Here is a 72,089-nt window from a genome sequence, read left to right on the forward strand (position 1 = left end):
AATTCTGGAAGGACCATATTGACATAATCTGTAAGGAGGCAACTCTTGTTCAGAAGTGATTGTCAAAATGGAATCTGGAAATGTTTCAAAGTTATAATTTTCAATCTGTTTAAGATTAGGAAACTTAATGCAAGAAGGCTGTTCCCAAGGAGCTGATCTCCTTTGGAATACTCTATAATGATTGTTGTCAAGTCTTTCCGACTTTGTGCATAATCATTACACGAGGATCAATGCATACAAGTTTAGAATCTAACAGATTTCAGTAAATGGCATGAATTTGGAATTCTTGCATTTGCAGTAAGGATTTGGGAGTGTGAAAAGAGAATCATTGAAATTATGTTCAATTGATCTAGTTCACAAAGTAAAGATCATAGACAAACATAGTATGCATACTTGGTGTGTGGCATGACTAGTGTTTTAGAAAACATAGTGTACATGCTTGGAGCATGGGACAACTATTGTTTTAAATTCAAGAATAAAGTTGATAGTTGAAACAGTATACAATGAATAATGTGTAATCATATGGTGATAAATAAAAGGTGTTTTATTTATGTTCAAAGGGTTGATACCATATTGGATTCAATTATTATTGTGTTTCATTTTGCATGTTTTGACTTCCCGAATAAACTAGGTTATTCTTCCGGAATGACTAAGTTATTCAAACCATCCACAGTCGGTCATATGTTGGAAGTAGATATGAATTAAGACTGTCATGGGTTGGCTTGTAGAGGTCTAAGGTGTTGGACAAAGGGCTACAACACTCATGAGTGCTCATAAGTTCTAAGTATTGGATTCAACCCGCGCTCATTGGAATCACTTCATGGATTTTATCACGAGTGATCATGAGACGATACTATCTTATATTCTTCAAACCTAGAGATATGAGTTGTTACTATGAGTTGATAGTACATTGATTGCATGAAAACGCATTTGGTAACTCGGTGCTATAAAACGTGTCTTTGTGTATGATTCAAGAAGTAGTAGAACAAGCCATATGAGTCGAAGTTTATCCATTCCTTTTACCTTCGGGATAAAAGCGATATCTGTGGGCCCCTTGATGATTTGATGATGACAAATGGAAGTGCTCGGCCGGGCCAGGACTGATTTGATTTGTTCAATTAGTCAGTCGTCATAAATCAGAAATCTGGAAACAACAAATGGACAGAGAGAATGATTATAATCCATGTCTCAGTCCATATGATATCTAGAATGGAAGAATATATGATCCCTTATCTAATGGACAAGTTTGTTGACAAGATCAGAGTTCGACAACGGCTTTAAGAGCTACGATTGCCAGTTAGGTTTGAAGTCATACGCAATAATAGGTTTAGACTTATCCAAGTGGTATACTGTTGGATTAGTGTCTATGTCCATAACTATATTTGGTATGTACTTGACCCGACCCGGCATGGTCCATTTGGGTTGCAGTTCACCGACACAATTTATATGGATAATCTTTTGAGAATAGTATGTTTATGATTAATATTAATATATTATAAGTTATAATATATTAATATGGAATCATATTATTTAATTAGTATTGATCAAGAATTAATTTATAATTAATTAAGTGATCAAAAGGAACTAATTAAATATGGACTCTTATATATACGGAATGGGCCAAGTTCATTTAGGTTGGGCTAAGCTTTCATGGATAGTCCATGGAGTGTTTAACCCATGGATCCTAGGAAATAAAGGTCATGGGTATTAGGGTTTAACCTTAATCCTCCATACTATATAAAGATGTCCTTGGTTGGTGAAATTGGCACTAGTGTGGATACACTAAGAGGGCTAGCCGATTTCACTAGATAGAACCAAGTACTTATATTCTCTAATGTCTTCCAAGGTGTCTTGGTGATTTGTGATTCCACTTGAGGCTTCCACACTATTGGGGCTAAGCTCTTAAAGTTTGAAGACATCAAGCTACATCAAAAGGTATGTCATCTAACTAGTACTTTGTAGATTAAGAACATCATAATATGCTAGTTAGGATTAAAGCCTTGGAAAGTTCTTATTTGCATGTATAGTAGAGAAAACGTAGATCCAAGGTTGATAGGGTTGCATGTACACCATAGGAGTGTTAGAATGCTCATAACCCAACAAAGGATTGCCTCCAAGGTGTTTCCAGTATGTTTTCACTACAACCAGACCGGACACCGCAAGGCAGAGTTTCCACAGCTGCGAGGGACAGCCCAGGGAGCGCCTCAGGGATCTGCCCCTGCTGCTATCAGAGCTATTGAGAGCCGGCCAGTGAAGGCCAAGGTACCGAAGGCACGAGGGAGAGCCTTTCAGTTGACTGCGGAGGAGGTCCGCATGGCGCCCGACGTCATGTCTGGTATGTATCCTTTCTTGTATTTATTTTGATGTTGGTATATTGTGTTTATTTTATGTTATGCGTGGGTACTTTTCTTGTGAATTGTATACCTGCCTTGGTGTTATTTGACTTAGCTGCGGGTCGGTCTTTTATATCTTTGGCTTTTAGTCAGCACATCAGTATTAGTCGAGAGGCATTGATTCGACCTCTGAGAGTTTCCATAGCTGACGAGAGGACGGTGTATGCCGCTGAAGTGATCCGAGGATGTGTACTCGAGATTTTCGGCATTGAGTTCCCGATTGATTTAGTCCCTATTGCGATGGGAGATGTCTATGTCATCGTGGGCATGGACTGGTTGAGCAAAGTTGGAGCGGTCATCGACTGCGAGAGACAGCTGGTGACTATACGAGACCCCAGTGGGGGAGTTCTTATAGTGTATGGCGAGGGTACATGTTCTGGGTCAGCATTTTGTTCGGCCGCCAGAGCGAGACAGAGTCTACAGCAGGGCTATAGGGGATTTATAGCATATGTGATGGATGCGAGGGTTGATTCAGAGAGACCGAGGTCAGTTGATGAGGTCCCGATAGTGTGTGAGTTTCCAGATGTATTTCCAGAAGAGTTTATGGGTGTGCCTTCGGAGAGGCAGGTAGAGTTCAGTATCGATTTGGTTCTGTGGGTTGTGCCTATCGCCAAGGCGCCTTATCGCCTTGCGCCTCTAGAGATGCAGGAGTTATCCTCGCAGCTTCAGGAGCTGCTGGGGAAGGGGTTTATTCAACCGAGTAGTTCGCCATGGGGAGTGCCTATCCTTTTTTTCAAGAAGAAGGATGGTTCACACCGGATGTGCATTGATTACCGGGAGTTGAACAAGCTAACGGTCAAGAACCGTTACCCTTTGCCGACGATCAACGATTTGTTCGATCAGTTGCAGGGAGCATCTTGGCTCTCCAAGATCTATTTGAGGTCTGGATATCATCAAGTGAGGGTGCGAGATGAGGACATCCAGAAGACAACATTTAGGACTCGTTATGGGCATTATGAGTTCGTGGTGATGCCTTTCAGACTCACCCACGCACCGGTGGTGTTCATGGATCTCATGAACAGAGTGTGCAGGCCGATGTTGGATCGCTCGGTGATTGTGTTCATCGACGACATATTGGTGTATTCGAGATCCAGAGAGCAGCATGAGGAGCATTTGAGGGAAATCCTCGGAGTTCTGAGATCGGAGAGCTTTATGCCAAATTCTCGATGTGTGATTTCTGTTTGCGAGAGGTCCAGTTCCTAGGGCACCTCGTTAAACAGAAAGGGATATTAGTCAACCCGGCCAAGATTGAGGTAGTGATGAGTTGAGAGGTGCCGAGGTCACCTACTGATATCAGAAGTTTCTTAGGGTTGGCTGGTTATTATTGGAGATTTATCAGGGATTTCTCCAAGATCGTCGTGCCACTCACCAAGTTGACCCGGAAGGTTGTTACTTTTTCATGGGGTCCAGAGCAGCAGGCCTCCTTCGAGACACTTCTCCAGAGAGTATGGGAAGCCCCGGTGTTAGCCCTTCTGGAGGGGATGGAGGACTTCGTAGTGTACTGTGACGCGTCGATATCAGGGTTGGGAGCGGTGCTTATGTAGAGGGGTCATGTGATAGCATACGCATCGAGGCAACTGATGCCTCATGAGATGAGGTATCCCACCCACGATCTGGAGTTGGGGGCAGTGGTGTTCACCCTCAAGATCTCGCGTCACTATCTGTGTGGGGTTCGTTTTACCATATACACGGACCACAAGAGCCTGAAGTATCTAATAGATCAGCCCAACCTGAATATGCACTAGAGGAGATGGTTCGATGTGGTGAAAGATTACGATTGTGAGATCCTGTACCACCCGGGCAAGACTAATTTTGTAGCCGATGCACTGATCTGTAGGGCAGAGGGCGCCCCGATGCGGGATGTTTGTTTGAGATTGAAAGTGATGACTCTGGTGTTGGACACCATTTGTGGGGCCCATGCTGAGGTCGTGAGACCAGAAAGCCAAAAGAGAGAGCGAGTTGTCAGGCTGGTATCGGAGTTCGTTACCGATAGCCGGGGGCTTATGAGATTTCAGGGTCGGATATGGGTACCGTTTGTGGGCGGGACGCGTACCATTTTGATAGAAGAGGCTCATCGATCGAAGTTCTCAATCCATCCAGGGGCCACTAAGATGTATTTGGACCTAAAGAAGGAGTATTGGTGGCCATGTATGAAGAGGGATGTCGCATGGTTTGTAGAGAGATGCTTGACCTGTCGCAGGGTTAAGGTAGAGCACCAGCGTCCACATGGTAAGCTGCAGCCGTTAGAGATTCCCGAGTGGAAATGGGAACATATTACAATGGATTTCATCACCAAATTGCCGAGGACTACGAGAGGTGTGGATGCAATTTGGTTGATTGCGGACAGGTTGACGAAGAGCGCTCATTTCCTTGCTATCAGTGAGAGCTCTTCCACGGAGAGGTTCACAGAGATGTACATGAGAGAGGTGGTATCGCAACATGGAGTGCCGATCTTGATTGTCTCAGATCGAGATGTGCGTTTCACTTCTAGATTCTGGAAGAAATTTCATGAGGAATTGGGTACGAGGCTACATTTTAGTACCGCATACCACCCACAGACTGACGGGCAGAGTGAGCGGACGATTCAGAGGCTCGAGGAAATGCTCCGAGCATGTGTGTTGGATTTCGGCGGGATTTGGGACACGTACTTGCCCTTGGCATAGTTTTCCTACAACAACAACCATCATTCGAGCATTGGTATGCCACCCTTTGAGCTGTTGTATGGGAGGAGGTGTCGGACCCCCATTTGCTGGGGAGAGGTAGGGCAGCATGTGATGGGTAGTACTGAGATCGTGCTTCAGACGACAGAGCAGATACAGTAGGTCAGACAGAGGTTGTTGACCGCCCAGAGTCGCCAGAAGAGTTATGCAGACATGCGTCGGTCCGAGCTCGAATTTCAGGTCGGCGACTTTGTGCTCCTGAAGGTCTCTCCTTGGAAAGGAGTGATCCGATTCAGGAAGAGGGGCAAGTTGGGGACCCTATATATTGGTCCTTTCAGGGTGACCGCGAGAGTAGGAAGGGTAGCCTATCGATTGGAGCTACTTGCAGAGTTGGGTTAGATTCATGACACCTTCCACGTGTCGCAGCTGAGAAAGTGTATAGCCGACGAGTCGGCAGTGGTGCCATTAGAGGATATTCAGGTGGATGCGAGCCTGAACTATGTTGAGAGACCTGTAGCGATTAGGGATAGGAAGATCAAGGTTTTGAGGAACAAGAAGGTGCCTCTGGTGCAGGTCCAGTGGCAGCATCGGAAAGGATCAGAGTTGATTTGGGAGCCGGCGCGAGAGATGCGGGAGCAGCATCCAGAGTTGTTTGCAGAGTAAGACTTCGAGGGCAAAGTCTGATTCTAGTGGGGGAGAATTGTAACATCCAGACTCCCAGGTATATTATTCTATTCTTTTATTTTTGGAGGATGTGGAAGGACTTGGCGAGTTGGTGCTTAGACACGCCGCGTAGGGTTGCAGATTCTTATCCGGGTTCATGGTTGGACTCGGCGAGTTCATGAGTGGACTTGGCGAGTCCACGCTATTTAATGAAACCCTAATTTCCTGGGTTTGGGACCTATTTAAAGGCCCTTAGGGCCGTCATTTGCGGCTACCAAACCCCATACAGAAACCCTAAAGGAGCTAGAGCGTTTGTGAGAGGATAGGAGCCATTTCTTGATCTTTTTGGTTGATTCTTGCAAGAAGGATGTGTTTGACCAAGGAGGTTGTGCATCTGTGGATTTCGAGCAAGAGACTTCATCTTTGAGGTATTATATCACCCCTTTATCTGTTTTGTTGAAGGAATCCATAGATGTAGAGTTTTATAATCTTTATTGGAAGAAAATTGTGAGGATATGGCCCCTATTCACTTTGAGACTTCAGATCTGGACCCATAGTGGTCTAAAGAGCTTATCTCAATTTGCTTTATGTTGAGCTATGGAGGTGTTAAGCTAAGGATGTTACTTTTGGGGCTAAATCACCAAGAGAAGCCTCCTAGACGTCCCATGAGTGTCAAGATTCGAACTTTACGTGTTTATCAGGCTTGGGAAGGTCATATCTATGGATCCAAGGAATAGATCTGACCTCAGGAGGCCATTTGAGTTTGTGCATGGCATGAACTCGCCGTGTCCAAGGGCAGAATCGGCGAGTAGGGTTAGGGTTTCCCATAAATCACTAAGTGAGTGGACTTGCCGAGTTGGGGGAATAAATTAGTGAGTCAGAGGGGGAATTAGAGGACTGGAGTTTATAGCGGAACTCGCCGAGTTGATCTTGAGACTCGGCGAGTTGACTCGGGGTGGCCCTGCGATTCATGCCAGATTTGACTCGGCGAGCAAGGGGAAGAACTCGACGTGCCAAGAGAGACCAGAGAGTTAGTGGACACGTGTAGACTCACCGAGTTGCCCAAGTGCACTCGACGAGTCGGGTCAAAGTTTGACCATTGACTTTTGTTGACTTATAGGATTTGGTCAACAATGTGGCCTTTGAGCTAAAAGAGGGGTAAAATGGTCTTTTTCCTTCTGAGGGTGCCTAGAGAGGGTTGAGTCTAGTCCCGAGAGTTATATTTAAGAGAATATTTACTTTATGTGATTAGGCGGAGGCTAGATCGTATTTCTACCGAGTCAGAGATTTACCGAGACATCTGAGATGAGTCTTCTCACTATACTTTACCTAGTGCGGTACAAAGATATGTGACAGTGTATTTTAGAGTTATGTGCTAGTACATTTTCATGTTATTTATGTGTTGAGATTTATTGTGATATGTGATATGCATGATTCAGAGTATACAGAGTAGGACCAATGGGTCCATAGAGCTAGGGCTAGTGGGCCCATAGAGAGTTGGGACTGGAAGGTTCCACTGAGAAACATTGACCAGAGGGTCAACAGAGTTATAGCTTCGAGTGGATAATATGTGTTAGAGTGGTATTTTGGGGAACTCACTAAGCAATTATGCATACAGTGTTATGTGTTGTGTTTCAGGTACCAGCGATGATCACGGGAAGGCGCCAGCATGACTCGTACACACGCACACTGGAGTTCATATGTTTTGATCTTGGGGTTTTGTATTAAGATAATGATGATACAATGTTTCAAAATGTGGATGTGAATGAAATTATATGGTTTTTAAAATGCGAAAAATTGTTTAAATTTTTACGGTGTTACAACAAAGAATTAGTCTTAATTTACCACAGATGAAAATTCTCATTGATCATACAATACTAGCTGCTTGATTCCAAGTGTCTATCGAACTAAAACTTGGGTGATGAGAATCTTCCTTATTTGGAAAATTCTCGACACTACCACAACTGAAAGAATCAAATTCATATTGATAACATAGAAACATACAAACATCAATTTTCACAAATGCCATTTGCAAGGAGATATGATAAAATAAAATGTAACATCCGGATTCCCAGGTATATTATTTTACTCAATTATTTTTGGAGTTTATGGAAGAACTCGGCGATTTGGAGCTTAGACTCGCCGAGTAGGTTTGCGGATTCTCATCCAGGTCATGTCCGGACTCGGTGTCACACCCCCAAACCTGAACGGCAGAAACGTTCGGGGGCGGATGACTTCATGTGGTAACGTAACAAATGAATACATAGTAAAGAAAGCAATACAACCATCATATATATAATTGAAAGTTAACATTTGTCAAAAGTTACATGTTCAAAACCAATTACAATATGATGTCAAAATATGAGATTAAACTGGCGCCGCAGCATCTCTTCTTCAAAAGCATATTAGTACCTGAAATTACTGAATCCCTAGGACATACAAGTAATTTTGAAAGAGTAGATCAACATTTAAGCTGGTGAATTTCATAAGTATTTAAGTGACAATGTTTGAATGAAATGAAATGTTTTATCTTTGTTTGTTTGTGTTTAGAAAATCCTATATTTTCTACTAGTATAAAAGTAGCCTTCATTCAAGAACAATGTTTGTTTCCAAAATGTATGTAAATGTAAAATAACCAATGAGTTTGAAAACCTTGTAAATCAATGCATTTTTAATACCCCTTGTGAGTTTTATAACCATACTATTGACTCTGAATGCCTATACACAACGTTCTTCAGGCGTTGGAATGTTATGACGTTTGTCACCCCAAACGGTGGACTGTAGCTAACAGTCAGGGCGCGGGTTGTCAAGCCCGTATAGATCTATACACAAACACCATGCTCCCCCTCCAAGGGATTCTGGTATATAATATAGGACTTGAAATGTGTACTCGAACGTACATGAAGTTAGTGTCTCACAAATCCGTGGTATAAAAACAGATCTACTTGTTAAAATGTTAGGTTTGTTCTTGTATACGAAAGTAAACTTCTTGAAATATGTGTTTCTAGTACATAAGAGTTAGAAATTTGTTCGTAAAACTATACCTATTATAGTTTCCTAAAAGTGTGTCTTGTTTGTTTAGAAATATTGAGAAAAGGAATCACTTGTTTATGAAAGTATAGATTTTTGGTGCAGAGTCTAGGATAGACAAGAAAAATCTAAGAACAGTTTAGTTTATACATGCATTACAACAAAATTATATTTTAAAAAGGTAAAATGCTATTGTGACATATGTTATATATATATATATATATATATATATATATATATATATATATATATATAAAGTTCCTTTAAATGTTTATAAATCGTATGTGATTTGAATATATAATAGTATATAAAAGAGTTTCTTTATGTAACACACGATAATACTCGTGTGTTTTACTTGTAATCCCCCCCTTGAAAGCATATAAAAGTATTTAGAATAATTAAAAAGGTTGATTAAGGGGTATGAAACTCACTTGAAAGTTTTGGAGATAGCGAGATGGAAAACCGGGCAGAGTTTCGTCTCGGGAAATGGATTTTCCTCGGGATTCTCGGGAATCTCGGGAGTAAAATCGACCTTCGGGACTTGAGCCAAAAAGACCAGAGCTTCGGGTTTGAACGGACACGGAAAATGAGGCAAAGTTGAGAGAGAGAGAAGAGAAATGAACCCTTTCTTTGGAAACCCTCGCATCCTATTTATAGTAAGGCTGGTCTGCCTCGGTACGCGGGGCGTACGCTCGTACGCAGTGCGTACGCGTACGTCATGCATGACCGAAGCCTCGACTGCCTCGGTTCGGATGGGACGGGTTGCTGGGTACGCGGGTCGGATGGGACGTCGGGTCGGACGGGTCGGGGCTTCGGACGGGTCGGATGGGTCGGTTTCTTCGGATAGCGCGACGTGGACGATCAGAGGCCAATCCTCTCGGTTACGCGGGGCGTACAGGGGTACGCAGCGCGTACCTCGGATGAGGACGCTGACTCCCCTTCGGATAATATCCGAATTTTGAATAAAATAAATAATTAATTTATTTAATAAACTTCAAAAATTCATATCTTCTTCATACGAACTCCGTTTTCGATGGTCTTTATATCCTCGCGTAGGTGAGACTACGCTCTACAACTTTCGTTTAGACTCCGTCGGCAAATTCCGAAATTATTTTTTTATTATTTATTAAAAATCCATCGTGTTTAAGGAATTTCTTAGAAAATTCATAACTTCTTTATCTGATGTCGGTTTTTGCCAGAATTTTTACCGCTGGAATACCATTGTCGAGACCTTCGATTCTCGTTTAGGTCATTCCGGCCAAAAGTCGCTCGATCTCCGATTCGAGTTTTTAGCTGTCTGTTGCTAAGCCGAACTTGGAAAAATCATAACTTCGCTATATGAAGTCGGATTTGGGCGTTCTTTTCACGTACGATCATGGTTCAAAGACATTTAATCATAAAAGGAAATTAAGTAGAACTTATTTGTACATTTTATTATGAAAGTAAATTTTTATTATTCAGAAGTGGTTACAATACTTGACCCATTTTGGTCGTTACAAAGAGTTGAAATATCGGGTTGTCACATCATCCCCCCGTTAGAGAGAATTTCGTCCCGAAATTTAAAGTAGTAAAGATACTAGTGAACATGAAAGAGATGAGGGTACTTTTGTTTCATCTGATCTTCGCGTTCCCATGTGAATTCGGGTCCCCGCTTGGCGTTCCAGCGAACCTTCACGATGGGTATGCGACTTTGTTTTGTTTGTTTGACCTCTCGGTCCATCATTTCTACTGGTTCTTCCACAAAGTTGAGGCTCTCGTTGATCTCGATCTCGTCGAGTGGAATAACAAGAGTCTCGTCGGACAGAAACTTTTTCATGTTTGAGACGTGGAAGGTTGGATGGATGTTACTAAGTTCGCGCGGTAGGTTAAGCTTGTAAGCCACAGCGCCCATTCTGGCAAGAATCTCGAAAGGCCCTATGTATCTTGGATTTAGTTTCCCACGCTTTCCAAATCGTATTAAACCCTTCCACGGTGAGACCTTTAATAAGACGTGGTCTCCTACCTGGAATTCCAAAGGTTTCCTCCTTTGGTCAGCGTAGCTTTTCTGTCGGTCTCTTGAGGCTTTGAATCGTTCACGAATCTGAACGATCTTCTCTGTTGTTTCACGTATGATCTCCAGACCTGTGAGAGTGCTTTCAGGAACTCTTCCTCTAGCTAACTGGGTATCGCCAACTTCAGTCCAGCACAGAGGGGATCTGCACTTTCGACCATAGAGGGCTTCAAACGGAGCAGCCTTTATGCTTGTATGATAACTATTGTTGTATGAAAATTCGATAAGGGGTAAATGAATATCCCATGGCTTTCCAAAGTCAATCACGCAGGCTCTCAGCATGTCTTCTAAAGTTTGTATTGTTCTCTCACTTTGCCCGTCTGTCTGTGGGTGGTAGGCTGTACTCATGTCTAGCCTAGTTCCCAGGGAATTTTGTAGTGATTGCCAGAATCTTGAAGTGAATCTACTATCTCGATCGGAGATAATGGATATCGGAACACCATGCAGTCGCACTACTTCCCTTAAGTAAGTTCATGTAAGCTTCTCCATTTTGTCAGTCTCTTTGATGGGTAGGAAATGTGCGGATTTGGTCAATCTGTCGACAATGACCCATATGGTATCGAGTCCACTTGTCGTCTTGGGTAACTTTGTTATGAAGTCCATAGTAATCCGCTCCCATTTCCATTCCGGTATCTCTGGTTGTTGTAGTAATCCTGACGGTTTCTGATACTCGACCTTAACCTTAGCGCAAGTAAGACATTTACTCACGAAGGTAGCAATTTCTGCTTTCATGTTAGGCCACCAGTACAGTTTCTTAAGATCCAGATACATTTTATCTGAACCCAGGTGAACGGAATATCTTGAGTTGTGAGCCTCGGTCTTGACTACGTTTCTGAAACCACCATGATTTGGGGTCCATATTCGGTCCATGAGATAGTAGGCTCCGCCACCCTTGACTTCTAAATTCTTCTCCATTCCTCGCAGGGATTCACCCACCACATTTTCAGGTTGCAAAGCTTCCATTTGTGCTTCCTTAATTTGTGTGGATAAGTGGGAATGGATAGTCATGGTCAGAGATTTGACCCTCCGACCAGTGTATTCCTTTCGACTGAGGGCGTCGGCTACTACGTTGGCCTTGCCAGGATGATAACGAATTTCGCATTCGTAGTCATTCAGTAACTCGACCCATCGTCGTTGTCGCATGTTGAGTTCCTTCTGATCAAAAATGTGTTGAAGGTTCTTGTGATCGGTGAAAATGGTACTCTTCGTTTCGCATAAGTAGTGCCTCCAGATCTTCAGAGCAAATACCACTGCTCCTAACTCGAGGTCGTGTGTCGTATAGTTCACATCGTGTGTCTTAAGCTGTCGGGAGGCATAAGCGATAACCTTCCCTCTCTGCATAAGAACACAACCAAGTCCTTGATTTGAAGCGTCGCAATACACTACGAAGTCTTCTATCCCTTCGGGGAGGGATAGTATCGGTGCGGTGCACAAGGCCTGCTTTAGTGTCTGGAATGCCTTCTCTTGTTTCGCTTCCCAGTCAAAGGCCACACCTTTCTGGGTTAATGAAGTAAGAGGTTTCGCAATGCTCGAAAAGTTCTTTATGAATCTGCGATAGTAGCCAGCTAGACCTAGAAATTGACGAATTTCTGTAGGTGTCTTTGGTGCCGACCAGTTCTCAATAGCCTTAATTTTGGAGGGGTCCACGTGTATACCTTTCTCGCTAACAACGTGACCTAAAAATTCGACTCTTCGAATCCAAAATTCGCATTTAGAGAACTTCGCATAGAGTTTCTCCGTTCGCAGTGTTTCTAGGACTTTTCGTAGGTGTTGACTATGCTCTTCCTCACTTCGAGAGTAGATAAGTATATCATCGATAAAGACGATGACGAACTGATCCAAGTAAGGGCGGCATACCCTATTCATTAGGTCCATAAATACTACTGGTGCATTGGTTAATCCGAACGGCATCACCACGTATTCATAGTGTCCATAACGAGTTCGGAAGGCTGTCTTTGGAATGTCCCCCTCTAGAAATCGTAATTGGTGATATCCGGATCGTAGGTCTATTTTGGAGAAGTAGTTCGCCCCTTGAAGTTGATCGAATAGGTCGTCAATACGGGGTAGAGGATAGCGGTTCTTGACAGTAAGTTTGTTCAGCTCTCTGTAGTCGATGCACATGCGGAACGATCCGTCTTTCTTCTTTACAAACAAGACCGGTGCTCCCCAAGGTGAGAAACTTGGTCTTATGAATCCTTTGTGAAGGAGTTCATTAAGTTGACTGGAAAGTTCCTGCATCTCTGCTGGTGCAAGACGATAAGGCGACTTCGCTATTGGGGTAGCTCCTGGAATTAAGTCGATTCTAAACTCGACTTGTCGTTGCGGTGGTAATCCTGGTAGTTCTTCTGGAAAGATATCGGGAAAGTCGCGTACTACTGAGATGCTCTTGATGTCCTTCAGTTCTTGACTTGTATCGACGATGTGCGCTAGGAATGCTCGACAATCCTTCCGCAAGCACTTTTGAGCTTGGATGCACGAAATGATGCGAAGGTTTGCACTAGATTTGTCGCCGTAGATAACTAATGTTTCGTTGTTACGAAGGTTAAGACAAACTGCTTTCTCAAAGCACATGATGTCGGCGCGAAGAAGACTCAACCAATCCATGCCGACTATGACGTCGAAACTTTTAATTTGAACCGGCATGAGATTGATTGGGAAAGAATGGCCGTCTAATGTTAACGTACAGCCCATGTATATGCAATTTGTGTTTTTGGTTTTTCCATTGGCCATCTCTACAGTGAATGAATTTTCTAACTTTCTAGGTTTAGGTTTAAGTAAATGAATAAAGTTTTTGACTCACGAAGCTTCTCTCCGCTCCACTATCGAATAATATGCATGCGTATGAATTATCGAGAAGGAACGTACCAGCAACTATAGTTGGGTCAGCTACAGCTTCGTCGTGGCCTATTGCCAAAACTCGTCCCACACCTCCGGTGCCTGCTGCCTTAGGACAGTTTCTCTTGTAGTGGCCCACCTCGCCACAACCGTAGCAAGCCTGCCCTACACCCGCACCGGGAACTTGAGTGATCGGCTTTGCGGGTTCCTTGCAGAAACGGGCTATGTGTCCTTTCCTGCTGCAGTTGGCGCACTGCATATCTCGACAAGGTCCATGGTGGTGGTAATTGCATTTGGTGCATTTTGGGAGGTTACCTATATAAGGCTTTGTTGGGTAGGTATTTGTAGGGGCTGTAGTAGGTACAGTGGCAGCATTTACTGAAACCAGCTGTTTCCTTGCGGATTCTTGGGAAGACCCACCCTTCCCTTTCATCCACGCTCTCTTCCTGCCATTGTTGTTGTTATTGCTGTTGTTGTTGTAGTTGTTGTTTCCTTTCTGTGATGCTGGTGAAGAAGTGGTTGAGTTCTGATGACCTCCGTAGTCGATCAGAGATTGTGCCAGTTCCTTAGCACTTTCAAAGGTGTCAGGTTTAGAAGCTAACACGCTTGATCGCATTTGGGGCGTCAGTCCCCAGATGTACCTTTCTATCTTCTTGCTCTCGGGAGCAATCATATCTGGACAAAGGATTGCCAGTTGGCAGAATCTGTTGGTATAAGTAGCGATGTCGGTACCCACCATTCCGAGAGTCCATAACTCGTGTTCAAGCTTTTGAATCTCTCCCCGTGGGCAGTATTCTCTCATCATCATGGCCTTCAAGCTCTCCCAGCTTATGGAGTTTGCCACGATTAGGGTAAGTACTTTAACGTGGACATTCCACCAAGTTAAAGCTTTATCGAGAAGGGTGAAAGTTGCAAATTTGACCTTGCTTTGCTTGGGGCAGGAGCAGATTTCAAAGACTGCCTCCGTCCTTTCAATCCACTGCCTCAGGGCCATCACACCACTAGTACCATAAAACATCCGGGGCTTGGCATTAGTGAAGTCCTTATAGGTGCATTCTCGAGGTGGTCCATGACTCTCGCCATGGTTGGATGGGTGTGTGCCAGATCCCGAGCCATTAGCACTTGAGTTATTGATCTGTGACATGGCAGCTGCCACCGCTGCGGTGACTGCTGCTTGAAACATTACAACATCAAATTGGGGTGGTGGAGGTGGTGGTGGCATAGGTGCTTCCTCACCGTTTTTTCGCCTCGGATTCCTACGCGGGGGCATCCTTCAACTATAGATTGAAAAGACAAGGATAAGAATTTCATAGAATGGAAAATGTATGTGTCTCATGAACCAAATCGCTATAGTTCAACAACAGATGATAGTATGAGTCTTAAAATAGAAGAATGAAAGTTATTTGTAAGACTGAAGGTATGAAACAAGTATTTGGGTTCACAAAGACCATTCAAGGTTCGAACGAAATACTCAACATAGTAGTAATAGTGCCACTTATATTAATATAAAAGTTGTTACAACGATCATGAAAATTTGACCCCTATAAGGGTCTCCGATTACAAAGTTCGAGAAATTTAAAGACTTTTTGCCGAGGTCCTAAGCTATAACAAAATTTGAGTCCTTGACAAGCACTACTTGCGTCGAAGGTTGCACTTGGAGCTTGACTCCGTATCTGATTGCTTTGACTCCATTAGACGCCTATCGAAAGCGGCTTGTTGTTCCCTTAGTTCGGCGAGGGCTGCAATCATTTGCGCTTGAAACGCTTCGGTTTGGAATTGAGCGTTGTCTTGCATCTTGTCCAGCCTACGGATGTCAGAAGTGTGAACCTGCACTTCCACGTTGATATCCCGGAGTCGACTAGCTTGTACTCCAGACTGATAGGACTGATTGGCTAACTTACCCACCATTACCGGGAGTGCTCGATCAGCCGAACCTCCGCCGCGGACATCATAGAAGTCCCGACACATGCCGTAGGGAGGGCGTAGGTTTTGCTGTTGGCTCCAATGGTGGAGGTGACTTCCCCAGACGGGAGTCGGTCCTTGAAAGTTCCTTACGAAGACGGGAGGTTGAATGGGTGGTGGATCGATAACTTCCGGCTCTGAGTCGGTACCGGAGTCATCACCCACTTCTATGGGTTCCTCGTCCTCTTCGGGATCATCTTCGATCCATCCTCCGTTGCCTTGGTTGGGAAAGTAGGGGTCGCCAGCGTGGTGAAATCCAGCCATTTGACTGTACGAGAAATAGGGTTATAAGAATTGAGTAAAGTCGGAACATGTAAAACATGTAAGTTAAACTAGTTTAGATAGCAAATACTCCTATAGTATTTAAGTTCTTCTGTTTGATTCTTGTAATGGTTTGGTAAGGTTTGACTTGTTGCTTACTATGATCATTCCTCGATATACGTTGGTCCAATCTTGGGCAAATATAGTTGATCACGCTATATTTGTCCAAAATCTGATTACATATATCGAGTCTCAATCATAGTGTCAACTTGTCTAAATACTTGTATAGTTGTATAACATGAAAATAGTTTGTGGTATGCATGTAATTGTACTTAAATGAACTATCAATTTAAGTTGAACGAAATGCTGCTTAAGTGTAAAAAGAAAATTTGTTTTGTCAGAGAGTATTAGTCCCTTAAGCATTTATAGTTTGTATATCTTATGTGGTTCGATATACCTAGTTCACTATAAACATTGCTCTGATACCAATCTGTCACACCCCCAGACCTGAACGGCGGAAACGTTCGGGGGAGGATGACTTCATGTGGTAACGTAACAAATGAATACATAGTAAAGAAAGCAATACAACCATCATATATATAATTGAAAGTTTACATTTGTCAAAAGTTACATGTTCAAAAACAATTACAATATGATGTCAAAATATGAGATTAAACTGGCGCCGCAACATCTCTTCTTCAAAAGCATATTAGTACCTGAAATTACTGAATCCCTAGGACATACAAGTAATTTTGAAAGAGTAGATCAACATTTAAGCTGGTGAATTTCATAAGTATTTAAGTGACAATGTTTGAATGAAATGAAATGTTTTATCTTTGTTTGTTTGTGTTTAGAAAATCCTATATTTTCTACTAGTATAAAAGTAGCCTTCACTCAAGACCAATGTTTGTTTCCAAAATGTATGTAAATGTAAAATAACCAATGAGTTTGAAAACCTTGTAAATCAATGCATTTTTAATACCCCTTGTGAGTTTTATAACCATACTATTGACTCTGAATGCCTATACACAACGTTCTTCAGGCGTTGGAATGTTATGACGTTTGTCACCCCAAACGGTGGACTGTAGCTAACAGTCAGGGCGCGGGTTGTCAAGCCCGTGTAGATCTATACACAAACACCATGCTCCCCCTCCAAGGGATTCTGGTATATAATACAGGACTTGAAATGTGTACTCGAACGTACATGAAGTTAGTGTCTCACAAATCCGTGGTATAAAAACAGATCTACTTGTTAAAATGTTACGTTTGTTCTTGTATACGAAAGTAAACTTCTTGAAATATGTGTTTCTAGTACATAAGAGTTAGAAATCTGTTCGTAAAACTATACCTATTATAGTTTCCTAAAAGTGTGTCTTGTTTGTTTAGAAATATTGAGAAAAGGAATCACTTGTTTATGAAAGTATAGATTTTTGGTGTAGAGTCTAGGATAGCCAAGAAAAATCTAAGAACAGTTTAGTTTATACATGCATTACAACAACATTATATTTTAAAAAGGTAAAATGCTATTGTGACATATGTTATATATATATAAAAGTTCCTTTAAATGTTTATAAATCGTATGTGATTTGAATATATAATAGTATATAAAAGAGTTTCTTTATGTAACACACGATAATACTCGTGTGTTTTACTTGTAATGCCCCCCTTGAAAGCATATAAAAGTATTTAGAATAATTAAAAAGGTTGATTAAGGGGTATGAAACTCACTTGAAAGTTTTGGAGATAGCGAGATGGAAAACCGGGCAGAGTTTCGTCTCGGGAAACGGATTTTCCTCGGGATTCTCGGGAATCTCGGGAGTAAAATCGACCTTCGGGACTTGAGCCAAAAAGACCAGAGCTTCGGGTTTGAACGGACACGAAAACGAGGCAAAGTTGAGAGAGAGAGAAGAGAAATGAACCCTTTCTTTGGAAACCCTCGCATCCTATTTATAGTAAGGCTGGCCTGCCTCGATACGCGGGGCGTACGCTCGTACGCAGCGCGTACGCGTACGTCATGCATGACCGAAGCCTCGACTGCCTCGGTTCGGATGGGATGGGTTGCTGGGTACGCGGGTCGGATGGGACGCCGGGTCGGATGGGACGTCGGGTCGGACGGGTCGGGGCTTCGGACGGGTCGGATGGGTCGGTTTCTTCGGATAGCGCGACGTGGACGATCAGAGGCCAATCCTCTCGGTTACGCAGGGCGTACAGGGGTACGCAGCGCGTACCTCGGATGAGGACGCTGACTACCCTTCGGATAATATCCGAATTTTGAATAAAATAAATAATTAATTTATTTAATAAACTTCAAAAATTCATATCTTCTTCATACGAACTCCGTATTCGATGGTCTTTATATCCTCGCGTAGGTGAGACTACTCTCTACAACTTTCGTTTAGACTCCGTCGGCAAATTCCGAAATTATTTTTTTATTATTTATTAAAAATCCATTGTGTTTAAGGAATTTCTTAGAAAATTCATAACTTCTTTATCTGATGTCGGTTTTTGCCAGACTTTTTACCGCTGGAATACCATTGTCGAGACCTTCGATTCTCGTTTAGGTCATTCCGGCCAAAAGTCGCTCGATCTCCGATTCGAGTTTTTAGCTGTCTGTTGCTAAGCCGAACTTGGAAAAATTATAACTTCGCTATATGAAGTCGGATTTGGGCGTTCTTTTCACGTACGATCATGGTTCAAAGACATTTAATCATAGAAGGAAATTAAGTAGAACTTATTTGTACATTTTATTATGAAAGTAAATTTTTATTATTCAGAAGTGGTTACAATACTTGACCCATTTTGGTCGTTACAAAGAGTTGAAATATCGGGTTGTCACACTCGGCGAGTCCATTCGTGGACTCGTCGAGTCCATGCTGTTTAATGAAACCCTAATCCCCCGAGTTTGGAGCCTATTTAAGGGCGCCTATAGCCTCCCATTGCGGCTACCAGCCCCTTGAGAGAACCCTAAGTGAGCCAAATCGTTTGAGAGGAAGGAGAAGTCACATTTGATCCTTGTACCTTTGGTTTAGCAAGAAGAAGGTGACCATGACCAAGAGGAGGTGCGATTCTAGCAGTTCTAGAGTTCAGAGACTTCATTTTGAGGTAATAGTTCGAATCTTCTTTAGTTTTGGTGTTGATCCTTAGAGATAGGGCTTTCTAACCCCTTTTCAGGGTGGTTATGTGGAGCAATTGGTCCCTCCTCGAGTTTGTGCCTTGGATCTGGACTCAAAGAGGTCCAGAGACCTTAACCCTTGGAGCTTTATGAGTCATTTTGGGGTTATTGGACTAAGGTTGTCATTTTTGGGGCTAAATCACCATTTGATGCCTTGTTGTTGGTATATAAGCATCAAGATTCGAACTTTACGTGACATTCATGCTTGGGAAGGCCAGATCTACGACATAGGGGCAAAGATCTGACCTCAGGAGGTCATTAGAGTTTGTGCATGGCATGAACTCGCCGAGTTGTTCTTGAGACTCGGCGAGTAGAGTTAGGGTTTCACATAAATCATTCAGTGAGTGGACTTGCCGAGATTGGGGGATAACTCAGCGAGTCAGAAAAGGACTAGAGGACTGGAGTTCAAGGCGATACTCGTCGAGTTGTTCTTGAGACTCGGCGAGTTGAGTCGGGGTGGCCCCGCAATTCATGCCTAGTGTGAGTCTTCGAGCATAGGGAGGGACTCGACGTACCATGCAGGACAAAGAGTTAGTGGACATGTGTGTACTCACCGAGTCACTGGACTGCACTCGACGAGTTGGGTCAAAGTTTGACAGTTGACTTTTGTTGACTTTAGGGTTTGGTCAGCAATGTGGCCTTTGGGCCAAGAGGGGGGTAAAATGGTCTTTTACCCTGAAGAGGGTGCCAAGAGAGGGTTGATTCTAGTCTCGAGAGTTATGTTCATGAGAGTATTTGCCTTATGTGATGGACGATGGCGAGTTTGAGATGCAAGCGTGAGGATATCTGCTTTCTGCTTGCCAGGTGAGTCTTCTCACTATACTTTACCTAGAGGGGTAACAGAGTTATGTGACAGAGTTATTGTAGGCTATCTATCTGACGTGTGGCACTGCATTATTTCTATGTGACTATGTTGTGTGTATATCAGAGATAGGACCAGAAGGTCCACAGAGCTAGGACCAGAGGGTCCGCATAGTTAGGGCTCAAGGGCCCACAGAGTTATAGCTTCGAGTGGCTAATATGTGCTATATGTGGTGTTTTATTATTATGTGCCAGTATATTTGTATGATAATTATCTGTTCAGATTTATTGTGATATGTGATATGCATGATTCAGAGTTAGGACCCTTGGGTCCATAGAGTTAGGGCCAGAGGGCCAGCAGAGAGTTGGGACTGGGGGGTCCCACTGAGACACACTGACCGGAGGGTCAATAGAGATTATAGCCTCGAGTGGCTAATATGTGTTAGAGTGGTATTTCGGGGAACTCACTAAGCTTCGTGCTTACAGTGTTTTGTGTTATGTGTTTCAGGTTATTTCAGGATCACGAGACGACACCGGCTCGATTGTACACACCAAAGGAAGCGTTTATTTTAAGGATCTTGGTTTATTAATTGATTCAACAAAAGAGTCATGTATTTTAAATTAAACAAAATAGAGATTTTTGTGAAAAGTGTTAAAGAGATAAACGATTTTAAATGAAAATTTCGTTTTGAAAATTTCTGTGTTACAAGTTGGTATCAGAGCCTAGGTTTGAGGGATTCGGATGCACCTTCAGGTAAATCTGGACTCTAACTGAGGAAGTAAGAAAAGTTTTCAAAGAAATGATTTTCTAAAGAAAATAAGAGTTCAAAGAGAAAGCGAGAAAGAGCAGTGTGTACAATCAGCCAGAGCCCAAACGGTGATTTTCCCAAAATACCCTTACTTTTGTGTTATGAGATATTTATGATGCACTTTATGAGATATTATGCATGCTAGAGACAGGCTAGGTACTTCATATCTTAGGACTAGAGTGGCCTGATTTGTGATGCCTTAGCCTAGGAGTTGCTGTTATATGTGATGTGCTTTTGAGTATGTAATGAGTGAGAATATTTAGTTGGAATCCTTTAGGGGATTTGAGTAGAGGAGTAATCTAGGGGAGATGCCTAGATGAGTACTGTGGTACTTATCGAAAGAATAGTTAGAACCCGCGAGGGGTAGAGTTTCAGAGTTCAGTGGTACCTTCGAGGATGAGCAGAGCAAGCAGAGTTATCATCCAGAGTGAGTCCTATGTATTCTTCGATGCTCAAATGTTGCTTGCTTCGTGCCTTGTGGAACTCTCGATGATGGGAGTCAGCTACCAAGTGAATATGACGATATTCAGGAGGTAGATGGCTGGCATCATTAGGAGCTCTTCAGCAGCTGATGGCAGAGAAGTGGGAGGACCAAGGAAGAGCCTGGAGAGTAACCTTAGTCAGATGAGTACGCTGACGGAGTAGAGCATTTCGCTGAGGAGCGAGCACGTGTGGTGGAATTAGTGAACGAGAAGGTTGAGCAGCTACTTGGGAGATCTGGGATGGTCCGTATGGAAAGTATGGGTAGATGTGGCAGGTAGTATGGGCCCATACTACCGAAAGTAGAGGACCCATACTCGATACAGGGAGTATTCTGAAGGTTCTAAGTAGTAGATTGAGGAGTGATGTTATGGTTCGTGTACCATGCATCGGAGCAGATTGAGGAGTGATGTTATGGTTTGTGTACCATACATCAGAGCGGATTGAGGAGTGATGTTATGGTTCGTGTACCATACATGGTAGCAGATTGAGGAGTGATGTTATGGTTCGTGTACCATACATCGGAGCAGATTGAGGAGTGATGTTATGGTTCGTGTACCATACATCGGAGTAGATTGAGGAGTTATGTTATGGTTCGTGTACCATACATCGGAGCAGATTTCGGAGTGATGTTATGGTTCGTGTACCATGCATCAGAGCAGATTGAGAAGTAATGTTATGGTTCGTGTACCATACATCGGAGCAAATTGAGGAGTGATGTTGTGGTTCGGGTACCATATATTGTAGCAGATTGAGAAGGGATGTCATGGGTTGAGTACCATGGTTCCTAGCAATGATGCTTGTGATTCTCCAGTTGTCCGGTCAGGATTGAATGCTGGAATTTGGACACGATGGGGTTTTAGGCCTGAGGGCCATGATTGAGTTCGAAGAGGCATCCCTTGAGAGGGAGGTCGAGAATATTTTAGAGTATTTCAGTAAAATGAAGAGAAGGCATTTATAGGGGAACGCGGTCTGAGTGAGCCATCAACCGATAGAGGGGATGTCACCTTTTGTGACCGGATGGGAGTTATTTATGTTTCCCGTTGGAAGTAGGAGAGGCATGAGATTTTAGTTTTGGGTTTAGGAATAATCCCTACGGGTCGACATTGATGACGATTTTTCCACCAGAGTATCAGGCAGCATGTCTGCCGCGAGGAAATGATCTACCATGAGCAGGTAGTCAGTGGGGACTGAAATGGTCAAGGATCACATTACACCCTAATTGAGTATAGTAGGGCGTGTGGTAGCGGTATCAGTGGGTAATCCAGTCGAGTATATCAGAGCGATGGCTCTTTTGTCTATGATGAGTGTTGAGTATGGTAGTGGAGCCCCTATTCTTGTGATGAGTCATGTGTTGGATCCAAGGCTGAGAAGTCGAGGATGGAGAGTAGGATGATTTATTGTTTCAGTCTAAGAGTCAGTGATAGTACTGGACAGTTAAGGTGTTCAGTATTGGGATGGTACGAGACATCAAATGGCTAGAGGCAATCGTAATGAGGAGTTCCTGAGGATCTCTTCGGAGATTTAGGGAAATTGAGGGTTCTTGATCTCTTCATGGGGAGAACATTGGGCGTTGTGTGGCACCTTCCAAGTGTGGTTGCGTTGTTTCTGGTGTAAACCTTCTGTGGGGTAGATTATTGATGTGTCAGTTGGTGATGGTTCGAACCATAAGTGGGGGAGAACCGGGTATTTTATTGAGGGAACCAGATATTTATGCAAGAGCGGTTAGGGGTTTGATACAGAAACCTGCAACTTGATTTCATGAGATCAGGGTCATTGGTGATCAAGGAAAGGTGCAGGACGAGATAATGCATGTGGTATATGTCTGAGAGAAGGATGGGTGTCTCCACGGCAGGTGGTCAATGGTCAGGGTCATTTCAAGTGGAAGGCTTGTAATGATGGTATGGGCAGTTGAGAACTTCTGGGTCGGAGTCTCGGTAGAAGATTGTCGAGCAGCCAACTCCCAGGCGGGTATGTGTATTCTTGCTTGGATTTTGAGCAGTAGAGGAAAGGGTTTCGGAGGATCATTAGTGTGTTCTGAAGAGTTAGCGTGTTCTTTGTATTCCTATTGAGTGTTTGGATACAATAAAGTTGCGCATTGAGTGAAATGGGGAATTATTTATGGGGTTCAGAGGAAATGTATTGTTGTATATGTATAGTGCTGGGAGTAGCAGAATCAGTGGTAGAGGCAGGAAATTGTGATGCATATTGGGGCAAGTGTGTGTAACTATCTATGATAGTCTTCGGTGCATGAGTTAGTGAACGTAGTGTGGCATTCTAATGAGAATGAGAGTATAGGGTAAAGCTACGGGGAGCCGTAGTATTCACTAGTTAGAGGGTGTTGTGATGCTACGCGGAGCTGTAGTACTCACAAGCCAGAGAGAGAGAGAGTCGTGATACTACGGGGAGCCATAGTATTCACCAGTCAGAGGGTGTTGTGATGCTACGGTGAGCCGTAGTACTCACAAGCCAGAGAGAAAGAGAGTCGTGGTATTACGGGGAGCTGTAGTACTCACTAGTCAGTTGGCGTTGTGGTGCTACGGGGAGCCGTAGTACTCACTAGTCAGAGGGTGTCGTGATGTTGCAGGAAGCCATAGTACTCACTAGACGGAAAGAGAGTGTGATGATGGAGTGTTCTCCAATCAGTGTATGATGCAGAAGAGTTTTAGGCTTGAGTAGCCCTAGTATTGAGTTTATGGAGCCTAGTGGTTAAACTGGGCCGAGACTGGGGTCTCCGTCTCTGTCGCGAGAGTCAGCGAGATGCGCGGGAGAATATGCGTAGCAAACGCCAGAGGTCAAAGCTGAGTCGATCTTCGATTGGATTGTATCTTTTTATGAGGAGAAGAGAATTTTGTGACTTACGTGTCACTAGGACGGGATTGTGGTCACGGGGAGGAAGTTAGTGAGATATTTTGGATCATTGTTATGTGTGACCTTTGGAGGTTCAGTTGTAGGGCCAAAAGTTGACCTGGTGCTCGGTGTCGAAGAGGGATATGAGAAATGAGCTAGAGTTTACCATAGTGATGTCTGTGGACACTTCAGAGCGAGCGATCGATTCAGACACTCGAGGATATGCTTCGGGCATGTGTATTAGATTTCGGGGGGGGGGGGGGGGGCGGGGGAGTTGTGGCCCGTATTTGCCCTTGGCAGAGTTTTCCTACAACAACAGCCATCATTAGTGCATCAGTATACCACCCTTTGAGCTGTTCTAAGGGAGGAAGCATCAGACCCCATTTGCTGGGGAGAGGTAGGGCAACGTGTGATGTGTAGTAAAAAGATCGAGCTTCAGACGACAGAGCAGATACAGCAGGTCAGACAGAGGTAGTTGACCGCTCATAGTCGCCAGAAGAGTTATGCGGATAGGCGCCGATCCGAGCTCGAATTTTTGGTCGGTGACTTCGTGCTCCTAAAGATCTCTTTTTGGAAAGGAGTGATCCGATTCAGGAAGAGAGGCAAGCTGGGGCCCCGATGTATTGGTCCTTTCAGGGGGATTGCTAGAGTAGGCAGGGTAGCCTACCGTTTGGAGCTACCTGCAGAGTTAGGTCGGATTCATGACACCTTCCACGTGTCGCAGCTGAGAAAGTGTATAGCCGACGAGTCGGCAGTGGAGCCATTAAAGGATATTCAGGTGGATGTGGGCCTGAACTACGTTGAGAGGCCGGTGACGATTAGGGATCGGAAGATCTAGGTTCTGAGGAACAAGGAAGTGCCTCTGTTGCAAGTCCAGTGGCAACAACGGAAGGGGTCAGAGCTTACTTGGGAGTCGGAGCGAGAGATGCATGAGCAGCATCTGGAGTTATTTGCAGAGTGAGACTTCGAGGGAGAATTCTGATTCTAGTGGGGGAGAATTGTAACATCCGGATTCCTAGGTATATTATTTTACTCAATTATTTTTGGAGTGTGTGGAAGAACTCAGCGAGTTGGAGCTTAGACTCGCCGAGTAGGGTCGCGGATTCTCATCCAGGTCACGTCCGGACTCGGCGAGTCCATTTGTGGACTCGGCGAGTCCATGCTGTTTAATGAAACCCTAATACCCTGAGTTTGGGGCCTATTTAAGGGCACCTATAGTCTCCCATTGCGGCTACCAGTCCCTTGAGAGAACCCTAAGTGAGCCAAATCGTTTGAGAGGAAGGAGAAGTCACATTTGATCCTTGTACCTTTGCTTTAGCTGGAAGAAGGTAACCATGAGCAAGAGGAGGTGCGATTCTAGCAGTTCCAGAGTTCAGAGACTTCATTTTGAGGTAATAGTTCGAACCTTCTTCAGTTTTGGTGTTGATTTGGAGAGATAGGGCTTTCTAACCCCTTTTGAGGGTGCTTATGTGGAACAATTGGTCCCTCCTCGAGTTTGTGCCTTGGATCTGGACTCAAAGAGGTCCAGAGACCTTAACCCTTGGAGCTTTATGAGTCATTTTGGGGTTATTGGACTTAGGTTGTCATTTTTGGGGCTAAATCACCATTTGATGCCTTGTTGTTGGTATATAAGCATCAAGATTCGAACTTTACATGACATTCATGCTTGGGAAGGCCAGATCTAGGCATAGGGGAACAGATCTGACCTCAGGAGGTCATTAGAGTTTGTGCATGGCATGAACTCGTCGAGTTGTTCTTGAGACTTGGCGAGTAGAGTTAGGGATTCACATAAATCCTTCAGTGAGTGGACTTGCCGAGATTGGGGGATAACTCAGTGAGTCAGAAAGGGACTAGAGGACTGGAGTTCAAGGCGGTACTCGCCGAGTTGTTCTTGAGACTCGGCGAGTTGAGTCGGGGTGGCCCCGCGATTCATGCCTGGTGTGACTTGTCGAGCATAGGGAGGGACTCGACGTACCAAGTGGGACAAAGAGTTAGTGGACATGTGTGTACTCGCCGAGTCACTGGAGTGCACTCGGCGAGTTGGGTCAAAGTTTGACCGTTGACTTTTGTTGACTTTTAGAGTTTTTTCAGCAATGTGGCCTTTGGGCCAAGAGGGGGGTAAAATGGTCTTTTACCCTGAAGAGGGTGCCAAGAGAGAGTTGAGTCTAGTCTCGAGAGTTATGTTCATGAGAGTATTTGCCTTATGTGATAGACGATGGCGAGTTCGAGATGCAAGCGTGAGGATATCTGCTTTCTGCTTGCCAGGTGAGTCTTCTCACTATACTTTACCTAGAGTGGTAACAGAGTTGTGTGACAGAGTTATTGTAGGCTATCTATGTGACGTGTGGCACCACATTATTTCTATGTGACTTATGTTGTGTGTATATCAGAGATAGGACCAGAAGGTCCACAGAGCTAGGACCAGAGGGTATGCAGAGTTAGGGCTCAAGGGCCAACAGAGTTATAGCCTCGAGTGGCTAATATGTGCTATATGTGGTGTTTTATTATTATGTGCCAGTATATTTGTATGATAATTATATGTTCAGATTTATTGTGATATGTGATATGCATGATTCAGAGTTAGGACCCTTGGGTCCATAGAGTTAGGGCCAGAGGGCCCACAGAGAGTTGGGACTGGGGGGTCCCACTGAGACACACTGACCGGAGGGTCAACAGAGATTATAGCCTCGAGTGGCTAATATGTGTTAGAGTGGTATTTTGGGGAACTCACTAAGCTTCGTGCTTACAGTGTCTTCTGTTATGTGTTTCAGGTTATTTCAGGATCACGAGACGACACCGGCTCGATTGTACACACCAGAGGAAGCGTTTATTTTAAGGATCCTGGTTTATTAATTGATTGAACAAAAGAGTCATGTATTGTAAATTAAACAAAATGGATATTTTTGTGAAAAGTGTTAAAGAGATAAACGTTTTTAAATGAAAAATTTGTTTTGAAAATTTTGGTGTTACAATAAAAAGAAAATTTTATTTCTTTATAGAATGCGGAAAATTTTTTCCTTACAATGCAATTACAAATGAAAACTATGTTATTACATATTTCTAAGCAATCTAGCATAACTCTTAAGCAGCAGCTCAAAAATCCAATCATCGAACCATGAAATTGAAATCCATCTTTGAGACAAGATTCAGCATACTCTTAAGCTTTGTTACTTTTGCATGATCCTACTAAACATCAAAATGCAACCTTGTCACATCATGTATGAAGATTCAACAACTAGGAACTTAATTGAGTTAGATACTGGACTTACCTGAAGCAGATCCATACAATCTAACTAAAGTTCTCAGGTAGTCAGGGCAAGTTCGATTCCAATGTCCCTTTCCTTGGCAGTAGAAACAAACAGGCTCATCAGTAATGGCATATGGAACAATCTCATATTTGGCCTTTCCCTTATGATCAAAACTTTTGATCATGGCCTATTCCTTTCCTTGAGTAGAAGGAATCATTTTTGGGATATCCATGTCATTACCCCTTTCAGCTTGAGAGGTAGATCTTCCAGTCAGCTTTGCTTGACCATTGCGCCAACTCATTGCTGATTCAACAACAATCAGCAAATAAGTAAGATCAATAAGGGTCATGTCGTGATCTGTCACATAGTAGTCTCTAACAAACTCACTATATGACTCGGTAAGTGACTGAAGAACCCAGTCCATAGCCAACTTCCTTGGGAACACGACACCCAACATTCTTAGCCTGTCAATGTGTGACTTCATATCCAAGACATGTGCACACACAAACTGTCCATCCTTGTGTTTTCTATCTAATAGGGCTTAAGTGATCTTGAACTTTTCAAGTCTTCAAACTTGTGGGTTAAGGAGAAAAATTGATGGAGGTGGAGGAAGTGAAGTATGATCTCCAGTTCCACGATCCAATCACAAAACATCATCTTCAAGAGGAAAGCTTGTTCCAAGAGATGTAGGAAGACCATAGTTGTTTGAACTAGACATCTGCAATGGGAGAAATTGAAGTTAGTTGACTTAAGTCCTTAATATAACACCCAAATGAAATATTAAGACTAGGACCCAACACAATACTTTACAATTCGGAAGAGGGATGCCGTAATCCTATTGCGAAATATTTGACGGTAGCTAAATGAGGATTTATCAATTTCCACCATGAAAAATGAAATTGATTATTAAGTTTTAAATGGATTTAAATTCCAAGATCCTTTGAGATTCATTTAACTATTCAATGGCATGTTTAAATCTCGATTGTGCCCTTCAAGTTTGTGACTGGGATGCCAAGGATCACAAACAATGTGTGAATAACCAAGCAAATTAGCTTGGTACACCCAATGTTACAACCACCTAATAAATGTGCCGGTTAACCACACATGATCCATTGATCTATGATTAACATCAAGCTACCATTTGACACACATTGTTAGTCCCAGATTAGTGTTCCGGTTAACCACACACTCTCCACTAATGACTTAACAAGGTGCAAAGTGCAATTTCATGGGTTAGCACCATATTCACATTTTTCCTAAAGTAACTAATATTGGGAATTTAAAAAAAGTTTAGTTACGTTATAATTTTCTTTATACTTTTAATGAGAATTAATCTCCTATCAAACCCGTTCGACTAACGACCCTGCACCAGTCAAGGAAGCTGTGGGTGAGAGTGGACACCCATTAAATTGCCATTGTATAGTCAATAACCTTAGACCTCCCTTATAGATCAGCTTTGTGAATGAGGCCTACTAACGGTATGACTGAATTGTATTATACATATATAATTATTAAACTTATAATAATATAAAGTATAATGTTAGACTTTTAACTTTTAAAACTATAGGGTTTGGAACTAAAGTATTCAAAAGTGAAACTTTACAAATTCCAAAACTTGAGGGCAAGTTTTGAAACTTTTCAATACTTTTCAAATCCATAAATTATGAGTTTAATATAGGTTTTATGAAAAGACTCTTGACATTCCATAACTTGAGGACAACTTATGGAGTTCATAAAAACATTTATGTAAAAGACTCTTCAAGTTCCATAACTTGAGGACAATTTATGGAAGACTTAAAACCATTTTATGATGACATTTAAAAATGAGACTTTTCATTTTCCATAACTTGAGGACAAGTTATGGATTTCACCAAAAACAATTAGATAAAAAATTCCAACTAACAAAATCAAACAATTTACCTATGATATAATTAAACTCATAAGTTAAGATAATTCATATCAAACAAGTTTCAAGAAATTAGCCTAATCATATAAACTAACACAAATCATGAAACTTTGAGAATTATCTTTTATTTGGATGATAATCATCATTACCATATCAACAAAATTATATTTCATGAACTAAATCATTTTGTGGTAATGGTTCTAATCCAAAACATGCCAAAAAACTCGAAAAACTGACCAATGGAGCACCAACTCGGCGAGTACATGAAATGGCCTCGTCGAGTTGGACTTTTTCTGAGTGGACTTGGTGAGTCACCCAGTGGACTCGGCGATCTCACTGTCCAGAATGCATAAAATTCAATTTTTTTGCTTTGAAAACCAAAAAAATCATGTATAATAGAAAACAACCGTAGGTTCTGATACCATTGAAGGGTTTTAGTATACTACAACATCCTATGGTGCACATACAACCCTAAATGCTTTCGATCTATGTTTTTTCTAATTATACATGCAATATTTTTGCAGAGCATTAAGCCTACAACTATAATACAAAATGTTATAAACAACATGAAATTGGGTTATGGAGTTACCTCTTTGTTGTAGCTTGTAAAACTTCTTGAGTTTGGGCTTTAAGAACTTAGTGTTGTATGTGTTGCACCTCAAATGGAATTACAACACACCTAGAACAAAGGAGACTTTTGAGAGAGTATTTCTCGCACCAAAATTGGCTCATGGAACTCCAAGAACACTAGTGTATCTAGTAGCCAAAATTGGATGCTAAGGGGCTTCTTATATAGTGTTGCAAGATTAGGGTTACACCATGTAAACCCAAATGTGCATGACATTCCATATTCCTTAGGCTCCATGGGTTTAAACCCCCATGGATCATCCATGGGTTGCACCATTGGTTTATCCCAACCTAAAGAATCATGGATCATTGGCCCACACCATAAGAATGAATGATTTACCAATCAACCCCTTATATTTAATTAGTCTCTTTTGATCACAAAATTAATTCCAAATTAATTATTGATCAATACTAATTAAATAATATGATTTCATATTAATATATTAGAACTTATAATATATTAATAAGTCGTAAATAACCTCTTCTCAAAAGGCCATTATATCAAATTGACCTGGTGATATGCAACCCAAATGGATCATGCTACTCTTGGGTAAAATACATACCAATTATAGTTATGGGTTTAGACACCTAATCCAACACTTTAATGTTTCACATGCTTCCTTTATCATTTGCTTCTGTCCAATCGACATTAGCAAGTCTTCCTGGATTCCTTGATAGATGGCGGCAAGATCCATATTGTCTCTCTTTACACCGATTGCGTTTTTGGGATTCTTTGGCTCTACTACATCCTATACTTCTTGAGCCTGCATAAAGACCTTCAACTTTATGGCCTAGGATGCATAATTGCTCCTGGAAAACATGGGGTAAAGAACTTTCGAACCTTCCATGGCGGGTTTGTACTCTTTGATCGAGACCTAGTTATTCTCTAATATCAAGTGTAAATTTGCAAGTTTAACTTGTGTCTTTGTACACAAGAAAAACAAGTAACATGAGACAAGAGATAGGAAGAAAAACCAAGGCAGAAGAATAACGAGGGGGAGATTTTTTGGTGCTAAAGGTGTTTTATATTGATAAAGGAAAAGACTAATACTAAGAAAAGGGAACTTTCCTTATTTTTCCCTGATACTAAGAAAATGAAACCTTTCCCCTTGTAACGCTTGGTCTAAGTATGAATTAATTCTAGTTATTTTCTTAAGTATTGGAAGGAACTCGACGAGTTGGGAGGCTCCAACTCAGCGAGTACAAAGCTTTTGAGCCGCATAGATTGGAGGACCTACTCGACGAGTTGGGGACCCTCAACTCGACGAGTTGGCATTGGAAGGGAAAACCCTAATTTTTTGGGCATTGTACCCTATTTAAAGGACTTAACTTCTAGGGATGGCCTCCTTACCAGCCTCTTTTCCTAGAAGGAGATTTTTGAAGGAGATTATTTGAGATCTTTGAAGGAGATTTTGAAGAGATAAATAGCAAGCTAGGAGGAGTGAACTTGGATCCATAATCTCTACATCAAAGGCTACATCTCTGAAGTATAAAGTCATACCCTTGACATGTAGCTTATTAGATCTCATCCATTGTAGTTTTAGATTGGTTTTGGGAGTCTGACTTGAGTTGCCCAAAGAAAAGAGGTTTGTAGGGGTTTAGGGTGTAGATTTGGCCTCTACATGACCTTTGGGGAATAAACTTGCAAACTTTAATAGCCTCCATGTCCCGTTCATGCAATATGTTCATCTTTAAGCCTAAAGTGTACCTTGGAGTGTGTGTCAATCATGTATGGATGTACAGTTAGAAACTTTACGTGCTTTGTCCACCCTTGGACGTCAGGTCTGTAATTTAGAACATTGTAGTAAGGGTTTGAGGGCTTAATGAGTCTAGACTTTCCTTAAAAGAACCAGGGTTTGGGTTTTGAGCTTATTGGGTAAATCTGGAAACCTTACCCTTCTAGACATCTCTATGGATGGGGATCTGAAGTTTGGAACCTTTGGATTCAAAAAAAGGGCTTAATGCATTTAGTGTGTTGACAGACTAAAGAACTCGTCGAGTTCATATGGGAACTCGACGAGTTGGGTTGGAGTTACATCGATTCTATTGGAAAACGGAGGAACTCAAAGAATTGTATCTAAGGAGCGTTGACTTTGACCTTGTCCAAGGTTGACTTTTATGGGGTTTGAAGGGTTAAGTTGTATCTAAGGAATTGTTTATGATTAGGGAGGTGGCAAAGCTGATACTCGGAGTTTGGACCTACTCAGCTACAGCTCGCATTTGAGGTGAGTCTCCTCACCAAAGCATTGGGTCAAAGGAACAAATGCCGACCCATTATGTGTTATATGGTATGCCAGTTGTCTTTCTGATACTTGAATGGAAGACCACGGGGGAGCCAGTGGCAGATGGATGTCAGACCATGTGGGGGAGCCCATGAAGTTCCACGTAAAGACCACGGGGGGACCCGTGGCTGATTGATGTCAGACCATGTGGGGGAGCCCATGACATTCAAAGAAACACCTTAGGAGAGCCCATGGAACATAGGTATAAGACCCTGGGGGAGCCTACGACATCCTGGAGTAACGTAATGGAGGGAGTCCACGACATCCGTATATGTCTGTATGCATGGCTTGTATGGTTGATATGGATTATATCATTGTACGAATTGTGTGGGGAATGTTATTAGAAGCTCACTAAGAGTTAGCTTACAGTTTGTTGGTTGTTTCAGGTACTTCGGTGTCTAAGGGCAAGAGCTCAGCCTGATGGTGTGACATGCACTCTCTAGAGTTTTATTGTGGACACTCTGATATTATGAATAAGCTGTTTGATGTTATGGATTTGGAAAACAAATGTGGCTGGAATTTTATATTTTACGAAAATGATTTCATTACTTAAAAATGAGAAATTTTATTGGAAATTTGGGTCGTAACAAGTTGGTATCAGAGCCTTGGTTTTAGGGATTTGGGCATACTCCCAAGTGTGTCAGAACTCAAACTGAGGAAATGGTAAAATTGTTTTTTCAAAATCAAAGTTCAAAATTTCTTAAAACCGATTTCTTGGAAGAAAAAAGGAGATTGAAATGCACTTAATCGGTCGTGCTCAAGTAAGTGTTTTCCCCAATATATTAGCCATGCTATATTGATATTTGGAATGTGATCATCAGATGGATTTTGCTATATGCTTTAAAAATTATATATGCTTATGATCTTATAGCCTTAGAATAATTGATTTGGCCTTATTTCATGTTCCTTGTCTAGTTGTGGTCCTAGGGTAGAATATGTTATTCGACAGTCTATTTGATCATGTTCTGTGTATAATTTGCATGCATAGGGTAACTTGTTATGATTCATTTGAGTTTTGGTTTGATGGGAAGGGAGCAAATCTTAGGATAACCTAGGATTTGAGTTATAGTATAGTTTGTGAGATATGTTTTGTTATGGATGAATTAGAGTTATCAGGTAGAGCCTTGGGGAAGGTACAGGTAGGTGTGGAAGTTATTATTGGGCCCGTACTACTGAAAGCACATGACGTGTACCTGAACTAATGTTAGATCTAGAAGCTCTATGGGGACCAATGTAAAAGGATCCATTTTTTTGAATATCTTGATCATTCTTTTTATGGTAATTCAGATTAGAATGGTGGTGATGCGTCATGGAGCAGGGGGATGAGGATGAGGATCAGGATCTGGATCTGGGTCAGGATATGATACAGAGCCTATTGACGAGAGGTTGGGCGAGCGTATCGCAACTGAGGTTACGAGGGGCATTCTTGACGCTACCCCAGTGATTTTTAGGACCGTCAAGGAAGGGATGATGGAGATCATTGAGGAATGGCTCTAGTCTTTCCGAGCGGAGATTGTTGTGGGCAACGTTGGGGCCTGAACTCCCTCGTTCTGGGAGTTCAAGGCGTGTGGGGCGCCTGAGTTATTTGGGGTCAAGGACCCCATAGTTAGTTGATGTTGGGTGGAAGACATGGTGAACACCCAGCGCACGAGCTCTTGCACCGAGGCGGAAAAAGTGGGGTTTGCATTGTGCATGTTGAGGGACCGGGCCAGGGACTGGTGGGAGGAGGTGACCCACCACGTGGAAACAACTGGAGTGGTTGATATGTCATTGGAGGAGTGTGTTATGCGTTTTGACTTGGAGTTTGCACCATCCATTGTGGTGCAATGGTTAGTGACGGAGTTTTAGGAGCTATAGTAGACCATCGAGACCATGGCGGAGATCACCACCATGTTTCATGAATGAGCACTATTGATTCCATAATATGCTATGGATGAGGATGTGAGCAGGGTGAGGTATCATTCCATGCTGAGGGATGATATCTGTGAGTTCGTTAGATTTTCAAGGTGCAAAACCCTTATTGAGATGGTGGAGAAGGCCAGAGAGCGGGAGATGGAGTTAGAGTTCCGCACCAAGCGGAAGCCATAGCAGGTTCAGGAAGCTGTAGGTCACGCTAAAAAGCCTAAGACCTCTGACTCTTCCATTAGGGGCTAATAGGGTAGTGGCCGATGTGCCAAGTGCGGTAAGTCGCACAGTAGGGGTTGTCGAGCAGCAGGCTCGGGATGTTACACATATGGATAGCCAGGCTACATGAGCCGGGATTGCCCCACGAAGGGCTTGATTTTTTTCCACTGCAAGTAGACCGACCATAAAAAGGTTGATTGTTCGACGTTGCAGGAAGGAGGAGGAGCGGTGGCGGCGCCTGCGCCCGCCACATTAAGGATCACTGATGTTCGTGCTACCAAGGCGGATGCTCCTAGGGTGAAGATGTTGGATATAGTGTCTAAGCCCATAACTATATTTGGTATGTACTTGACCCGACCCGGCATGGTGCATTTGGGTTACACTTCACCCGAAGAATTTATGGATAATATTTGAGAATAGTACATGTTATGATTTATTAATATATTATAAGTTCTAATATATTAATATAAGATCATATTATTTAATTAGTAGTGATCTATAATTAATCTAGGATTAATTTAGTGATCAAAGATATTACTAATTAAATATGGGCTTCTATATTTATATAGTGTGGGCTTATGCTTATTTGGAATGGGCTAGGCTTGCATAGAGAAGTCCATGGATACTCCATGGAGCTTTAACCCATGGATCTCATGGAAATGAAGAGATATGGGTATTAGGGTTTACATGGAAGTAACCCTAATCCATCACACTATATAAAGGAGACTTTGGTTCTTGAAATCATACTAGTTGACACTTGTTGAGGTGAGGGCCGATTTCAAGAGAAGTGGTGATTATTCTCTAAAAGTTCCAAGTTTGTGGTGATTTGTGACTTTCATTTGAGGCATCCACACTATTGGTGCTAGGCTCTAAAACTCCAAGCAATCAACTACAACTACAAGGTAAGTGTTTCTACTAGCTTTATTTGATTCAAGTTCCCCATGCCATGCTAGTTAGGTTATAAGCCTTGGAAAAATAATTATTTGCATGTATCTTTGACAAACATAGATCCAAGGTTTATTAGGGTTGCATGAACACTTAGGAAGTGTTAGAATGCTCAAAACCCATCAGTGGTATCAGAGCCTAGGCTTGTTTGTTTGATACTTGTTGCGATATGCTTGAAAAAGTCAAAAAATTTGCTGTCTGGCTGCTGAACTCGCTGAGTCCATGGGGGGACTCGCCGAGTTCACTTGTATCTTCAACCTACTCGCCGAGTAGGTTCATGCACTCGGCGAGTAGGGTCGACAGAGTGCAGATTTTCGACTTTAGTTGCTGGAAATGGATTAGAAACATTACCCTAAACTGTTTTGGTACTTGAAAACTTGTTTTAGATAGTGTAATGTCTTTTCTAACTCATTTACAACAACTAGTTATCAAAATTACAAAGATTAAGTGTGATTTTGATATATGAAAGTGTTCATGTTCATGATCTTGTTCTTATGATGTTTAGATGATCATAGGAATTATGTGTAACCTATGTGGTAGATTAATTCTTGATCATAATGTGATTTAATGGAGTCCATAACTTGTCCTCAAGTTATGGAAAACCAAAAGTCTCTTGGATTGAAAACCATTAAAAGAACACAAGAGTTAGAAAAGTGAAGAGTCTTCATTTTATTACTCTATTAAACTCATAAGTTACAAGATATGAAAAGTTTTGGAAGTTTACAAAACTTGCCCTCAAGTTTTGGAACAAGTAAAGTCAAGTTAAAACTTTAGTTCCAACCCTTAGAGTTTTAAAAGTTAAAATTCAACCCTTATACTTATATTATTATGATTTAATAATTATATATATATATATATATATATATATATATATATATATATATATATATATATATGTATAAGAACAAAGTCGTCTTACCGCTAGTACGCCTCATTCACGAAGCCGGTCTATAAGGTGGGTATAAGGTTGTTGCCTATAAAATGGTGACTTAATGGGTGTCCACTCTCACCCACCGCTTGCTTGACTGGTGGAGGGTCGTTAGTCGAACGGGTAAGACAAGGACTTATAAATTCTCATTTAAAGTATGATGAATATTATAAAGTAACTAAATGTTTTATTAAATTCCCAATCTTAATTACTTTAGGAAAAATGTGAATAAGGTGCTAATCCATGAAATTACACTTTACACTTTGTTTAAGTCGTTGGTGGAGCGTGTGTGGTTAACCGGCACACTAACTTGGACTTAACAAGGTAGGTAAAGGGTGACTTAAGGTTTATTATAGTATCGATGGAGCGTGTGTGGTTTACCGGCACATCGATTGAATGATAAACTTTAAGGGTACCAAGTGATTTGCATGGTTACTTCACACCACGTTTTGTGATCCTCGGCATCCCAGTCACAAAACTTGGAGGGCACACTCGAGATTGAAACATGCCTTTGAAAAGTTCATTGAATCTCAAAGAATCTAGGAATTTCTAAGAACCAATCAAAAACCTAATATTTAAACATTTCGGTTTTCGTGGTGGAAATTGGTGAATCGTCATTCACATACCTTTCAAATATGGTATAGCTTAGATTACGACATACCTCTTCTAAGTTATATTATATTGTGATTGGATCCTAGCCTTAATATTACATTTGGGTGTTTTATTAAGGACTCTCTTATATCTAAACTAATCTTGTTCTCTTCTTTTCAGATGTCTTCAAACAATGATGCTTCTGGCTCTAATCCTAATGGCTCCTTTACCCTTATGAACTTGTGTGGGAAAGTCACCTTTGATGGATCCAACTTCAACGAGTGGATCAGAAACATCAGGATGATTACCCGCTACGAGGACAAAGAATATGTCCTTGACAAGGAGCTTAAGGAAATTGATGAGACCACTGCAACTCCTCAAGAGATCACTGACTTTCGAGCACATGAAAGGGATGCTACGAAAGTGGCTTGCATCATGATGGCCACGATGACAGCGAAACTCCAAAAGTCTTATGAGGATATCTACCCTTATGAAATGCACCAAGATTTGATGGAAAGATACCATCAAAGTGCAAGGCAAGAGAGGTATGAAATCATCTGCTCCATGATAACAACCATGATGAAGGATGGGGAATCCGTCACGAGCCACATGCAGAAAATGCAAAGGTATGTGGATCGTTTGCTGAAGCTTAATGTGAACTTCCCTGAGGATCTTGCAATACATATCATTTTGCACTCCTTACCATCATGCTATGATCAATTCCGCATGACATATCACATGAATAAGGAAGAGGTCACACTCAGCAAACTTCAGGGACTTCTCAAGACCGCAGAATTAGGTCTTAAGGGGAAGTCGGTTGCTATCACTCCTACTCCAAACTCAACTCCGGTTTTGGAAATTGGGAAAAGTCGATGGAGGAAGAGAAAGAGATCCTCGAAGGGTACCAAGGCTCGTACCCTTGATGGCTCTTCTTCAAGTGGAACCAAGAAAGGTTTCGTCACTCCTTCTTCTGACCCAAAAGAGGCTGAATGCTTCTATTGCCATGAAAAGTCTCATTGGAAGCGGACTGCCCAAAGTACCAGCAGGATGTGAAGGATGGGAAAGTCAAACCCAACCATGTAGGTATTTACACTATCATTTCTAATAACTCACCCCATTCTAAATCTTGGGTCCTTGATACCGGTTGTGGTATTCATATTTACTGTGACTTGCAGGGACTAAGAAGAAGTGAGAATGTGTAGCAAGGAAGAATAAACTTAATCATGGGGAATAGGAAAGCTTCACCTGTCACCAAGATTGGAGTTTATACTTTATCGCTAAGTAGTGGGTTTAATTTAGAATTGAATAAATGTTGTTATTCGCCAGGAATGGCAAGAAATATTATTTCCTTTCATGCTTTGTACAAACAAGGGTTTACCTTTTCATTTAATAATGAAGTTGGTTCTATTGATGTTTTCTATAATAATGTCTTTTATTTTAATGCATTACCTTGTGATGGTGTGTATGAAGTTGTATCTGTTGTAGATAACTTAGGAAATAATGTTTTGTGTATTGATTCTACTAATCATAATAACTTGGATAAAGCATCATTATGGCATTTTCGTCTTGGACATATAAGCAAGAAACGCATAGGCCAACTCCAAAAGGATAGAGTCTTGGAGTCATTTGACCTAAAGTCAGATGATAGTTGCGAATCATGCTTACTCGGAAAAATCACAAAGTCACCCTTCACAGGCTCGTGTGAGAGGGGTGAAGGTTTGTTGGACCTTGTACACACGGATGTGTGTGGACCATTCAAACATGCCACAAGGGATGCTAATCGTTATTATTTGACTTTTACTGATGATTACAGTAGATATGGATATGTCTACTTAATCAAGCATAAGTCAGAGAGTTTCGAGAGGTTTAAGGAATTTAAACAGGAAGTCGAGAATCAATTGGGCAGAAACATTAAGATGCTTCGATCCGATCGAGGAGGTGAGTATCTTAGTTCAGAGTTCCTCGACTATCTTAGGGAATGTGGGATTGTCTCACAATTGACACCTCCCAGGACACCACCGTTGAATGGTGTGGCTGAGAGGCGTAATCGAACCTTGTTGGATATCGTTCGTTCCATAATGAGTCAAGCTACGCTACCAATCTCATTATGGGGGTATGCCTTAGAGACTGCCGCCCATATTCTTAATCTAGTCCCTACAAAGAATGTTGCCAAAACTCCTCACGAGATGTGGACTGGTAAAGTACCTAAGCTAGACCACATCAAGATTTGGGGTTGTGAGGTTTTCGTGAGACGCGAGACTCATGATAAGCTCGAACCTCGAAGCGAGAGGTGTATTTTCATCGGTTACCCACAGCAATCCTTTGGTTACCTCTTCTACAGACCTAGTGATAATGTGGTCTTTGTAGCAAGAATAGGAGTTTTTCGAGAAAGAGAGTTTATAAGCCAAGGAAACAGTGGGAGGCAAATTGATCTTGAAGAAATTCAAGAGTCAAGTGGTGAAGGAACTTCAAACCCTAGCCCTCAACTTGAGGAGCAAACTCCTGTTGAGCCAGTTGATGTGTCTGCACCTCTTAGGCGTTCCACGAGAGTTAGGAATGCACCTGAGCATTATTATGGCTTTCATATTACTGCGGAAGGTGAGACACTTATTAGTGATGAGACACTAGTAGGTCTGGATGAACCTAACAGCTACACGGAAGCCATGGCAGGCCCTGAGGCTGCTAAATGGAAAGACGCCATGGATAGCAAGATACAATCCATGTATGACAATCAAGTTTGGAACTTGGTTGAGAATGTACCTGGTCGTAAGACTGTAGGGTGCAAATGGGTCTTCAAGAAGAAGACCGACATGGATGGTAATGTACACACTTATAAGGCTAGACTGGTTGCAAAGGGCTTCTCTCAAATTCCTGGAGTGGACTATGATGAGACCTTTTCTCCAGTAGCCAAGATTAAGTCTATTCGGGTTCTGTTGGCCATAGCTGCATTTCATGACTATGAAATATGGCAAATGGATGTCAAAACTGCTTTCCTTAATGGAAAATTGGCTGAAGATGTTTACATGAGTCAGCCAGAGGGTTTTGTCAGCAACGAGTACCCTAATAGAGTGTGTGAGCTCGAGAAATCCATTTATGGATTGAAACAGGCACCTCGCAGGTGGAATCTTTGCTTTGATGAGAAAGTCAAGGAATTTGGCTTTTCAAGGAGTGAAGATGAATCTTGCGTCTATATCAAGGCTAGTGGGAGCATAGTCAGTTTTTTGGTACTGTATGTGGATGACATACTACTCATAGGAAATGACATCCCAACCCTGCAGGAAGTAAAGTCCTGGCTTGGGAAGTGTTTCGCTATGAAGGACCTTGGTGAAGCTGCCTATATCCTAGGGATAAAGATTTTGAGAAACAGGAGTAAAAGACTAATTGGACTTAGTCAAAGTACCTACTTGGACAAAGTGTTGAAAGATTCAACATGCATAACTCCAAGAAAGGTGAGTTACCCATTCAGTGTAACGCCAGATTGAGTAAGACACAAAGCCCTAGTACTGAGGCTGAGATAGCAGAAATGAGTCGATTTCCTTATGCTTCAGCTGTAGGATCGATCATGTATGCTATGACGTGTACTCGACCTGACGTAGCCTTTGCTTTGAGCATGGTTAGCAGGTATCAGGCGAACCCTGGCAAGGAATACTGGACTGCGGTAAAGAATATCCTCAAGTACCTGCGAAGGACTAAGGACTGGATCCTTACCTTCGGTGGGAGTGATCACTTGAGAGCTGTAGGGTATAGTGATGCTAGCTTCCAGACTGATAGGGATAATTTCCGCTCTCAGTCGGGCTGGGTCTTTACCTTAAACGGAGGAGCAATCACTTGGAATAGTTCCAAGCAGGAGACAGTGGCTGATTCTACTTGTGAATCAGAGTATATAGCGGCAAGCGAGGCAGCAAAGGAGGCTATATGGCTAAAGAACTTCATCGGAGACCTTAGAGTTGTACCAGCTATAAAAGAGCCAATGGAGATTTTCTGTGACAGCAATAGTGCAGTTGCCTTAGCCAAGGAACCAAGGGATCATGGGAGATCCAAACACATCGACAGAAAATACCATTTTATCAGACATCGAATCGAAGAAGGACTCCTCGTGGCGAAGAGGGTATCATCGGATGAGAACCCAGCAAATCCCCTCACGAAGGGACTGAGTAGGGTTAAGCATCTCCAGCATGCTCGGAGCATAGGGCTAAAGGATGATATAAGTTTTAGTAGTTAGATAAATTATGAAATTTGTAAAGTGTAATTGACATTTGATGATGAATAAAAGGTGTTTTATTTATGAGTAAAGTGTTGCTATCTCTTGTCGATCGTTTACTATATTTCTTTTGCATGTTTTGACTTCCAGAATAATTATGTTTGGTATATCATATTATTCAAACCTCCACAGTCGGTCATATGTCGGAAGTAGGTATGAATCAAGACTGTCATGATTGGTTGCAGAGGTCCAAGGTGTTGGACATGGCTACAACAATCATGAGTGCTCATAAGTTCTGAGCATTGGACTCAACCCACGCTCACTGGAATCACTTCATGGAATTTTATCTCGAGTGATCGTGAGACGGTAATATCATATAAGTCTTCAAACCTAGAGATATGATTTGTTACTTACGAGTTGGTTATGCATTGACTGTACGAAAACGCATTGGTAACTCGATGTTATAAAACGTGCCTTTGTGTGTAACTCAATGAGTGGTAGAACAAACATATGAGTCAAAGTTTATCTGTTCCTTCTTGGATTAGAAGCTGATATATGGGCCCCTCGATGATTTTGTTTTGACCTATGTACCGGGCCCGGTCAGAACTAAATTGATGTGTTCAGTTGAGTTCTATGTCAAACAAATCGGAAATCGGGAAACAAATGCTGGACAATAAGCAAGACAATGTTCCATGTATTTGTCCGGCTGATATCTAGAACAGAGGATTATATGACCACTTATCTAAATGGCGCGTTCTAGTTCAACAGAGTTTAAAGAGCTACGATTGTTGATCGGTTCCTGAAGTTATACTTGCAAATATAGTTACTAGACTTATCCAAGTGGGAGACTGTTGGATATAGTTGTTGGATTAATGTCTAAGTCCATAACTATAATTGGTAAGACTTGACCCGACCAGGCATGGTCCATTTGGATGGCATACCATCATGCACTTGGATAGACTATAATGAGAGAAATAAGACACTTATGGTTATTAATATATTATAAGTTCGAGTATATTAATAATAAGAATAATAAGATTATTTAATTAGTATTGATCAAGAATTAATCTAGGATTAATTAAGTGATCAAAAGAAGACTAATTAAATATATGGGTTGATTGTGTAAATCATCCATACTTGTATAGTGGGCTAATGCTCCATGGATAATCAAGTTGGGCTAAAACCCATAGGATGGTCCATGGATGCTCCATGGTGTATTTGTACCCATGGATCATGGAAATGAAAGGCCATGTCAATTAGGGCTTACATGGTGTAACCCTAACTATATAAGCATCTTATTCTTGACCAAATTGGCCACTAGAGTGAGAGTAAGAAAGGGCTAGCCGATTTCATGAGTTGTAGAATTCTCTCAAGTTATTCTAAGTGTTTTGGTGATTGTGATTCCATTTGAGGCTTCCACACTATTGGGGCTAGGCACTCAAGCTTCATGAAGACTTTCTACATCTAAAAGGTATGTATTCTATCTTGTTACACTCATTGTTTTGTATGCGAGATTAGGATAATACCTTGGAAGTTCTTATTTGCATGTATAATAGTGAAAACATAGATACAAGGTATTTAGGGTTGCATGTACAAGTAGGAGTGTTAGAATGCTCAAAACCCAACAGTGGTATCAGACCCTAGGCTTGTTTTCTTGTTATACTTGCAAAACTGCTTAAAAAATCGAATTTCTTGCTGTCTGATCATCAGACTCGGCGAGTCCATCAGGAGAATCGGCGACTCCATGCCTAAAAAGTGATGAAATCGATCCAACTCGCCGAGTTGGTTCATGCACTCGACGAGTTGGACCCCCAGACAGCATAAACTCGACTTTTTTGGCTGGAATTGGACTAGGAACATTACCCAAAGATGTTTTGGACTTATAAACTTGTTTTTGATGTGGTAATGTTCATGCTAATTCAATTTTAAAGATAATTGTCAATAGATTCATGTTTTATATTAGTTTAAAGTGTTACTCTAATTACATGGAAAAGTTTGATTTGAATTATCTTGTTTATATGAGTTGCTTAGATTAATTGAAGTTATGTGAAATTGTTGTTTTCAATCCAAATTAATCTAAGAGTTGATTCTAAAATGTGTTTTTGTAACTTGTCCTCAAGTTATATGAAAAGTCACATTTAAGTTATGGAGGTTCAAGAGTCACTTCATTAATAAATAAATAAATAAAGTGTAACCTTAATTAATTTCATAAGTTATAATATAAAGAAAGTTAATTCTTTTATTAGTTTAAAGTCTTCCATAACTTGTCCTCAAGTTATGGAACTTGAAGAGTTTTTGGATTAAAACTACTTTAAACACATAAGTTATGGAATTAATTAGTTTTGAATAGTTTCAAAACTTGCCCTCAAGTTTTGGAATTTGAAAAGTGTTCACTTATGAATACTTTAATTCCAAGTTAGCCCTTAGAATTTTAAAAGTTAAAATTCAACCCTTATACTTTATAATATTATAAGTTAATAATATATATATATATATATATATATATATATATATATATATATATATATGTATAAGAGTAAAGTCAGTCTTACCGCTAGTACGCCTCATTCACGAGGCCGGTCTATAAGGTGGGTATAAGATTGTTGCCTATAAAATGGGAACTTAATGGGTGTCCACTCTCACCCACCGCTTGCTTGACCGGTGGAGGGTCGTTAGCCGAACGGGTTTGACATGACTATAATTCTCCCTTCCTTAAAAGTATTAATGATAAATACTAAGTAACTAAACTCTTAATAATACCCAATCTTAGTTACTTAGGAATAATGTGAATAAGGTGCTAATCCATGAAATTACACTTTGCACTTTGTTTAAGTCGGTTAGTGGAGCGCGTGTGGTTAACCGGCACACTAACGCGTATTTAACAAGGTAGGCAAAGGGTAACTTAATGTTTATCATAGTATCGATGGAGCGTGTGTGGTTAACCGGCACATCGATTAAGGGGTAAACACTTAAGGGTACCAAGTAATTTGCAAGGTTACTTCACACCTTGTTTTGTGATCCTCGGCATCCTAGTCACAAAACCTGAAGGGCACACTCGAGATTGAAACATGTCTTTGAACAGTTCAATGAATCTCAAAGATCTAGGAGTTTCAAAACCAATTAAAACCTAATAATACATTTCGTTTATCTTGGTGGAAATTGGTGAATTGTCATTCACCTACTTTCAAATATTTTATAGCTTGGATTACGGCATACCTCTTCTAAATTATAAAATAGTTTGTTGGGTCCTAGCCTTAATATTTCAAATTGGGTGTCATATTAAGGACATTAAAATCAACTATCTTGAATATCTCCCAAAAGATGTCTGGTTTAGACATATATGATCTTCCCAAATCTCTTGAAACAAGCTTTCCTAAATGAAGATGATGTCGTATGGAAATCATACTTCATTCACCTCCTCCAATTATTCTCCCTAAACCACAAGTTCTTGAAAAAGTTTAAGGTCACTCAAGCTCTATTGGCAAGGAAAGGTCTAGGTGTGATCACATCTTGGAGATGTAGTCACATATTGACAAGCCGGGAGAGTTGGGTGTCAGAGTCTTGAGAAAGATGGTGGTTCAATCACTTTCTAAGTGACATAGTGAGTTCCTTAGGGACACCTATGAAACAGACTATGACAAGACCCTTAATGATCTTATCTATTTGTTAAAATCAACTTCCTTAAAACTTTATGGACATTGACAATGATGACATTGGATATCCAGTAAAGCTCTCTCTTCCCAATGGAAAGGGATCGGCCATAGTCAACTCGGTTGACCAAATGGTAAAGAGAAAAGCTAAGTCTGTGATAGTCCCTTGTACCATTATCAAAGGGTCCATATGTTTAATATTGCCAAAGAAAGGGGCATTGGTTGCGAAGCTGCCAAATTTACCTAAGGATGTTAAAGTCAATAAGTTTGACTCTACTTTAGGTAAAGTCCACTATCTAACTCTGTTAAGTTTCTATTATGAGATTCTTGATACATGATGTGACTGGGTCACATGGTGGTGTTTTAAGAATCAAAGAAAAGTGAAGAAACTTAAAGAAAGAATATGCTGAATCTGATCGCATATATGGATTTCTATCGCATAGTTTGAAGATCGGATTCTTGAGCTACTTCTTAGGAGTTATGAGATATTGCTTAGGAATAGATAACAAAAAGTTTTCATATGGATTGTAAGGATAAGTTTTTCCACAAAGTTTTTAAAATAAAAGATAATTTTTGATTTTATTTATTTTAAAATATCCTTACAATGGCATTTGAGGAAATATTGTTGCTTATATGATTCCATTAAGAGCAAGAGTGGAAATATGAAATTTATTCTTTCATTTGTGGTAATGTCTAGATTTACCAAATAAGGAAAGATTCTCCTCACCCAAGTTTCAATTGGACCGGAACTTGGAATCATGCAAGCTATATAGCATGATGAATGAGAACTTTCAAGTATTGGAAAAATTAAGACTAATTACTCGGTCACATGGATGTGTGAGTCAAGTAATGGACTAAGGGATCGAGTACATAGTCTTGTGCACTGATTAAGTCCACCACAAAGGATTGATAAGACTATTCGTCATAGTTTACTAAAGCTCAGTAAATATGATTATACTTACAAGCTTAAGTGTAACTCTGAGACATTGGAAAAGGTTCCAATGTAAGGCAGAGCGAATAAGAAAAATCAAATTAGGTAGAAGGATAAAAGTTTCTCAAATCTGAAAAGATGGGAGAGTACTTTAGTATCAGCTTTGTGATCATCTTAATGATTAAGAAACCATATCAAAATTAGTTCTCTAAGGGAAATCTTAGTGCATTCTTATGACTAAGAAGAGGGATCTTGAATTGTTGAAATGGTTAAATCAAGAAGATGAGTCATACTTCGTTCCAATACAAGTCTTAGAGTCATACTCCAAGATTGTAATTTGAGTGATATGTCTTAAAGAAGGTTGAAAACACTTGTCATCGGATGAGAACCCAGCAAATCCCCTCACGAAGGGACTGAGTAGGGTTAAGCATCTCCAGCATGCTCGGAGCATAGGGCTAAAGGATGATATAAGTTTTAGTAGTTAGATAAATTATGAAATTTGTAAAGTGTAATTGACATTTGATGATGAATAAAAGGTGTTTTATTTATGAGTAAAGTGTTGCTATCTCTTGTCGATCGTTTACTATATTTCTTTTGCATGTTTTGACTTCCAGAATAATTATGTTTGGTATATCATATTATTCAAACCTCCACAGTCGGTCATATGTCGGAAGTAGGTATGAATCAAGACTGTCATGATTGGTTGTAGAGGTCCAAGGTGTTGGACATGGCTACAACAATCATGAGTGCTCATAAGTTCTGAGCATTGGACTCAACCCACGCTCACTGGAATCACTTCATGGAATTTTATCTCGAGTGATCGTGAGACGGTAATATCATATAAGTCTTCAAACCTAGAGATATGATTTGTTACTTACGAGTTGGTTATGCATTGATTGTACGAAAACGCATTGGTAACTCGATGTTATAAAACGTGCCTTTGTGTGTAACTCAATGAGTGGTAGAACAAACATATGAGTCAAAGTTTATCTGTTCCTTCTTGGATTAGAAGCTGATATATGGGCCCCTCGATGATTTTGTTTTGACCTATGTACCGGGCCCGGTCAGAACTAAATTGATGTGTTCAGTTGAGTTCTATGTCAAACAAATCGGAAATCGGGAAACAAATGCTGGACAATAAGCAAGACAATGTTCCATGTATTTGTCCGGCTGATATCTAGAACAGAGGATTATATGACCACTTATCTAAATGGCGCGTTCTAGTTCAACAGAGTTTAAAGAGCTACGATTGTTGATCGGTTCCTGAAGTTATACTTGCAAATATAGTTACTAGACTTATCCAAGTGGGAGACTGTTGGATATAGTTGTTGGATTAATGTCTAAGTCTATAACTATAATTGGTAAGACTTGACCCGACCAGGCATGGTCCATTTGGATGGCATACCATCATGCACTAGGATAGACTATAATGAGAGAAATAAGACACTTATGGTTATTAATATATTATAAGTTCGAGTATATTAATAATAAGAATAATAAGATTATTTAATTAGTATTGATCAAGAATTAATCTAGGATTAATTAAGTGATCAAAAGAAGACTAATTAAATATATGGGTTGATTGTGTAAATCATCCATACTTGTATAGTGGGCTAATGCTCCATGGATAATCAAGTTGGGCTAAAACCCATAGGATGGTCCATGGATGCTCCATGGTGTATTTGTACCCATGGATCATGGAAATGAAAGGCCATGTCAATTAGGGCTTACATGGTGTAACCCTAACTATATAAGCATCTTATTCTTAACCAAATTGGCCACTAGAGTGAGAGTAAGAAAGGGCTAGCCGATTTCATGAGTTGTAGAATTCTCTCAAATTATTCTAAGTGTTTTGGTGATTGTGATTCCATTTGAGGCTTCCACACTATTGGGGCTAGGCACTCAAGCTTCATGAAGACTTTCTACATCTAAAAGGTATGTATTCTATCTTGTTACACTCATTGTTTTGTATGCGAGATTAGGATAATACCTTGGAAGTTCTTATTTGCATGTATAATAGTGAAAACATAGATACAAGGTATTTAGGGTTGCATGTACAAGTAGGAGTGTTAGAATGCTCAAAACCCAACAGTGGTATCAGACCCTAGGCTTGTTTTCTTGTTATACTTGCAAAACTGCTTAAAAAATCGAATTTCTTGCTGTCTGATCATCAGACTCGGCGAGTCCATCAGGAGAATCGGCGACTCCATGCCTAAAAAGTGATGAAATCGATCCAACTCAGTAAATATGATTATACTTACAAGCTTAAGTGTAACTCTGAGACATTGGAAAAGGTTCCAATGTAAGGCAGAGCGAATAAGAAAAATCAAATTAGGTAGAAGGATAAAAGTTTCTCAAATCTGAAAAGATGGGAGAGTACTTTAGTATCAGCTTTGTGATCATCTTAATGATTAAGAAACCATATCAAAATTAGTTCTCTAAGGGAAATCTTAGTGCATTCTTATGACTAAGAAGAGGGATCTTGAATTGTTGAAATGGTTAAATCAAGAAGATGAGTCATACTTCGTTCCAATACAAGTCTTAGAGTCATACTCCAAGATTGTAATTTGAGTGACATGTCTTAGAGTCTTAATGTGTTGCACGGCAACTTGGAAGCAATGGCAGGCCCTTGAGCAGCCAGGTGGAAAGAAATTAAGATTGAGTTCAATCCATATGGTTTTGGATTTGTCATTATCTTTGTCTTGTGATTATGGTTTTGACAAATTCATATGGGTAGGAACTCATACACCATATAAATCTAAGTATCATAAGGTGTCTCTCCGATTCATGAAAATGATGGTGAGGAAACACTTTCACTAAGTAGATTTTATCTAGATAGCAATTGTGATATTTACATTCTCAAAGTCGTTAGTGGAGCGTGTGTGGTTTACCGGCACAGTAACCTGGACTTGTGAGAAGTGGCAAAAAGGTCTAACCATTAAGATTACGGCATCCCTCTTCATAATTGTTTAGACACACAAATGTGCTATCTAAGGGAAGGTGTATGATTTTGATAAAGTCTTATCAAAACAATCTAGTATCAGAAATCTGAACTTTGGTAAGAAAGTCAATGAAGTATTGATTTCTAGAAGTCCAGCTGTTCTCTGAGTACATGTCAAAGCTAGTGGGAGCATAAGTGATATGCTAATAATCATCATGTTAGTGGGAGCATGATAATTATGATAAGTATTGCAAGTTAGCAATGTTAATTATAGAAAACAAAAGGTTTCAATTGGGAAAAGTTGTTTTTCTATAATTAAGGGAGAGGAAATTATACTTCATCTCAAATCTATAAGCTTAGATCGTGAGGATTTAATCATTTAGTCAAGGATATATATATATGAATTTCATGTTGGAATGGCTCAACATAAGGGAATTCTATATATGGGTCAATTATTTGCGTTCTAAAATTCGATTATGATTATGGCTTCCCTTTTCATAATCTGAATTATGAGAACTTGGCAAATTGAAATGGAAATATTATAGCAAAAGACTGGTTTAGTCTTTATGTGAGACATCATGAATCGTGTCCCATATGTTTCGGATATAGGATCGATTACATGTGCTATATTCATCCTTTCTAAAATTTTCCAAATGCCTAGGGCATTAAGAAGGGAAAAGATTTAGAACTGGATATGACTAAAAGGATTAAACAATTGTCGAGGAAAATCTAAGGTTTACCAAAGATTGGTTGCTCAAGGAAAGTTGGAAGTATAGTGATAATTCTGGAAGGACCATATTGACATAATCTATAAGGAGGCAACTCTTGTTCAGAAGCGACAGTCAAAATGGAATCTGGAAATGTTTCAAAGTTAGAAGTTTTCAATCTGTGTAAGATTAAGGAAACTTAATGCAAGAAGGATGTTTCCAAGGAGTTGATCTCCTTTGAAATACTCTATAATGATTGTTGTCAAGTCTTTATGACCTTGTGCATAATCATTACAAGAGATCAATGCATATAAGTTTAGAATCTAACAGATTTCAGTAAATGGCGTGAATTTGGAATTCTTGCATTTGCAGTAACGATTTGGGAGTGTGAAAAGAGAATCATTGAAGTTATGTTCAATTGATCTAGTTCACAAAGTAAAGATCATAGACAAACATAGTATGCATACTTGGTGTATGGCATGACTATTGTTTAGAAAACATAGTGTACATGCTTAGAGCATGGGACAACTATTGTTTTAAATTCAAGAATAAAGTTGATAGCTAAAACAGTATACAATGAATAATGTGTAATCATATGGTGATAAATAAAAGGTGTTTTATTTATGTTCATAGGGTTTGATACCATATTGGATTCAATTATTATTGTGTTTCACTTTGCATGTTTTGACTTCCCGAATAAACTAGGTTATTCTTCCGGAATGACTGAGTTATTCAAACCATCCACAGTCAGTCATATGTTGGAAGTAGATATGAATTAAGACTGTCATGGGTTGGCTTGTAGAAGTCTAAGGTGTTGGACAAAGGGCTACAACACTCATGAGTGCTCATAAGTTCTGAGTATCGGATTCAACCCGCGCTCATTGGAATCACTTCATGGATTTTATCACGAGTGATCATGTGTGACAACCCGATATTTCAACTCTTTGTAATGACCAAAATGGGTCAAGTATTGTAACCACTTTTGACTAATAAAATTTACTTTCATAATAAAATGTACAAATAGTTCTATTTAATTTCCTTCTATGTTTAAATGTCTTTGAACCATGATCGTACGTGAAAAGAACGCCCAAATCCGACTTCATATAGCGAAGTTATGATTTTCCAAGTTCGGTTTAGCAACAGACAGCTAAAAACTCGAATCAGAGATCGAGCGACTTTTGGCCGGAATGACCTAAACGAGAATCGAAGGTCTCGACAATGGTATTCCAGCAGTAAAAAGTCTGGCAAAAACCGACATCAGATAAAGAAGTTATGAATTTTCAAAGAAATTCCTTAAACACGATGGGTTTATAATAATTAATAAAAAAAATAATTTCGGAATTTGCCGACGGAGTCTAAACGAAAGTTGTAGAGCGTAGTCTCACCTACGCGTGGATATAAAGACCATCGAAAAGGGAGTTCGTACGAAGAAGATATGAATTTTTGAAGTTTATTAAATAAATTAATTCTTTATTTAAATCAAAATTCGGACATTATCTGAAGGGGAGTCAGCATCCTCATCCGAGGTACGCGCTGCGTACCCCTGTACGCCCTGCGTAACCGAGAGGATTGGCCTCTGATCGTCCACGTCGCCCTATCCGAGGAATCCGACCCATCCGACCCGTCCGAAGTATCCGACCCGTCCGACCCGCTGTCCCGTCGGACCCGCCGTCCCATCCGACCCGTCTCCCCAGCAACCCGTCCCATCCGACCCGCGTACCCAGCAACCCGTCCCATCCGAAGTCGAGGCAGTCGAGGCTTCGGTCATGCATGACGTACGCGTACGCGCTGCGTACGAGCGTACGCCCCGCGTACCGAGGCAGACCAGCCTTCCTATAAATAGGATGCGAGGGCTTCCGAGAAATGGGCTCAATTCTCTCCTTTCTCTCAAAATCTTGCCTCGTTTTCCGTGTCCGTTCAAACCCGAAGCTCTGGTCTTTTTGCTCAAGTCCCGAGGGTCGATTTTACTCCCGAGATTCCCGAGAATCCCAAAGGAAATCTGTTTCCCGAGACGAAACTTTGCCCGGTTTTCCACCTCGCTATCTCCAAAACTTTCAAGTGACTTTCATACCCCTTAATCAACTTTTTTTTAAATATTCTAAATGCTTTTATATGCTTTCAAGGGGGGGATTACAAGTAAAACACACGAGTATTATCGTGTGTTACATAAAGAAACTCTTTTATATGCTGTTATATATCCAAATCACATGCGATTTATAAACCTTTAATGAACTTTTATATACATACGATATATGTTAAAATAGCATTCTATCTTTTGAAATATAAATTTGTTGTAATGCATGTATAAACTAAACTTTTCTTAGATTATTCTTGTCTATCTTAGACTCTACACCAAAAATCTATGCTTTCATAAACAAGTGATTCTTTTGTAGGTATTTCTAAACAAACAAGACACACTTTTAGAAAACTATAATAGGTATAGTTTTACGAACAAATTTCTAACTGTTATGTACTACAAACATGAATTTCAAGAAGTTTACTTTCGTATACAAGAACAAACGTAACATTTTAACAAGTAGATCTGTTTTTATACCACGGCTTTGTGAGACACTAACTTCATGTACGTTCGAGTACACATTTCAAGTCCTGTATTATATACCAGAATCCCTTGGAGGGGGAGCATGGTGTTTGTGTATAGATCTATACGGGCTTGACAACCCGTGACCTGACTGTTAGCTGCAGTCCACCGTTTGGGGTGACAAACGTCATAACATTCCAACGCCTGAAGAACGTTGTGTATAGGCATTCCGAGTCAATAGTATGGTTATAAAACTCACAAGGGGTATTAAAAATGCATTGATTTACAAGGTTTTCAAACTTATTGGTTATTTTACACTTACATACATTTTGGAGACAAACATTGGTCTTAAGTGAAGGCTACTTTTATACTAGTAGAAAATATAGGATTTTCTACACACAAACAAACAAAGATAAAACATTTCATTTCATTTCATTCAAACATTGTCACTTAAATACTTATGAAATTCACCAGCTTAAATGTTGATCTACTCTTTCAAAATTTCTTGTATGTCCCAGGAAATCAGTAATTTCAGGTATTCATTACGCTTTTGATGAAGGGATGCTGCGGCGCCAGTTTAATCTCGTATTTTTGACATCATATTGTAATTGAGTTTTGAACATGTAACTTTTGACAAATGTAAACTTTCAATTATATATATGATGGTTGTATTGCTTTCTTTACTATGTATTCATTTGTTACGTTACCACATGAAGTCATCCGCCCCCGAACGTTTCTGCCGTTCAGGTTTGGGGGTGTGACAGATTGGTATCAGAGCAATGTTTATAGTGAACTAAGTATATCGAACCACATAGGATATACAAACTATAAATGCTTAAGGGACTAATACTCTCTGACAAAACAAATTTTCTTTTTACGCTTAAGCAGCATTTCGTTCAACTTAAATTGATAGTTCATTTAAGTACAAATTACATGCATACAACAAATTTTTTTCATGATATCTAACTATACAACAAGTATTTAGACAAGTTGACACTACGATTGAGACTCGATATATGTAATCAGATTTTGGACAAATATAGCGTGATCAACTATATTTGCCCGAGATTGGACCAACGTATATCGAGGAATGATCGTAGTAAGCAACGAGTCAAACCTTACCAAACCATTACAAGAATCAAACACAAGAATTTAAAATACTATAGGAGTATTTGCGATCTAAACTAGTTTAACTTACATGTTTTGCATATTCCGACTTTATTCAATTCTTATAACCCTATTTCTCGTACAGTCAAATGGCTAGATTTCACCACCCTGGCGACCCCTACTTTCCCAACCAAGGCAACGGAGGATGGATCGAAGATGATCCCGAAGAGGACGAGGAACCCATAGAAGTGGGTGATGACTCCGGTACCGACTCAGAGCCGGAAGTTATCGATCCACCACCCATTCAACCCCCCGTCTTCGTAAGGAACTTTCAAGGATCGACTCCCGTCTGGGGAAGTCACCTCCACCATTGGAGCCAACAGCAAAACCTACGCCCTCCCTACGGCATGTGCCGGGACTTCTATGATGTCCGCGGCGGAGGTTCAGCTGATCGAGCACTCCCGGTAATGGTGGGTAAGTTAGCCAATCAGTCTTATCAGTCTGGAGTTCAAGCTAGTCGACTCCGGGATGTCAACGTGGAAGTGCAGGTTCACACTTCTGACATCCGTAGGCTGGACAAGATGCAAGACAATGCTCAACTCCAAACCGAAGCATTTCAAGCGCGAATGATTGCAGCCCTCGCTAAACTGAGGGAACAACAAGCCGCTTTTGATAGGCGTCTAATGGAGTCAAAACAATCAGATGCGGAGTCAAGCTCCAAGCGCAACCTTCAACGCAAGTAGTGCTTGTCAAGGACTCAAATTTTGTTATAGCTTAGGACCACGGCTAAAAGTCTTTAAATTTCTCGAACTTTGTAATCGGAGACCCTTATGGGGGTCAAATTTTCATGATCGTTGTAACAACCTTTATATTAATATAAGTGACACTATTACTACTATGTTAAGTATTTCGTTCAAACCTTGAATGGTCTTTGTGAAACCAAATACTTGTTTCATACCTTCAGTCTTACAAGTAACTTTCATTCTTCTATTTTAAGACTCTTACTATCATCTGTTGTTGGGCTATAGCGATTTAGTTCATGAGACACATACATTTTCTATTCTATGAAATTCTTATCCTTGTCTTTTCAACCTATAGTTGAAGGATGCCTCCGCGTAGAAACCCAAGGCGAAACAACGGTGAATAAGCACCTGTACCACCACCACCTCCACCACCTCAATTTGATGATGTTATGTTTCAAGCAGCAGTCACCGCAGCGGTGGCAGCTGCCATGTCACAGATCAATAACACGAGTACTAATGGCTCGGGATCTGGCACACACCCATCCAACCATGGCGAGAGTCATGTACCACCGCGAGAATGTACCTATAAGGACTTCACTAATGCCAAGCCCCGGATATTTTATGGAACTGGTGGTGTGATGGCCTTGAGGCAGTGGATTGAAAGGACGGAGGCAATCTTTGAAATCTGCTCTTGTCCCGAGCACAGCAAAGTCAAGTTTGCAACTTTCACCTTTATTGATAAAGCTTTGACCTGGTGGAATGGCCACGTTAAAGTACTTACCCTAATCGTGGCAAACTCCATAAGCTGGGAGAGCCTGAAAGCCATGTTGATGAGAGAATACTGCCCATGGGGAGAGATTCAAAAGCTTGAACACGAGTTATGGACTCTCGGAATGGTTGGTACCGACATCGCTACTTATACCAACAGATTCTGCGAGCTAGCAATTCTTTGTCCAGATATGATTGCTCCAGAGAGCAAGAAGATAGAAAGGTACATCTGGGGACTGACGCCCCAACTTCGATCAAGCGTATTAGCTTCCAAACCTGACACCTTTGAAAGTGCTAAGGAACTGGCACAATCTCTGATTGACTACGGAGGTCATCAGAACTCAACCACTCATGTACCAGAACCACAGAAAGGAAACAACAACAACAACAACAACAACAACTACAACAACAACAACAACAACAACAATGGCAGAAAGAGAGTGTGGAATAGAGGGAAGGGTGGGTCTTCCCAAGAACCCGCAAAGAAACAACTGGTTTCAGTAAATGCTGCCACTGTACCTACTACAGCTCTTACGAATACCTACCCAACAAAGCCTTATATAGGTAACCTCCCAAAGTGCACCAAATGCAATTACCACCACCATGGACCTTGTCGAGAAATGCAGTGCGCCAACTGCAACAGGAAAGGACACACAACCCGTTTCTGTAAGGAACCCGCAAAGCCGATCACTCAAGTTCCCGGTGCGGGTGTAGGGCACACTTGCTACGGTTGTGGCGAGATGGACCACTATAAGAGGAACTGTCCTAAGGCAGCAGGCACCGGAGGTATGGGACGAGTTTTGGCAATAGGCCACGACGAAGCTGTAGCTGACCCAACTATAGTTGCTGGTACGTTCCTTCTCGATAATTCATACGCATGCATATTATTCGATAGTGGAGCGGAGAGAAGCTTCGTGAGTCAACACTTTATTCATTTACTTAAACCTAAACCTAGCAAGTTAGAAAAATCATTCACTGTAGAGATGGCCAATGGAAAAACCGAAAACACAAATTGCATATACATGGGCTGTACGTTAACATTAGACGGCCATTCTTTCCCAATCAATCTCATGCCGGTCCAAATTAAAAGTTTCGACGTCATAGTCGGCATGGATTGGTTGAGTCTTCTTCGCGCTGACATCATGTGCTTTGAGAAAGCAGTTCGTCTTAACCTCCCTAACAACGAAACATTAGTTATCTACGGCGACAAATCTAGTACTAACCTTCGCATCATTTCGTGCATCCAAGCTCGAAAGTGCTTGCGGAAGGATTGTCGAGCCTTCCTAGCACACATCGTTGATACAAGTCAAGAACTGAAGGACATCAAGAGCATCTCGGTAGTACGCGACTTTCCCGATATCTTTCCAGAAGAACTACCAGGATTACCACCTCAACGCCAAGTAGAGTTCAGAATCGACTTAATTCCAGGAGCTACCCCAGTAGCGAAGTCGCCTTATCGTCTTGCACCAGCAGAGATGCAGGAACTTTCCAGTCAACTTAATGAACTCCTTCAAAAAGGATTCATAAGACCAAGTTTCTCACCTTGGGGAGCACCGGTCTTGTTTGTGAAGAAGAAAGACGGATCGTTCCGTATGTGCATCGACTATAGAGAGCTGAACAAACTTACTATCAAGAACCGCTATCCTCTACCCCGCATTGATGACCTATTCGATCAACTTCAAGGAGCGAGCTACTTCTCCAAAATAGATCTACGATCTGGATATCACCAATTACGAGTCCTAGAGGGGGACATTCCAAAGAGAGCTTTCCGAACTCGTTATGGACACTACGAATTTGTAGTGATGCCGTTTGGACTAACCAATGCACCAGCAGTATTTATGGACCTAATGAATAGGGTATGCCGCCCTTACTTGGATCAGTTCGTCATCGTCTTTATCGATGATATACTTATCTACTCTCGAAGTGAGGAAGAGCATAGTCAGCACCTACGAAAAGTCCTAGAAACACTGCGAACGGAGAAACTCTATGCGAAGTTCTCTAAATGCGAATTTTGGATTCGAAGAGTCGAACTTTTAGGCCACGTTGTTAGCGAGAAAGGTATACACGTGGACCCCTCCAAAATTCAGGCCATCGAGAACTGGTCGGCACCAAAGACACTTACAGAAATTCGTCAATTTCTAGGTCTACCTGGCTACTATCGCAGATTCATAAAGAACTTTTCTAGCATTGCGAAACCTCTTACTACATTAACCCAGAAAGGCGTGGCCTTCGACTGGGAAGCGAAACAAGAGAGGGCATTCCAGACACTAAAGCAGGCCTTGTGCACCGCACCGATACTATCCCTCCCCGAAGGGATAGAAGACTTCGTAGTGTATTGCGATGCGTCAAATCAAGGACTTGGTTGTGTTCTTATGCAGAGAGGGAAGGTTATCGCTTATGCCTCCCGACAGCTTAAGACACACGAAGTGAACTATACAACACACGATCTCGAGTTAGGAGCAGTGGTATTTGCTCTGAAGATCTGGAGGCACTACTTATACGGAACAAAGAGTACTATCTTCACCGATCACAAGAGCCTTCAACACATTTTTGATCAAAAGGAACTCAACATGCGACAACGACGATGGGTTGAGTTACTGAATGACTACGAATGCGAAATTCGTTATCATCCTGGCAAGCCCAACGTAGTAGCCGACGCCCTCGGTCGAAAGGAATACACTGGTCGGAGGGTCAAATCCCTGACCATGACTATCCATTCCCACTTATCCACACAAATTAAGGAGGCGCAGATGGAAGCTTTGCAACCTGAATATGTGGCAGGTGAATCCCTGCGAGGAATGGAGAAGAATCTAGAAGTCAAGGGTGGCGGAGCCTACTATCTCATGGATCGAATCTGGACCCCGAAACATGGTGGTTTCAGAAACGTAGTCATGACCGAGGCTCACAACTCAAGATATTCCGTTCACCCGGGTTCAGATAAAATGTATCTGGATCTTAAGAAACTGTACTGGTGGCCTAACATGAAAGCAGAAATTGCTACCTTCGTGAGTAAATGTCTTACTTGCGCTAAGGTTAAGGTCGAGTATCAGAAACCATCAGGATTACTACAACAACCAGAGATACCATAATGGAAATGGGAGCGGATTACTATGGACTTCATAACCAAGTTACCCAAGACGACAAGTGGACTTGATACCATATGGGTCATTGTCGACAGATTGACCAAATCCGCGCATTTCCTACCCATCAAGGAGACTGACAAAATGGAGAAGCTTACAAGAACTTACTTAAGGGAAGTAGTGCGACTGCATGGTGTTCCAATATCCATTATCTCCGATCGAGATAGTAGATTCACTTCAAGATTCTGGCAGTCACTACAAAGTTCCCTGGGAACTAGGCTAGACATGAGTACAGCCTACCACCCACAAACAGACGGACAAAGTGAGAGAACAATACAAACTTTAGAAGATATGCTGAGAGCCTGTGTGATTGACTTTGGAAATGCATGGGATATTCATTTACCCCTTGTCGAATTTTCATACAACAATAGTTATCATACAAGCATAAAGGCTGCTCCGTTTGAAGCCCTCTATGGTCGAAAGTGCAGACCCCCTCTGTGCTGGACTGAAGTTGGCGATACCCAGTTAGCTAGAGGAAGTGTTCCTGAAAGTACTCTCACCGGTCCGGAAATCATACGAGAAACGACAGAGAAGATCGTTCAGATTCGTGAACGATTGAAAGCCTCTAGAGACCGACAGAAAAGCTACGTTAACCAAAGGAGGAAACCTTTGGAATTCTAGGTAGGAGACCACGTCTTATTAAAGGTCTCACCGTGGAAGGGTTTAATACGATTTGGAAAGCGTGGGAAACTAAATCCAAGATACATAGGGCCTTTCGAGATTCTTGCCAGAATCGGCCCTGTGGCTTACAAGCTTAACCTACCGCGCGAACTTAGTAACATCCATCCAACCTTCCACGTCTCAAACTTGAAAAAGTGTCTGTCCGACGAGACTCTTGTTATTCCATTCGACGAGATCGAGATCAACGAGAGCCTCCACTTTGTCGAAGAACCAGTAGAAATCATGGACCGAGAGGTCAAACAAACAAAACAAAGTCGCATACCCATCGTGAAGGTTCGCTGGAACGCCAAGCGGGGACCTGAATTCACATGGGAACGCGAAGATCAGACGAAACAAAAGTACCCTCATCTCTTTCATGTTCACTAGTATCTTTACTACTTTAAATTTCGGGATGAAATTCTCTCTAACGGGGGGATGATGTGACAACCCGATATTTCTACTCTTTGTAATGACCAAAATGGGTCAAGTATTGTAACCACTTTTGAGTAATAAAATTTACTTTCATAATAAAATGTACAAATAGTTCTATTTAATTTCCTTCTATGTTTAAATGTCTTTGAACCATGATCGTACGTGAAAAGAACGCCCAAATCCGACTTCATATAGCGAAGTTATGATTTTCCAAGTTCGGTTTAGCAACAGACAGCTAAAAACTCGAATCAGAGATCGAGCGACTTTTGGCTGGAATGACCTAAACGATAATCGAAGGTCTCGACAATGGTATTCCAGCAGTAAAAAGTCTGGCAAAAACCGACATCAGATAAAGAAGTTATGAATTTTCAAAGAAATTCCTTAAACACGATGGGTTTATAATAATTAATTAAAAAATAATTTTGGAATTTGACGATGGAGTCTAAACGAAAGTTGTAGAGCGTAGTCTCACCTACGCGTGGATATAAAGACCATCGAAAACGGATTTCGTACGAAGAAGATATGAATTTTTGAAGTTTATTAAATAAATTATTTATTTATTTAAATCAAAATTCGGACATTATCCGAAGGGGAGTCAGCGTCCTCATCCGAGGTACGCGCTGCGTACCCCTGTACGCCCTGCGTAACCGAGAGGGTTGGCCTCTGATCGTCCACGTCGCCCTATCCGAATCCGACCCATCCGACCCGTCCGAAGTATCCGACCCGTCCGACCCGCTGTCCCGTCCGACCCGCCGTCCCATCCGACCCGTCTCCCCAGCAACCCGTCCCATCCGACCCGCGTACCCAGCAACCCATCCCATCCGAAGCCGAGGCAGTCGAGGCTTCGGTCATGCATGACGTACGCGTACGCGCTGCGTACGAGCGTACGCCCCGCGTACCGAGGCAGACCAGCCTTCCTATAAATAGGATGCGAGGGCTTCCGAGAAATGGGCTCAATTCTCTCCTTTCTCTCACAATCTTGCCTCGTTTTCCGTGTCCGTTCAAACCCGAAGCTCTGGTCTTTTTGCTCAAGTCCCGAGGGTCGATTTTACTCCCGAGATTCCCGAGAATCCCGAAGAAAATCCGTTTCCCGAGACGAAACTCTGCCCGGTTTTCCACCTCGCTATCTCCAAAAATTTCAAGTGAGTTTCATACCCCTTAATCAACTTTTTTTTAAATATGCTAAATGCTTTTATATGCTTTCAAGGGGGGGATTACAAGTAAAACACACGAGTATTATCGTGTGTTACATAAAGAAACTCTTTTATATGCTGTTATATATCCAAATCACATGCGATTTATAAACCTTTAAAGAACTTTTATATACATATGATATATGTTAAAATAGCATTCTATCTTTTGAAATATAAATTCGTTGTAATGCATGTATAAACTAAACTTTTCTTAGATTATTCTTGTCTATCTTAGACTCTACACCAAAAATCTATGCTTTCATAAGCAAGTGATTCTTTTCTAGGTATTTCTAAACAAACAAGACACACTTTTAGAAAACTATAATAGGTATAGTTTTACGAACAAATTTCTAACTCTTATGTACTAGAAACATGAATTTCAAGAAGTTTACTTTCGTATACAAGAACAAATGTAACATTTTAACAAGTAGATCTGTTTTTATACCACGGTTTTGTGAGACACTAACTTCATGTACGTTCGAGTACACATTTCAAGTCCTGTATTATATACCAGAATCCCTTGGAGGGGGGGGGGCATGGTGTTTGTGTATAGATCTATACGGGCTTGACAACCCGTGCCCTGACTGTTAGCTGCAGTCCACCGTTTGGGGTGACAAACGTCATAACATTCCAACGCCTAAAGAACGTTGTGTATAGGCATTCCGAGTCAATAGTATGGTTATAAAACTCACAAGGGGTATTAAAAATGCATTGATTTACAAGGTTTTCAAACTCATTGGTTATTTTACACTTACATACATTTTGGAGACAAACATTGGTCTTAAGTGAAGGCTACTTTTATACTAGTAGAAAATATAGGATTTTCTACACACAAACAAACAAAGATAAAACATTTCATTTCATTCAAACATTGTCACTTAAATACTTATGAAATTCACCAGCTTAAATGCTGATCTACTCTTTCAAAATTTCTTGTATGTCCCAGGAAATCAGTAATTTCAGGTATTCATTACGCTTTTGATGAAGGGATGCTGCGGCGCCAGTTTAATCTCGTATTTTTGACATCATATTGTAATTGAGTTTTGAACATGTAACTTTTGACAAATGTAAACTTTCAATTATATATATGATGGTTGTATTGCTTTCTTTACTATGTATTCATTTGTTACGTTACCACATGAAGTCATCCGCCCCCGAACGTTTCCGCCGTTCAGGTTTGGGGGTGTGACAGATTGGTATCAGAGCAATGTTTATAGTGAACTAAGTATATCGAACCACATAGGATATACAAACTATAAATGCTTAAGGGACTAATACTCTCTGACAAAACAAATTTTCTTTTTACGCTTAAGCAGCATTTCGCTCAACTTAAATTGATAGTTCATTTAAGTACAAATTACATGCATACAACAAATTATTTTCATGATATCTAACTATACAACAAGTATTTACACAAGTTGACACTACAATTGAGACTCGATATATGTAATCAGATTTTGGATAAATATAGCATGATCAACAATATTTGCCCGAGATTGGACCAACGTATATCGAGGAATGATCATAGTAAGCAACGAGTCAAACCTTACCAAACCATTACAAGAATCAAACACAAGAATTTAAAATACTATAGGAGTATTTGCGATCTAAACTAGTTTAACTTACATGTTTTGCATATTCCGACTTTATTCAATTCTTATAACCCTATTTCTCGTACAGTCAAATGGCTGGATTTCACCACCCTGGCGACCCCTACTTTCCCAACCAAGGCAACGGAAGATGGATCGAAGATGATCCCGAAGAGGACGAGGAACCCATAGAAGTGGGTGATGACTCCGGTACCGACTCAGAGCCGGAAGTTATCGATCCACCACCCATTCAACCCCCCGTCTTCGTAAGGAACTTTCAAGGACCGACTCCCGTCTGGGGAAGTCACCTCCACCATTGTGGCTGGGACCTTTTTGGTCAATGGTATGTTGGCTCACGTTCTTTTCGATTCAGGAGCAACCCAATTGATCATATCCCATGCACTTAGCAAGAAGTTTCGGGATGCTCCAGGGACTTTGGATCCCCCCCTCGAGGTTGAGATTTTAGATGACTGCACTGTGAGTGTTGCGAGGGTATATCAATACTGTGTCTTGTATGTGTTTGGGGAGAGGTTCTGTGTCAACCTGGTTCCAATACAGTTGCAAGGGCTGAAGGTGATCGTCAGAATAGACTGGTTAGGGGCCACTGAGGCGATGATAGAGTGTGAGGGCCAGCTGGTGAGGGTTCATACCCCAAGTGGGGGAGAACTAGTTATTCAAGGAGAGAGGGCCTCGCATGGGCCAACCCTTTGTTCGACTGCGAGGGCTAGGAGACTTCTCCATCAGGGTTGTTCGGGATTTTTGGCATACATCTCAAATACGAGGGTTGAGAACACGATAGATTTGGGCAGTGTACCGGTTGTACGAGATTTTCAGAATGTCTTTCCTGTGGAGTTGCCTGAGGTGCCTCCGGGGAGGCAGGCAGAGTTTCACATTGATTTGGTTTTGGGTGCTGCTTCGATAGCCAAGGCATTGTACCGGCTAGCTCCGCCTGAGATGTCGGAGTTGTCCACGTAGCTTCAGGAGCTGTTAGACCGAGGGTTTATTCGTCTGAGCAGCTCTCTGTGGGGAGCACCGATCCTGTTTGTAAAGAAGAAGGACAGGTCACACAAAATGTGCATCCATTATCGGGAGCTGAACAAGCTAACAGTGAAAAACCGTTGTCCGCTTCTGAGGATCGATGATTTGTTCGATCAGCTTCAGGGTGCATCTTGGTTTTCTAAGATTAACCATCGGTTAAGGTACCATCAGATGAGGATTAGGGACGACGATATACCGAAGACATCTTTCAGGACTCGATACGTCACTATGAGTTTGTGGTGATGCCATTCGGGCTCACCAATGCGCCAGCAACGTTCATGGACCTCATGAACAAGTTGCTGGGTTTTGAGCATTCTAACACTCCTAAGTGTACATGCAACCCTAAATACCTTGGATCTACGTTTTCTCTATTATACATGCGAATATGAATATTTGAAGGTATTACCCTAACTAGCATACAATCTTTTGATTCTTGAATAATAAACTAGATAGAAATACATACCTTGTTGATGTAGCTTAACTCCATGAAGCTCGAGAGCCTATTGCCCCAAGTGTGAGACCTCAAATGGTTCACACAAAATCAAATGCACTTGGAATAACTTAGAGAAAAATGATACACTTCATGAAATCGGCTAGCCCTCACCATTCCTTCATAGTCTCTCATGGTTGCGGATTTTCAAAAGAATAAGATGCTTATATAGTGTGTCACAATTAGGGTCACATCATGTGAACCCTAATTGTCATGGCCTTTCATTTCCATGATCCATGGGTACAAAAACACCATGGAGCATCCATGGAGCATCCTGTGGGTTTTAGCCCATCTTGATAATCCATGGAGCATTAGCCCACTATACAAGTATGGATGATTTACAAAATCAACCCATATATTTAATTAGTCTCCTTTTGATTACTTAATTAATTCCAAATTAATTTTTGATCAATACTAATTAAATAATCTTATTAATATATTAGAACTTATAATATATTACCAAACCTTAAGTGTTATTTCTCTCATTTTAGTCTATCCAAATGCATGATGCCATGCAACCCTAATGGAGCATGCCGAGTAGGGTCAAGTACATACCAAATATAGTTATGGACTTAGACACTAATCCAACACAAGGTGTGTAGGCCGATGTTGGATCGGTCTGTGATCGTTTTTATCGATGATATATTGGTCTGTTTTAAGACCAAGGAGCAGCACGAGCAACATTTGAGAGAGGTATTGGAGACATTGAGGATGGAAAAGCTTCTACGCGAAGTTCTCACTGTGTAATTTTTGGTTGCGTGAGGTGTAGTTTTTGGGGCAGATCATCAATCAAGAGGGTATTCTGGTTGATCCAGCCAAGACTGAGACAGTGATGCGATGGGAAATACCGAAGAATACATTTGAGATCCATAGCTTCTTGGGCCTGATGGGGTATTACCGGAGATTTATTTAGGATTTCTCCAAGATTACGGTACCTTTGACTCGCTTGACCAACTCAATCAGAATGATAATTGAATCTATTATGCAACCGCAAAGTCAAACAACACCACCACCACTAATCTGTAGCCACAAAAAGAATACAACACCTCCATCAACCTTAGCACCAAAAAGGCTACCATTTAAAATACAAGGTAAAAGAAAAAAAAGAGTAAATTACATGAATGGTCCTTATGGTTTAGGGTAATTCGTACGTTTGCTCCCTAACTTATTTTTTTTAACTTGGAAGGTCCCTACAATTTGTTTTTGTTGTGCGCTTGGTCCATGTCTTACTTAAAAAAACTACATTTCCCTTGTTTGTTTTATTTTATTTAAATAAAGTGGGGTAGGTAAGGTAAGGTATGGTGAGGTGGAAGTGGGGTTGGGGTGTGTTTATCAAAATAAAATAAAAAATCAAGGACAAAATAATATTTTTAAATATAACAGGGAACAAGCACACAACAAAAACAAACATTAGAGACCTTCCGAATTAAGAAAATAAGTTAGGTAACAAACATGTAAATTATTCCAAACCATAGGGATCATTCGTGTAATTTACTCAAGGAAAAAACCGTGTATTAACATATGTAAAATTCCTTTAAGGTTGTAACTAGAAAATATAACGACATCTTTTTTGTGTAACGTCTTTTGAACATAGTACTTGGGTAACGCCTTTTCAACGTTACTTTTTGAATATCGTATGCTATTTAATTTCATATAAGGTAGGGACTTTCTTGTTAGGTTATCTACTCAATTATTATAATTATCTTAATCGTAGATTTTATTGGCGAATAAAAAAGGAACACTTACAAGATTTTTTAAAAAGATGTTTAGGACAGGGACATATATACAACAACAAGGAAACAACTGATTACATATTTAAGTATATTCTTAAAACTATTTTAATGGATCACAACAGTTGAAATAAAAAAATATATATATTCTGTCTATTGGTACTGAAATATATAAAGATCTCTCAATTCCTTTTTGTTCTTATCCATATATTTGGAATCATGCACATGTCCCATGAATTATTAAATACATATGTGGTGGAACAGTTTGTTTACATTGCTAAAAGTCATAACCAGCGATGGTGGTGGCCGGGCAACAACAACTTCACCACCAAATTAGCATCATGACTAGTGACACCGCCACCACCGCCATCAAGCAACCACACAAAGTAGGCCGTGTGGAACAGATCAAACATTTTCAAGCAAACATCAATCATTAGTCCTAGAAGAATCCTCTTCGTCTTTGCCAGTTTGTAACAACCTTCTTCAAGTTGCTTTAATAATGGTACACTACACGAGCCTTCATGATAATGACCATCTCAGAAAACAAAAAGGTTATTTGTATCTTTGTATTGTTTCAATGCATGCATGATGTAGAACCACCCCCACATACTTGTCCCATGTGTATCGACATATGAATTGTCTGGTAACGATTTTTTTTTTTTTTTTTTTTTTTTTTTTTAAGTTTATCTTATGTATTAACAATAATACATGATTTCTGTCCCATGCCTATTCATATGGGAATTGCTAGATACTGTATTAATATATGTACATATCTATTTTTCCGTTATATTTCCCTAAATGTGAAACAATTTTATCATTTATCATTTAAATATTTCTAATTTTTTTAGTTAATATCAAATGTAACATTATAGTATTTTAATTGTCATTGCACAATGAATGAGATGAAAAACGAGTAACAAACTGTGCTACTAAGCGTTTTTGAATGGTAAACTAATTTTTTTAAATGCTACATCCGAAGATCTAAATATCATTTATCGGAACAATGTTTTATTCATAGAACATATAACACGAGTAAAAGACAAGGCTGAAGTTATGTGTATATAAATTATGTTGTCATCCATGGGGTAATGGAAAAAAAAGATGACTACATTAGAGGAAATTTATTAGTACACAGGAAAATTCTATTTTTATGTAATGTAAAAGAGAAACACCAATATGCTGGATAATAGATGTCCTTGATCATTATTTCCAGACGTTAATAAGTTATGTTTCGTGCATGGGAACCATCCAACTGATATACTACACCCTCATGGGAACCATCAATAGCAAGAACACGATTTCGAAGAAAGAAAAATAATGCTTTCAATCTTTACCACACAATAATAGATCACACAAAAAGAAATAGACAACAGATGTAGATCATTTTCCGTAAATTTTGAAGGATTTTAAAGGAAATTGATGAATGGTTTATGAATAGATCTACGTAAAATTGATAGTTTATAGGCTTTTTTTTTTATCAGCAAGATATTTTTATTGAAAAAACTAGCGAGAGATTAGGGTTACAAGGATATGATAAGTATCCCGTTTTCAGAAAATACACCAATTAAGCCAATTAATTGAGCTTCTTTTTTGTACCTAACTATTAACCAATTGTAAGATAAAGTTTTCCCCTCACTTGCTAAGCCTGGGTTGCTTTTCACAATGTTGTTGAATATGTTACAATTTCGGTATCTCCATATAGTCCATGTAACATCCCAATTTCCAGACCAAAATTTTTATTTTTGACATAACGTTTTAGAAAAACATTTATAAGAAAACATCATCAAGTCATATAATTTCATAAACGACAACCACATGTCTCAAAACCATGTCATAAAAATAGTAATAATGTCAGAGTACAATCCCAAAATGCTCAAAATGCGGAAATCATGTGTGTGTGATGCAGGGCTACCGTGCCAACTCCTTCCCTTTTGATGAAGAGGTACCTGAAAACAAAACTGAAAACTGTAAACACGAAGCTTACTGAGTTCCCCCATCATACCACATACCATACTTAACACATACTGTAAGACATATTTGGGTGCCTGATCTACCATAATGAGCATACATGGATGCTCAACCTACCCCCTTCAAACATACCATGGTGTTCGACCTACCCTCCGGTTTATCTCAAACGTTTACGGGGACTATTTCACCCCTACTACTACCACGTAAAAACATAACATAATCATACTGTTAAGCATACCGGGGTGCCCGACCTACCCCTTGGTCCTATCGACCGGATACGGGGACTATTCCCCCTACTATCACATAACATATCAGGCTAGCACATAATCATAAAAGACAATAACATACTAGAAAGTTATCACGAAGACAATTATCTCTACTATAACTCTTACTAGTGGGCCGACCTTGGTGCCTTCGACCCACTTCTATTGGAAGGTAACTCACCTCTATTCCGTGAAGTGTCCGAACTATTCTCAATTGTGGCAACCCGAAAATTTCTAGCTTACATTCTTCATTTCTTATCAAAGTTAAACTCATTTTTGCTATTTTCTAGCACTGTTTGGAGTCAAATAGAGTGTTTAAAGCTTAGTATAAGTAGGGTAGAAGTCGTGGGATAAGTATTGTAGGTGTATCGCCTTGCATTTAAGCCAATCATAACCAACACAAGGTGTGTGCAGCCGCACACAAGAATGTGCGGCCGTACACAAGAATGTGCGGCCACCCACCCATCCCAACCGCACACTCCCTCCTATATATTCAACACTTAGCCATTTGGAACACTTTCTACACTTCCACAAAGCTAGGACCCAAAATCCTCTCAAGTATCATCCAAATCTCCTTGAGGATCTTCATAAAAGGTAGCATCTTCAGCCAAGAACACCAAGAACACTAGGTGTACGGCCGCACACACCATGTATGGCCGCACACCCAACCGCACACACCATGTATGGCCGCACACCTGGCCGCACACACACATATAGTGTGTATATTGGCCATACACTCCATTGTAAAGCCATATACCCCCTTCATACAATCATATATGGTTGTAACACTTCAATATAAGTGTTTACTTGTCCCTAAGGTGGTCCCAATTCAATAATCAATTGTTTTAAACACTAATTAGATTCATATATGTGGTATTATATGTTAACTAGGATCATAGAGTGTGTTCAAGGCTTCACTTGACACCTAGCAATCCTACATCTTCAGTTCATCCGTATCACTCACTACAGGTGAGTTCATACCCCTTAATCAATGGTTTAAATATTTTTTAAATGCTTTTATGGGGGGGGGGTGGGGGGAATACAAGTTAAATACATATAGTTATTACATCAATCACATGTGATTAATAACTACAACACCATTGGTTTTTCTTACTGTTCAAACTGTGTATCAAACTGCTATACTTCAAACTGTTTTACGAAGTCTTTTACTGATCAAATACTTTTACTTAAACTCTTTCATACTTATATATTGTCAAATCAATGTCTATGTATGTATAGTTATATAAGCAATGTTTAAAAGACTTAGGAAGGCCAGCTCGCTTTAATTTCTTTTCCTTGTTTGGATGTGGCTTTAGGGCATCGGTTATCCGTCCAAAGGTCATTTAAATATAAGTTGTATATCATGTATACACACATAGTCATAAAAGTTCCTTCAATCAGTTCTATACCTTTGGGTAGCAAGGGTACACAAACACGATCATACATTGCTAGTAAACTACTATAGGAGTAGTTTAGGAAGATACTAATACTATTACTAGAACAATGAAACCTACAATGAGTCAGTTCATAAATGTGTCAAGAGATACAATGCCCTTGGGTAGAAAGGGTATACAAACATGTTAACACTATGATGAAAAACAAACAATAGACACTATGATGAGAAACAAACAATAGACACTATGACGAGAAACAAACATACAGGCTAGAAAGAGAAAGAACTCACAATACAGCTAGCACACATATACATTACATATACATTAACACAGTTATGTGAGACATTAAACAGGGCATGGCACTACCTTCCATGACTGTTTTTGAATCAAAATCTCCTTAATTGGGGAGCATATGAATTTGTGTATAGATCTATACTGGATTGACTATCCTACCCCTTGTTGCTCGCTACAGTGGGACTTACAAGTCTACGGGTGCCAAGCTATAACATCCCGAGTTCAGAAGTACAAGTTCAGGGTTCAAAGTGTAAATGTGAAAGGGGAACTGGGCGAGTCCATGGGTGGACTCGGCGAGTAGGGTTGCAACACTGGTCGCGTGTTAAGTAGCCAACTCGACGAGTCGACGGCTGGACTCGGTGAGTTGGTGTTGAGTGGAGAAAACCCTAATTTCGGGGGATGATCCCTATTTAAAGGATGTTATACCCTCTCCCCAGCATCTTTACCCTCTCTTGAAGTCCAGAAAACCCTAAGACGCGTTTGTGAGTGGTTTATGAGCTTTTGAACCTTGGAGAAGAGATTTTGGAAAGCTAAGAGGCTTGGAGCAAGGGGCTTTGCAAGGATTTGGATTTCTATTATGTTGGAGCTTTCCTTTGAGGTATTATTTCATTGCTTGGGCTATTCTTCATCATTTTGGAGTTTTTGGAAAAGATAGCATGTGGTGTTTTGAGTGTGGAGGTTAGATCCGAGGTTGATGCCTCAGATCTGGAATGGAGAAGGTCTAGACCTGTTGAAGGTTCTGAGAGTGGTCCAGATGGGTTGAAGGCTTGGTAAGGCGGTCCAGTCATGCTGAAGACTCTACATGTGTTGATAGATCTGTATGAGGATATGGAATGAGAATGTCGCGATGTGATAGCATCAGAAGGTCTGGCCCCGGATATTGATCATGAGTAGTGGAGGTAGTGCATGGACTCGAGAGTACCTGCGAGCGGATTCAGAGTATGTGTGGTGCATGGGATAGCAGTTATGCTATAAGGACGTGGTGTAGTATTGGGTGAGAACCGTGGCACTTGTGGTAGTGTCAAGGCAGCCAAGTGGTTTTCCTTGGTAAGGAAAGGGAAAAGAATGTAGCTCCGAGAGGGAGTGTGAGTTCACGGAAGTGAAAGCAGTAATGCAGAGTTATGATTGGGGTGTTCCATGTATGGTCATTGAGCAGCGTGTTTGCGGCAGTGGTGTGGAATCACATCCGGATTGGATGTCTGCTGAGGTTACAGAAGGAATTCCGAGGGTGTAGAGCCAAGAGGCTCGGACGGGATGCAGGGATGCAGTCTTGGATTCCCAGCTTGATTTTGATCAAGGAATTGTGTATGTAGTAGTAATTCATCCTGGGGGATATTTGGAGGTGTCGTCAGTGTGTCGAGTCTTCCCAACCCGAGGATGCTAGAGCCAATTCAGCATGTGTATGTGATTGCGGAGGAGAAGTCATGGGAGTTGCTCTGAAGCTGAAGGATGTGTCATCCTGTCAGCATGGAGTGGATAAAGTTGTACTCAGATCGGGATCCCGGTGGTTCAGGGTTATTTCTAGCTCGTATGAGTCAAGTGAATGTTGTGATCTGGAACAAGTGATGTATCATGGAGTGGTACTTTGCTGTTAAGTGCGGTTACCTAAGGATGAGGCCGGTGGCCGGCTTGAGGCGGTGGTCAGAATGCCGCAGGGGAAGAGTTGGGTTTCGGTGGTTATGTGTTGAGGAACTTGGTCTGGTTATTGGCGTTTTTTTTGAGTTTGACCAAGGGTTGACCAGTTGACTTCCATGGGCATTTTGGTAATTATTGGCTTTTTTTTTTTAGTTAAGTGTTGGTGTTGACTACTGGTGGAGATTGTGTCGGTGGTCGGAGCATCTTGGTCTTAGCTTTTCAGTCGGCAGTTGCGAGGTGAGTTATCCTCACTATATCGACAGGCTCTACGGCACCAAGGTCGGCCTTCTATCGGATTGTAATTCGGGTATCGTTGTTATGTTATTTCTTTGCTATGTTTGCATCCTGGTAGTTCGGATGGTATATTTTAGAGACCTGGCTAACGTCAGTATCCTTGTATATAGGATGATGCTATGCTAGTGACCGGTTAGGTCGGTATCCTGGTTAGGATGATGTTATGCTATGTGATCTGCTAGATCGGTTTGATTGGATGTGAATTGTTATATGATTGAATGTTTATGTGTACATGGTTGTTGAACTGGGGTTGGGTTGAGGCGGGTCCTGCTTTGTGCTGTAGGCCAACATACCCAGAGCGGACCGGTTATCCTGAAGGCCCAGCGAGCGGTCCAGAGAGGCTGTAGGCCCCAAGAGGGTGGACCAGACGTGCCGAGGGTCGGAGAGTGGACCAGGCCGACTGAAGGCCCAGTGCGGGCGGACCAGTCATACTGTAGACTCAGAGAGTGGACTAGGTGGATTGAAGGCCGGTGCGGGCGGACCAATCACACTACAGACTCGATGTATGTAGCTAGACTCGGAGGGTGGACTAGCTGGACTGAAGGCCGGTGCGGCAGACCAGTCACACAGTAGACCCGAAGTGCATGGCTGTTGTGTGTTCTGTTATGATATGACATGTTGTGCGTGTATGGTATATGTGGTTGGTATTTTGGGGGTATCTCACTAAGCTTTCGGGCTTACAGTTGTGGTTTAATGTTTTTCAGGTTCTTCAGGAGACCGTGGCAAGGCAAAGGCGTGATCGCACCGCTCCTCATGATTTTGTTTTATGATGTGGTTATGGGAAGAATCTGATAATAATTGTATTGAAAACCTTTTTGTAATTACATTATGAAAATGGGTTGTTTTTGAAAAGTTAAAATTGATTGAAATTTTTAGATCGTTACAAGTTGGTATCAGAGCCTTGGTTTGAGTGAATTGGAGGAACATTCGTGTGCATCCAGTCTCAAATCAGGGAGAGTTTTCAAAAGAGAATTTAAAATGGTTGTCAAAATGAGTAAAGGGGGACGCGGAGGTACGATCAGCCGGAGCCGGTAAGTAACCCCAAAATACCATACATGATATTTGTTTTTGAGCTTTGATAGAACAGCATGCTAGTACTAGGCTAGGGATCTTCAGGATTTCATGATAATATTTCCTGATTTATGATGCCTGCTAGCCTAGGGTTCCTCAGTGGGAGATTTCCGGTGTTCCTCTAGGAGTGAGGGTTGAGTGCTTGTTATGTATGTTTTTCACTAGGGTGTTGTGGTAATACTTGATACAAATATGGGTAGGTGTGGAAGGTAGTATGGGCCCATACTACTGAAAGCACATGACCCATACACGTATCAAAGAAACCATGACCTCTAGGGTTCAGTTGGGGTTGGTTCCCGGGTTTGTGGGAAGTATCTGAGATCTTGCGGTGTTTTTCAGTTTGGTGGTTACGAGGCATGCTGGGAGCAGATCCGGGTCAGGATCGGGAGCAGGATAGGGCGGTCAGGGTGGATCAGTACCGCCCGAGGTTATTGGTCAGATGAGCTTAGGCGAGTTGGATGCTAGGATTCGTGAGATCCTGCATGATGAGGTTGCTACGTTGTTCCGCACCGAGTTGCCGGAGTTGTTTGGGTCGATCAAGACCGCCATGGTTGAGTATTTTGATTAGCGCTATGCGGCTCTAACTGAGACGGCTGCCACGGCGATTACAACAGCTGTAGTAGCGGCAGGGGGAGGAGCCGATTGAGGTTTTCAGTATCGGGACTTCGATAATACGAAGCCCCTACCTTCGATG

This window comes from Lactuca serriola, chromosome 1 (genome assembly GCF_051521515.1).
Source record: "Lactuca serriola cultivar US96UC23 chromosome 1, Lser_US96UC23_V15, whole genome shotgun sequence".
In the NCBI taxonomy this organism is placed as follows: Eukaryota; Viridiplantae; Streptophyta; class Magnoliopsida; order Asterales; family Asteraceae; genus Lactuca; species Lactuca serriola.